This window comes from Panicum virgatum, chromosome 1N (assembly GCF_016808335.1).
Source record: "Panicum virgatum strain AP13 chromosome 1N, P.virgatum_v5, whole genome shotgun sequence".
Lineage (NCBI taxonomy): Eukaryota > Viridiplantae > Streptophyta > Magnoliopsida > Poales > Poaceae > Panicum > Panicum virgatum.
The window spans coordinates 7,295,533-7,366,383 of record NC_053145.1 but is presented as its reverse complement, the minus strand read 5'-3'; the positions used below and the strand labels follow the sequence as shown (position 1 = coordinate 7,366,383).

The 70,851-nt window shown below is 45.1% G+C and overlaps 5 protein-coding genes and 1 long non-coding RNA gene across 8 annotated transcripts; 5 read left to right on the top strand and 1 right to left on the bottom strand.

Annotated features, from left to right (window-relative positions):
• Nucleotides 1–8,184: 8,184 nt before the first annotated feature.
• LOC120654933 (protein GLUTAMINE DUMPER 4-like) lies at nt 8,185–9,039 on the top strand. The gene has a single exon (XM_039932610.1). It carries the CDS (start codon nt 8,281–8,283, stop codon nt 8,707–8,709), a length of 429 nt encoding a protein of 142 aa, XP_039788544.1. The 5' UTR covers nt 8,185–8,280; the 3' UTR covers nt 8,710–9,039.
• Nucleotides 9,040–42,365: 33,326 nt separating this feature from the next.
• Nucleotides 42,366–45,722, top strand: LOC120654932. Of its 3 annotated transcripts, XR_005667225.1 has the most exons (6): nt 42,367–43,264; nt 43,778–44,790; nt 44,862–44,935; nt 45,016–45,072; nt 45,169–45,249; nt 45,337–45,722. It is a non-coding gene; the product is annotated as an uncharacterized LOC120654932 (long non-coding RNA). The 3 variants fall into 3 exon arrangements; XR_005667224.1 differs by having other exon boundaries at nt 42,366–44,790; nt 45,387–45,722; XR_005667223.1 differs by having other exon boundaries at nt 42,366–44,790.
• A 5,434-nt stretch (nt 45,723–51,156) lies between these two features.
• LOC120654930 (probable serine/threonine protein phosphatase 2A regulatory subunit B''delta) lies at nt 51,157–55,729 on the top strand. Its single transcript, XM_039932609.1, has 11 exons — nt 51,157–51,701; nt 51,814–51,919; nt 52,219–52,318; nt 52,394–52,499; nt 52,635–52,725; nt 52,815–52,956; nt 53,088–53,235; nt 53,340–53,449; nt 54,252–54,408; nt 54,492–54,617; nt 54,722–55,729. The coding sequence occupies exons 1-11, from the start codon at nt 51,294–51,296 to the stop codon at nt 54,860–54,862; spliced, it is 1,635 nt and encodes a 544-aa protein (XP_039788543.1). The 5' UTR covers nt 51,157–51,293; the 3' UTR covers nt 54,863–55,729.
• Nucleotides 55,730–58,499: 2,770 nt separating this feature from the next.
• Nucleotides 58,500–59,636, top strand: LOC120654929 (basic leucine zipper 8-like). The gene has a single exon (XM_039932608.1). The coding sequence runs from the start codon at nt 58,967–58,969 to the stop codon at nt 59,441–59,443; it is 477 nt and encodes a 158-aa protein (XP_039788542.1). The 5' UTR covers nt 58,500–58,966; the 3' UTR covers nt 59,444–59,636.
• A 1,490-nt stretch (nt 59,637–61,126) lies between these two features.
• On the bottom strand, nt 61,127–64,098 carry LOC120654928 (E3 ubiquitin-protein ligase SIRP1-like). The gene is made up of 2 exons (XM_039932607.1): nt 63,066–64,098; nt 61,127–61,478 (listed from the first exon to the last, which is right to left on the bottom strand). The coding sequence occupies exons 1-2, from the start codon at nt 64,059–64,061 to the stop codon at nt 61,392–61,394; spliced, it is 1,083 nt and encodes a 360-aa protein (XP_039788541.1). The 5' UTR covers nt 64,062–64,098; the 3' UTR covers nt 61,127–61,391.
• A 2,673-nt stretch (nt 64,099–66,771) lies between these two features.
• On the top strand, nt 66,772–70,333 carry LOC120654927 (amino acid transporter AVT6A-like). The gene is made up of 6 exons (XM_039932606.1): nt 66,772–67,171; nt 67,702–68,135; nt 68,663–68,815; nt 68,918–69,121; nt 69,251–69,716; nt 69,830–70,333. Exons 2-6 carry the CDS (start codon nt 67,715–67,717, stop codon nt 69,960–69,962), a joined length of 1,377 nt encoding a protein of 458 aa, XP_039788540.1. The 5' UTR covers nt 66,772–67,171; nt 67,702–67,714; the 3' UTR covers nt 69,963–70,333.
• The last annotated feature ends 518 nt before the right edge of the window (nt 70,334–70,851 follow it).

Sequence of the window (70,851 nt, the reverse complement as noted above, 5' to 3'; positions counted from 1 at the left end):
AGATGTGGACGAGCCAGGATGGGATCATCTGGGAGGAAACTCCTTTTCTTTTCCGCGACGACCGTGCCTGAGCACAACCAACCAAAGCTGGCCTTGTTTGGATTTTAGGGGTAAAGATTTATCCAAAGGTACATGTTTTACATTTTACATTTGCCTCTAACTAATTTACCCCATAGGATGTTTGGATTTAGGGGTAAAATGAGGATAAAAGTAGTTGAAAATAGCAATCAATGCCTCTCATGTACCCAATTTGACACCTCTAAAGGGTAAATGGGTAAAGAGGGGGCAAATGGGTAAAGGGACACATTTATCCTACATGTTTGGATTTTTAGAGGTAAATGGAAGACAAATTTACTCCTTTTACTCATTTACCCCACCATCCAAACATGGCCCATAGGCCTGTCGCAGTGGTCTCAAGCTGTCGTCCACACCACACGGAATCTTGGTTGGAAAGCGAGGGCGTACGTGCAGTGCAGGGAGAAAGAGAGAGAAAGGAGAGCGCCCTCCTGTTTGATCGCCTAGCCAGCAAGCAAGCACGCCGGGGCTGTCGGAGACTGGGCGTCGCTCGCTCTGCCTCTGCGCTGAGAAAGTTAGAAACACACTGACGCTCTGATGATGAACCAAGCAGGATATCGTACGTGGCCCGGCCGCGGGCGTCCAGCGACGCGATGGTCACCGGGGGATCCGAACATGCTCGCTGTTGGGGTCAGTTTGAAGCCGGACGCGCCATCACCGATCAGGGGGCATCGATGCCCGCTGCCATACAGTACAGTACTCCATCCGTATAAAAAACTGCAATTTTAGGATTTGACACGCAAACTAATGTATATGAGAAATTACGAAAATACCCTCATGACCTGTCCCACTCGCACGCTACCAGCGCCGTGTCATCGGCCTGCTCCTTGCTCCTTGCATTCTCGTCAGAAGGAGCTAGAGATTGGATGGGGAATAGGGAGGTGCGGGACCAAGGAATCAGGAAGCCAGCAAACGTATGGAGGGAAACGTGTCCACGCGTCTAGCTCTTTTGACACGAGGGGATGAATATTGTAGGGCGGTACTAGGTGTGGGTCTAAATAGATAGGCTTGATATCTTATCAGTTGCTCTGTGCGCTTAAAACGACGGTCTTTGCTGGGACAAAATTCAAACAGTAAAACGATAGTTATTTTGGGATGGGGGGAGTAGTAGAAATAGATAGAGTAGGGCCCTTAGGCTTGCTCCAACAGAGCCTTGTAAACCGCCCCCCACCGTATGTAGGGGAGCTTTGGGGGGAAATTCCCTTCAACGGTTCCCCCCAAAGCTCCCCCTATATACAGGGGGAGTTGAAACTCTCCTCATATATAAGGTGAGTTTCAACTCCTTCTATATCTCTAATCACATTGTTTCTTCGCGATATTAATTTTGTTTGAGCCCCGTAACATAATGATAATGCGTATTATGACAGTATAAATACTGTATGATTTTAATGAGTGATAATATATAGAGGTAATATATATGAAGGGAATGGTTGGAGAGAATGAGTTATAGGAAGAGAAATCTTTTAGAGGGAGGTAGTAAAATATAGTAAATAGTATGTTTGGGGGGAGTTGGATGAGGGGAATAGTTGGAGAAAGCCTTCTTGTGTCTCCAGGGGTCTCCGCCCTTGCTTCTTGTCCAGTTGCTGTTCCCGTTGGTGACTGACTGATGCGGAGACGGACAAGTCCGCAGGACGTGCCCAGAGGGACAGGGAGACTCACTCGAGACCACACCGACTCACCGGCCGAGAGAGGCGAGGAAACGCACCGGCTGCCGGACCTGAGGCAGCCGGCCACGGCCCGGTCAAGGTCCACCGTATCCCCGCGTCGTCGTCGCAAAGTCTACGCGGATTTTTCGATCGTACGCGCGACGAGTAGTGCTGGTGCTGTCGCCGTTGTCCGAGCCTATCCAAAACGATGTCCTGGTGCAGTGATGGCCCTGCTGTCCCCGTCCATCCGTACGTCGTCGGACTTGACGGAGACCGGCGCGAGTTCGAGCAGCAGCATCGTCCGAGCAGCGCAGGCGTCGCGTTCCGGCACCTGGCAGCGAGGGGAACAGACACTGCTGCCTTTCCCCTCGACGTCCATCTCCCCCCGGTCGACCGGCCGGCCAAAGGATTCGAGATTCGCCGACGATGCTTTTGGCTTGCAGCATCCACATGTGGAGCTCCGTCTGATCTGCCTGCCTGCCTGCCGCTGCCGGCCTCACTGACTGACTGAGGTCGCGCCACTCGCTCGTTGACTGTACGGGTACGGCCCCGACATGGATAAGGCTAACATGCTTCTCGTTTCTAAATAGTGCTCGGCTGTTCGGCTTGTAGAATTAATAGTGCTCGGCTGGTAGAATGAATAGTATTGTATGAGAAAAAATAAGTCGAAATAAGTCAAGTCGCACTGTTGATCAGATCAGCCGAACAAGCTAAATGGATAAACTCCTCTACCGGCCGGGCTTGTTATCCCGTCCTGTAGAATGGACGCGAGATCGCACTGAGATCGACGACGACACGACCTAAGTCCCATGACCGCAGTTGGCTTCCTATCGTATCCTTGACGTCCGAGCCTTACTTATCCAGACGACAGACCCTAGCTAGCGATGACGCCGATGAGCGGCGCAACGATTAGCAGCGAAGTCGATCGAGGAGTCAAGCAGCGGCGAGGCCGATCCGATCGACGACCTGATGCATGACTTGGACCGAGTAGTCAAGCGGGCGGTGGTCTGGTCGGCCGGCCAAGTTGCCGCAGCATCTGGCGGCGGTCTGCCACCGACCGCCGTCTCACCGGCTGCATCGCGGACGAGCATCTCCCGCTTTCTCCAATGGTTATCCCATCCAACTCTCCCTAAACATACTTTCTACTATATTTTACTACCTACCTCTAAAAAATTCCTCCCCCTATAAATCCTCCACTCCAACCATCCCCCAAGTCCATTCCCCTATACACTATACCCCGTTCATTAATCATTTATTTATCATTTTTAAATTATAAAAAAATTATACTGTATTTGTACTACCATAATACGTATTATTATCATGTTACGAAATCCAAATAATTTTTTTATCATAAACAAATAGTGTGATTAGAGTATAAAGAGAGATTACAACTCCCTCCATAAGTAGGGTGCTCCATAGGGTGGGGGGCGCTTTACCGTGCGCCCTTGGAGCTCGCGACATGGCGGCCACCATCGGCTGGCGGATCCGAATCTCGCGGCGTCGCTCCCCTCAGCTCGTGTGTGCTAAACAAAATCAACTCGTGGAGTCGTGCGTGCTTCCTTCCACCAGGCCCGCGCTGTACCGGGCCGGAACCCACCAGGCCGACGGGCTTTACGACCCCACAGGCGGCCCACTACGTTCTCGGGCCAACGTCCAGCTGCGCCCTTGTCATTACGGGCCTATCTTATTCTTCCGTGGGCTTTGTGTGCTAATTTGGCCCGGTTCCCGGTTCTGATCTCTATGCCCTGATCCTCCCTCCGCCGCAATCCGTCCCTGCTGGCTGAGATCTTTGGATGTGCTTGTGCGTCGGTTCGTTCAAGCTATCTTGAACATCAGCGACAGCCAAAACAACTGCTTCCTCAAGCTGCGCAGTTCCTTAGATCAAGTGAACCTGCTGGAAACCACGGTGACGGCATTGAATTGAATAAACTCACCGGCGATGACATCGTGAACCTGCTAGCTGTGGCCAGCCGGACAGACCTCGCAGGCAGAGATGTCGAAGAACACTAGCAGTACCCAAAACAATGCAGACGCTAGCTCTCTTCTCCAAATCACAATAAACACTTTTGGCGTCCGTGTTCTGTTCCGTTACCTTTGTCGTTCGAAACAAGAGGTGCAGTGTTGGCCATGGCCGGAACTAACGCCGGCAGCCGTACGTCGGAGCAGTTTGCTGATCATGGTAAGTGACAAACTGCTATAGGGCTATGGGATTCAGGCTGGAGCTCCATCGTCTGATGATCGTCGGTATCCGATCCGCAACCGCAAGCACGCAGCAGCTACCATTATTGGCTGGTGCGGCCTACTCTTGTCGTGAGGTGAGATCGATCGATGCGCCATTTCCATCAAACCGTCGGCGAAAGGAAGGTGAGGAAGGTGGCCAACATCTGGGCCACGCCTCCACGGAATGCCATCATTCTGCTACCTAGCCAGCTCCGTCGGAGGGGCCGGCCAGGTTCGGATAGTTTATTACACGCTTACGGCTAGTTTCGATTATACGATTTGAAAACATTGCTCTGATCTTGAAATGTTGAGAAACTATAAGAGTTCACAAGTTTACCAGAATTCCAACAAGAAAAGCAGGCATATATAGAACATGCTCTAGCTAAATTATCAGTTCTCCCTACGAAATTAATAAACTTGTATTAGTTGAGAATTCCGATTTTTCTCATCGTACAATATATAATTAGTACGTACTGTAGTAGTAAGGGCCTTCAAAACTTGAAATTTAGCCGGTTCCAGAGTAGGTTCGCTGAAGTGGCCGTTGGTATCGGTGGTGATGGGGCGCTGGAGTAGTGCAGAATCGCCGCATACGCTCGACGGCCGAACGAACGAATCAAGGGACCAGAAAGCGACGGCTGTTCGTTGGCTTCGTCAAGAACCGCAGGCGCACCGATCGAAGTTGCTGCGCCAATATCTGCAAAAAGCAGAGGAATTATTTTGAATTATTGCCGCCACTACCAAGCAAGCAAGCAAACTTGCACTATATTATGCACCAAAGTTTTGGTGCGTCGCTTGCATCAGCTAGCTAGTGTAGGTCAGCGTCAACTGTAAGGGGCAACCATGGAAATGATGCTGTCGACCACCTGGACGATGCTCAATATATGCGTGATCCATTCGGCTGTCCTGTAGAAGGGGAGGCGAACGGGATTGTACGTTCTTATCCGGTGTACAGTCGCATGAGGCAAATAGTGCCACATGGAATTTTTTTTCAGTTGTGTGATGAAATAATGATTTTGTTATACAAAAAAAGAAGACACGAACATGTTTAAATACTGAAGTTCTAGTCACTTTAGAACCTATGTTGTATCAACTTACAATAGATTTGCCTCATCGTCCAAAGTCTTTACATGACTAGAGAAAGGGGAAAATGTTGTTAATAGTTTCGTTTAAAAAAATGTTGTTAATAGCAGAAATTTAATACTTGCAAAACAGTAGAAATGTAATGCAAACTTTAACTTTGATGAAATACTGCTCCCATTATCCATGGTACGAGAAAAAGAAGCAAGTCAAGCATAGCTCCAAGAACAAACTCTTTACAAGATCTTCATGCACAGCTAAGCTACCTTGGTTAGATATTTAGAATATATTTTTAATTAGAGAATATTAGAGAATGTTCCTGCAATAGGATATTTTTGTTGAAGAAAGCTTATGTTCCTTGCACTCGTACATGACTAACATAAGCCATAAAACTATATAAGCTTTTAAGATATGAATATATGGTAGGCGTCCATAGGCGTGAGGAGGGCAGCCACAAAGAATATTGTTACTGCACTCAATAAATGTAATTCTGTGCCTCAGCATATGGAACATTATCCATAATGTCTTCAAAGCACACTAAAAAAATAACCACTGAAATCAAGTAGTCAAAATAAAATACCATCTACATATTGGCGTCCCTTTCCCCATATCGTAAGGCCATATAATATGCAAATAAAAGAGTTCACGAAATACATGAGATGATACGGCTTGGACTGATCTGAAGTCATGTGATTCCTACGATATATAATATGCCGACCAAATATGCACTATTACATCATTTATATTTATATGATTTCTCTTTTAATATAAATGTTTGTTGAGAAAAAAATATTAATTTATTAATTAAAAATGATATTAATATTGATATAAAGTAAATGTAGCTTAAACCTCATGTGTATATCATGATGAAGATAGAAAATGAGGAACGAATTAAGCAAAACCTTAAATGTGTTGTCATAGGGTTTTTGTTGGCTACAACCTATGTTGACATCCTTCGTCAAACATCGTTGCTTGCAAACATGTGAAGTAGAGGGCAATCAGATGCATAGTTTTAGCCCTAGCATATCAATTTTTGACTCGCAGCAAATAATCATTTTCTATATATAGGTTATAATCTTTGAAGGAACAGAAGACTCGGTTTTATCCTGTTCTAGTTAGTTAGATCAGGAGATATTCTCTCCACTAGAGTAGGTCTCACGTCCTATAATCACGAGCACGTTAGCGTCAACTTAGCTCTTTCTGTTGCTCCCAAGTTCAGTGTAATGTGTATAAAATTTGTAAATGAGATGAGTTCAGTGCAAATCATTATCCTTCAATCTTAACCGCTTTGTTAAGGAATAATGTGTACATTATGTTTTGCTCATTCAACCGTATAATAAAACAAACATGAAACTTGCCTGAAATATTTGTTTGTTGAATTTGCATAAAAGAATCTAAATATTTCGAAGGTGATAAGCATACGTCCCTTTGTTTGTGTCAGACTTTAGTCAGCGCTCCGCTCAAGAAATATGATACATAATGTTCATATTAGTTTCTTCCTCAAATTTATAGTTGATAAATAAGAACTATGAGAATAATTTTTGAGACGAAGCATCATTTCAAGTTAGCAAAAGGGAACGTACATTGCAATCGCCATCATTAGTAGGGGCGGCACATGCCACGTTCATCCACAGTGGTGCACTGTCATAAGTCCATACTAGATAATTTTGTTAGATGTATGCGGTTTATTTTAAATCATATTAAACAGCGCAATCTAAAGATGTCCATTCAAATTATCCTTAGCCCCCATCAATGTCTAAAGTTTGAATCCATCTCTTATATATTTCTTCTGCGCCAACTGATTGTATTTAACATGTTTCCGTTAAATCAAAGCTCTTACAGCAAAAGCTAGTTCCGGAGACGTATAGCCGAAAGGAAACCTCTTGGGCATAACATTTTTCTAGGGTTGCTTTGGCCTAATATTCCTTGACGATCGCCGCGGTTAAGTATCGCATCACTCTAATCTTGCTTTAATTTAACGGTGCGTTCTTATCCCTTTCACAGTGCTGTTTTTTGGCCTGGCCAGCCTCAGGGTCACAGCTCCACCGCCTCCATGTGAGCTAGTAGCAGGTAGAGTGTGCTAGGCAGCTAGTGCGCGCTTGCATGTATGGCATTGGCATCGACATACAGATACAGCCACAGCTGCGTGTGCTAATTGGGGGCTGACGCGGAGACCATTGCACAAACACTGCTCCCAGTGAGAGTCTTGCATCGATGCCTGTACATGTGTGTGGAAAGAATTGTTTGGAGTGACTTGAGTTGCACTAAAATATTACAGCACTTGCTGGCGTTTGTGCATCTCGCCAGTCGCCATCGATCGACGTCTGAATCGCATTGGCTGCGAGCTGAATGGAATCCATTACGTGCAGTAGGCATCGTACAAGACAATGTACGTCACATCTTCTTTTTTCCTATTGTGTACTGATCAAGAGATCGAGCTATGCATCTTCTGAAGATGATCTTCACCCAAGTTCTTCATTTGTTTGTATATTCTATCATTTTGAGCCATCTGTGCAACCGGGTCTGCGTGTTAGTGACCACGTTGAGCTAGGAGCGAAGCTAGAGCTGAATCAAGAGGGGTGTTTATGACTTTGCTGCTAGCCCTTTGATTTGAAGATGAGAACCTGATAATTAGCAATGAATTTTCATTTTTGCATGGTTCATGTGCGCCTACCGGAGCCTATATTGCTTCGCCCCTGCGTTCAAGAAAAGTTACAGTAAGATAAAGTTCGTCCCTTTAGATTATGAGGGAATCTCAAAAAGAAAAATATCACCAAGCTCACTAGCTACTCACTCCTATGGGAGGGAACATGGTATTACAATAACTTGTATGATACAGCATATTAGTTATATACTCATACTCATATTTGCACATATACATATATATCCCACTAACCCTACAGAATCATGAACCAACTCTAGCTACCCTCTAGCTGCAAATAAATAAAATCAGCCCCCACTCCTTTGAAAAGGAGAAACCACAAGCATCCTGCCCTACCACAAACCGAATCAAAATACCAAACCCATGAGCGAGCCCAGATCGATGATCTATCCGTAATCCAGGTTAACCACTGGCTGACACAGAAACCTGGGGGCGCACAGTTTGGCAGCAGCGGGCCCCGCCTCCATGCATTTCCAACCCCTCCTATAAAACCCCCCCGATCGATCCATCGCCTTGCACCTCATCCTCCCCACACGCAGAAAGCACCAAAGCACCAACCTTTGTTGATCATCATTCACAGAGACGACGCAAGAAGAGAAGATGAGGCTCGCAAGAATCGCCATGGCGATGGAGGACGGCGGCGGCGCGTTCTCGTCGTCGGTGGCGCAGCCGGCCATGGCGGACTACGGGCGCCACTTCCAGCCGCCGCCGTTCTGGTCGACGCCGACGCCGTACCTCTTCATCGGCTTCGCGGTGGTGATGGCGCTCATCGCCGTGGCGCTGGCCGTGCTCCTCTGCACCCGCCGCAAGGAGGACGAGGGCCGCGGCGCCGAGGGGGAGGTCATGGCCGTGCGCGTGCTGGCGCCGCTGGGCAGGGAGGACGCGGCGGCGCCCAAGGTGCTCGTCGTCATGGCCGGCCACAGCGGGCCGTCGTTCCTCGCCAGCGCCGCTCCGTTCGCCAGCTTCGACGCAGCCGGCGACGACGCCAAGCCGCAGTACGGCGGCAAGGACGGCGCCGCCGTCGTGTAGGCGCGCGGCGCTTCCCCTGCTGCTCGCGCCCAACTGGCCGAAAGAGAACGATCGCGTGGGCACGCGCGCGCAAAGATTAAGCTGCATCGGATGATCGGAGAAGCAATTTTGTTCATCCTGGCTTCATTTCTTTCTTTTTCGCTTTCTTGGTATAGTTAGTTTACTTTTGTGACCTGCAGGTGCTGTCCTTAGCTTCTGCACGTAGTTATTAGGTGTGTTGTGCAGAGCTGACGATCAGAAAATTTGCAAGCTAATCATCCGGCTGCATCGATCATTTCCTGTTTCTGATCTCATTTAATCAAGGAGGTTTTCGAGGTTGCGAAACCGGGCTAACGGCTGCAGACTGTCTGGTTGGTTTATATCCAAAAACCTTATTAGGATTCTGCTCAAACATGAACCTAAGTTAACATGAAAAAACCAGAAAATTCCATATATATCTCTACACATAATCTTAGAACACCAGAAAATTCCTTTCACATGTGACGTTGGATAAGTTAAGTGCGAATTATCATCAGTTAATTAAGCAGCCGGTGATGATCACAGAGATAACCACATCGATGATGGATCAGTCACTTTAAGCTTTGTCCCCCTTTGCTGTGTAAAGAGAAGGAAAGGTGCAGCGGTAGCTTAGCTTCTCTGCATCTCTCTGTCTGCTGCCTGCCTGCCTGCCTAACGATCGAGTACCGATTTGCTCAAAAAAAAAAAAAAACGATCGAGTACCGATCGAGTCGGGGAGCACTACGGGTCGCGTCCGTCCTCATCCGGAACTCCGAACCCGGAAAGGGAAAGCACTCACACATGCATGATGGCCAAAACTTTTGCTTAGCTAAGCGCACCATGCTTTGCCTCATACGAGCGAGTACGTACGTACATACAGAAACACCTTTTTTTTTTGTTCCCCCTTTTGATGTTCTCGATCAATCGGCTACAGCGTAGTAGCGGCAGGGAACGGTCCGGATCGATCTCTTTGAAGCAGTGCCAAATGCGCACCGAGTCAGAGGCCACTTGTGATTCAAAAGTAGTTTCTCCCAGAGAGGTTTTCGTTAGTATTCCTCTTCTTTTCTGGGTGAGAATGTGAGATAAACACACCTTACACGACTCTCGTAATCTCGTATTCTGTGCTTTAAACTTAAATTAAGAATGGTGTGTGTGTGTGTAGATCGGCGCATTTATTTGCGGCGGTGCAATGTGCGTGGCGGCGGCACGCCGGCGGTGGAACAGCCGCCGGCCGGCCGGCGGCGCTGGCTAGGACCGCCTGCGAGTGGCGAGCTGCCTTGACGTGTCAAAGTAAAACCAGAGACCTGCGTACACGAGTGCGGCTGCGGTTGTCGTCCGCGCCGGCGCCGGTGCACGACCTTTCCAAGTAGAAAAGCAGCACGTACGCGATGCGGCGACCGGCCGGCGGCGGCGGCGGATCTCGCACGCGCAGGTTTGCCTAGCCGGTCGCCGCTCCGGTCGTGGATGAACGACTCGCTCATGGTCTCACTATCCAGTGTCGTTGCAGTGGATAGGCCAAACCAAAGGAGGCGGCGGTGGCGCGGGAGCCGGGAGGCTGCTGCGAGCGTGCAAGTCTCTCGACCATCGCACGTCGTGCGGTGACGGCGAAGCACTACTTCCGTTTTTTTTTTGAGAGGACGAAGCACTATTTGTGGCCATGTACCAGCACCGGGCCAGATTTACAATGGGCCCAAACAACGCACAATTTGGGTAATAACTCTTTATCTGAAAATGTAAATATTACGCAAATTGTCCCAAACAATGCAAATATTAAAAATGAACAACTCTAAAAATATACCTTGAAGTCAAAAAAGAACTTAAATTTATCACGTATTACTCATGCATGTTTATACTTGGGTCCGTCTATGGCTAACTTCAGTGATTCGAGAGAGTCCATCACTCAGGTGATTTGGTTGTTTGTTTCACCCAAATGTAGTCAAACAAAAAATCAAGTAAAATAAAAGAAATGAAGAGTTAAACAGATGCAAAAATAAAACAAGAAAAATAAGAAAATGTAAATATTTACAAAATATTTCTATGCATTACAAAATTCAAAATTTTTGAGGGGCAGTGTGTAATCCCACAAATGCAAAAGTCAAATTAAAAAATCAAAAATAAAAAATCTAAGCACTCTTACTTAGGCCATGTTTAGTTCCTAAACTTTTTTCTTCAGTATCCATCATCGAATCTTCGGACACATACATAGAGCATTAAATGTAGTTAAAAAAATAACTAGCTACACAATTTAACTGTAAATAACAAGATGAATTGTTTAAATCTAATTATTCCATGATTGAATATTAATTGCCAAATAACAATGAAAGTGCTACAATACCAAAATACAAAAAAATTCGCGAACAAATACCCAGCAATTATTACAAGTAATTAAACCCCAAATATATTTAGATTACAGTACTACAAACACAGTAATTTTCAATGAAATGCACTGTCAATATGAGAACAGTACTACAAACACAGTAATTTTCAATGAAATGCACTGTCAATATGAGAAAATGAGATCACAATGCTGACCAAAGACTAAACTGACCAACCAAAAATACTACAAGCAAATTATATTTGGCCAAAAACTAGAAGAACACTGTAACACCCCGGGTGTTTACACAGTATTTTAATTAGGTGCCTGCACAGTAATGGTGTAGGTTTGCTATGCATCATGTGCTTGAATTACTTAAAAAGGATCTTGTTGTAATTATGAAAGGTTATATGTGTAATTATGATTTTATGCAAGGTCCTTTATATAGTTATTTGTGTTTATAGCTTTTATGGAGGGTGTTTGTGCAAAATTTCAGTGCATTTATTGCATGGCAACCAATTTTGCTTGTAAGTCTATGTTTGTAGTGAATTTACGTTGAAAAAGACAAATTTCCTAGATTTCAAAATCTCTTCAATGATTTTAATTTTAGCTCTTGAATCTTTGGTCAAATAAATTTTTGCACAACATCAAAGTTGTAGATCTTGAAAAGTTGAACAACTTTCATGTTGGGCACTTTTTCATTTGAGCTTTAGTTCAAAAGTTATTGCTTGTTTACAGAAAGGTCCCTGGAACTTTTGGAAATTGCAAAATCGCCCTTATGACCATCTCCCCCTCCCTGCTCTGCTTCTCGCCGCCGGCCACCGACAGCGCCGCCCGCCGACGCCCTCCCGGCTTTCCCGGCCATTACTTCGCCGTGCGCTGGCTCCCACGCGTCGCCGGCGAGCTCCTCCCCCTCCTGTTGCCTCGCGCTGGAGCCTCCACCCCTCGCCACGCACCCCCGCCGCGCCCAGAATCTCCCCGACGGCCGCCACCGCGACGCCGCCGTGGAACGGCCGCTGCAGAGCGCGCCGTCCCCTTCTAGCGAGCGCCCTGGGCTTACAAATACCCCAGAGACCAATTCCTACCGCCCTTCTTCGCTCTCCTCGCCCCCACGCCGCAGAACGCCGCCGCCGCCCCGCTTGAACCCCGGCGAGCTCCACCCCACCGCGGAGCCGCCAACCCAGACCCGTTCCACCCCTACATCCCCCACCATTAGCCGCGCCTCACCCTCGCGCAACTCCCAGACCGTTTCCCCTCGCCCAATCCTCACCGGAGCACCCTCGCCGTCGCTCGCCTCCGCCGCCAACCCGCCCTGCTCCGCCGAGCCGCCGCTTCCGAGCCTCTCCCCGCGACCCTAGGCCACCCAGAGGTGCGCCTTGCACCCGTGAAGCTCACGCACCCCTCCACTCCCGCCGCCGGTGAGCCCATCGCCGGGAAATCGCCAGTCAACCGCCGCCCCCTCTCTCTGACCCGGCCCAAGGACCTCGGGGTGGAAGAAACAAAACTTCAGGGTGTTATTTGAATAGACCTAGACTCATGTGAATAGTGCACTAAGGACTGCTTTGTAATATTTTTCAGTGAACTTTGAAATTCTAGATCAATTCGTAGAAAATTCGTAAAATAGCAAATCTTGATGTTTTGGAATCCTCTTGAAGAGCTCTATGCAGTAGAACCATAATATGTTAGGCTTTAGTTGCCAGTTTTTGCTGTAGATGTTGTTTTGTGTTACTAGGTGTATAACTACTTGTTCTTTAATCTTTTTCTTATCTGATGCTTGAAAGCTTGTATTGCTTTGAAATTTTGGTGGTAGTTTACTTTTGTTACACTAGCTTTACTATAAAAATTTCATGATCAGTTCTTTGTTGTAGCTATTTATTTGATTTAATCTTTGTTTAATAGACTTTATTCATGGTAAATAGTTTCTGTTCTTAATAAATCATGAAAATATTCCTGAGTGTTCTTCTGGAGTGTGTTAGCTTTTCTAGGAAGTTTGAGCCTTAGTTCATGGCTAGATCAGGGGCTAAAATATAAATCTTGCTAATCTGTTGTCTGTTTTATTTATTTTCTCAGAATTATTTCGGTGTAGATAAAATCATGAAAAATTCACAGTAGATGGATCTTACCTGTTTAGATCTCCTGTTAATTTTTGAGCTTCTACTTTGCTATATTTTAGTCTGTATAATTCAAGCTTGTGCTAGGTGTTGCCTGCATAAATGATTTATTGTGATTAAATGGTTACATGTCTTCATATGATTTTTGTAGGGTAGATTAGTTTGTTCATGTTCTGTTTAGTGTAATTTTGGTAGATTTTATTACTATTTGTACTTTGAGTTGTTGATTTATTTACAAACCATGACTTAATTGTATAGGAAATCACCACCACTCATTTTATGAAGTTAGTTAACTTCTTTTGTGCTGTTGATCATGATGCCTTGTGTAGTTAAATTTGTTATTTAACTACTCTATAAACGATTGCCCATGTTTGTTTATAATGTTGTTCTTGCATTACATATAGATACGACTACTTTGTCAGACGGGACGTACGAGTTGATTCCGGAATCTGACGGAGGTGATCTCGAAGCTCAAGTGAACACTGCGGAACTAACTGAAGCCCCGAACCAAAGTTCGGAAGAGCCTAGCGCTGAAATAGTTAGCAATTACCGAGAAGGCAAGCCCCGGACATAACCTATACTTCAAATTAATTTCATTTACTGTATTATTTTACTTGTGCATTTACAGTTCATAGGAGTTGAATTGAAAACCTAGATGCATGATCCTAGGAACCAATGTACTGAACACTAGACTTGAGTTCGAGTAATTGCTAAGCTTATAGGAACGGTAAAAGTCGAGTGATCGCCTGTCACTCGCGAGCTTTATAGGGATTTCCTGTTTACTTTCTGTTATCAATATAAGGACTACGGACGGGGTTGTGCTCGATATCATGACCTTATGTGATACCCCGTCTGTGTTGATAAACTTGCTAAGGTCGCGGTGTGTGGTAGTGCTGGTTAAGTTTTTGAAAGTACTAGTCACATGCCGTAAATATGGTACGCGGCAAGCCTAGTAGCCGATTGGACCGGGGAGTGGATATACCTCCCACTCTCTCAGTAGGGATAGGTTTTATTTTATGTTGCGCAACACTACGACTTCTAGGGACAAGGTTCGGCCTTGGAGCCCTGTAGTCGGGGAGAGTGGCACTATCCACAAGCCGGAAAGAAAGGTTAACGGTTGTTTGGGAATGACCCGACGGTATTCCAGACGTGTGTGCTAGGTTACCCTTGCAAGGTTGAATTTCGATTCAGAATCGTCCGCCTCTCACGATGAAATGAGACTGCTTGATCTCTTTGCCACACAGAGTAATAAGAGCAACAATATTCTTATTAATCTTGATGTTTGCTTAGAAGTTTCACCATGAATGGTTAGTAGATGCTTACATAGAATGGTTAATCAACTAGAATCTTGCAGCTAAAACTTGAAAGTAAGGACCTACTCTTTATTGCTTTTCAGCAAAGGAAAACCAGAGCCTTACAAAGCCTTGCATAATCTAGCTAAGGTGGGCTACTTATACCCGTTGTCGGTTAAGTCTTGCTGAGTATTAGAATACTCAGCCTTGCTGTTGAAACCCTTTTTCAGGTATGACTTTTGAGGATCAGGTCGCTAGCTTGACCTATCCTTGCTCGTTGCCTCCTGGCTGGTCCGTAGAATGGGATACGTCTTCGGCCGGCAATGACTATGACGAGTGATACCCGGCTTGGGCTAGCTTGGTATACTTTTGGCGACGTGTCGTAGAGATCGTGTTTCATCTTCCGCTATTTAGACTCTGAACTTATAATCATGGCTTGAATAACTGTTTTACTTAAGTTGGTTTTTGTAATAATCTTTTGAACTGGTTTGTAATCTTTAATATGCCTGTGTTGTAAAAGTGTGGTTGTAATATCTCTGAACTCGCCTTCGTGCGGGGTATGCTTGTTCGATCCGAGAATCGGTGGTTGTATCGGGACGTTACCCGACAGACCAAAAATTGTTCCGTTTGAAGTGCGTTTAAGCTAATGTTGCCTTTATGGTGATGGTTTACGCACTTGAGCCGGGATAATTTAGGCGGTTCTGCCACAGCTGGTATCAGAGCTGCAAGCATACATCGGAGGTGTTGGAACCTTAAAAATCACTTTCCATATAAAATTGGAACCATAAAGAATTTCGGAAAACTACGTTGGATTCGTTAAGAGTTGTGTTTAGAACGTAAAGTCCTAGGGAATTTATGGGAATTACTAGGTGGTTATTTTTGTATGGTTTATGTTATCTGACTTCCAGCACTTTATATTTTGTCAAACCATACTCACAAGCAACTCTTAATTCTTGTAACGACGCACCTACGTGAGGTAAGATGGTAAGGATTCTCAGTCAGCTGAGGGAGTCTGACCTTCCCGTCGGTGATGCGAGCCGAACGCTGCCCTCAAGCAGTGGCTTACTTGAGGTGCTTCCAATATATCGACTATTAGTTGACTATATTGGAAGTAAAGTGTGCTCAGTCAGCTGAGGGAGTCTGACCTTCCCGTCGGCGATGCGAACCGAACGCTGCGCTCAAGCAGTGACTTACTTGAGCTGCTGCCAATATACCGATCTCGGTCGACTATATTGGGAGTAAAGGAACTCGTGAATACGCCACTAACTAGCGTATGTTAACGTTGGCCATACGGTGGAAATTGTATGGCTGCCGCTTCTATAGTGAGCGGTAATGTTTGGGAACGCTTTCATGAGTGCTGGCATGAAAGGTTCATTGGGGTTATATATTTACGTTCTGTCAATCTTATGCAGGTACGCTAACCACGATTCGATAAGATAAGAACGGTTAGAATGTATCGACTAGCTATATAGGGAGAGCCGTATTTATGTATGCCACCATGCTAACCACGTAAGCCCAACGATAGTTGGCAATTGTTTATCTTGTGAGGAACGAACAGGACGTGCATGCATATCTAGTTGATGTTTGATTTGTTCCTAGTACTTGAAGTTGCTACAGGAGCTTGTTAAGGAATTTCTAGTATGAATCCTTATAAGATAAGTGTTAGTGTGCTTAAAACATGAGTGAGTGAAACTCTGATGTTAGTAGCATATTAGTAAAATGCTTAGGTTTCCTTAGATGAAAAATATGGTTTCGAGTCATGCCTTCCTCCTAAGCCCCATCTTGTTGTTATAAGGGTCTTTTCATTCCTTAGAATCTCAAATGATGAACCAGTACCGATTGTGGTTTATTATTCTTTGAGTTTGGAATCATATCATCTTGTGAATTAGAATCACATTTGTTTTACCGCAGTCTTCTTAAAGCTTTATTTGAGAAGTCTTGAGATAATTGTATTACTCACATTTGAATCCTTTTTGATTCAGATGGCGACTTGTTCCCAGATCTTTTGGGATGAGGAGGGAAATGCTCATACCGATTGTCTGTACTGGGAGGGTTTTCCGAGGATTCTTTGGGATTCACTTCGTATCTTCCACTACCCAGATCCACCCCAGTACACGGGACGCCAGTTCTCGGAGGATGGAATTAAGAAGAACAGAGTTAAGATGACCATTCCTCAGCACCCCACCTTGGAGTGGCCACCGATTGAGATCGAGGTGATTGGGTATCGTCTTGTGGATGCGTTTGAGAAAGCAGCTCTCAACGCTATCACCACTTTTTGTGAGCACCATCCCGAGGAGGTAGCAGCATATCCTATTGGTTTGTTTCCAGCAGTCAGTGCTGGCAATGCAGAGTGGCTGTTCAGGGTCACACACTTTGGGCACTTGATTGGTGATGTAGCGGATGAGACTATCGAGGCAGTAGTTAGATATATAAATGCCCAGTCTCACTACCAGATACTTCAGCAGCGACACATGGACCAGGTGATAGACTTGGCCCAGAGTTTTCAGCGAGGCCTTCGTCTGAAGGATATTCAGATTGGGGGACTTCAGGATGCCGTTGCTGGGAGGGACACTGCTATTGCACAGTTTGAGCATCAGGCTATGGAGTATGGTGCTGAGATAGAGCAGCGCAACACAGTTATCGGTTTTCTTCAGGCGCAGGTGAATGAGCTGCAAGCAGATTGGGCTGATGCTTTAGCACATGTTGGTATGCTCCAGGAGCAACTAGATGCCCCAGCTGAGCCGGCAGCAGCAGAGGAGGACCCAGAGGAGATTGAGGGAGTATCTGACTTAGATTCAGAGCACGCACTTGCTGAGCCTAACCCTCAGCCGGACGACTCTTCTTCCGGCAGCGCCTCTTCTGTGGGCAACCTCGACGACTTCTAGGCGACTTAGACTTGTCCTAGATAGTTGTGTTCTCTTGTTGTAACATATGTATATAGGGAAGATGTTATTGTAAAATAGCCTTAGGGAGGAGTACCACTTGTTGTATTATACGTGGTAAGGTTAAGCGATGTTAGGTTGTAAGAACAAGGCTGCTTTGGATGTAATATAAGTAGCGACTACCAGTTTGGAAATCATAATCTTTCTACTTAGCAAATCTCTTTATTTGTGCATCTTCACGCCGTTTGATGAATGCAAGAGGTTGCAAATTTTTGTGACATATGTGCTCATCAAATGTTAGCATGTTGAATCTGTGAGACTAAATTTTAGTCCAACCCCTTCTATGATCTCTGTTGTTTAGCAACATAGCACATGGCGCTGAAGAGTGAATGGCTAGATTATTTTCTTTACCCTTGCTCTTAGCTTTGAGTATCAATACGATGGAGCATGAAGCTATCTAACAGCTGGCCTGTTCTGAGTTTGGTGGGTTGCGCAGTTATGTATTGTGCATATTGTGCTACACCGCATCTAGTTACATTTTTGCTGATTTTGTTTTATCCAAATGTATGATCATTGCATGTACCATTGATTTTGGAAGCGAGAAATATGTATCTAATGGATGTCTTCCATGATTACAGATGGTTGGTCATACACGCGGAACGCCTGATGGCTTTGGTTGTGAAACTGGCAGTGGATCTCAGCAACCACCGCCACCCCCATCAAATCTGGCCGAGTTAATGGCCATGCAAACAGAGTTGCTTCGCCAGCTAGTCCAAGGGCAACAAAATCAGCCACGCCAACAGTATGGAGGACGGGAGGCACAACCAGCGGGTTACCAGGAATTCTTTGTTACCCAACCTCCGCTGTTCAGCAAAGCTGATGACCCATTGGATGCCGATGCTTGGCTTCGTACAATCAATTCCAAGTTTGCTTTGTTAGCGGTACCATGTATTGATGCGAACAAGGCCCCCTTTGCCGCCCAACAGCTTCGCGGTCCTGCACGTATATGGTGGGATAATTATTGTGAAATGCATCCTGCTGAACATATCATATCTTGGGAGGAATTCAGAACTGCATTCAGATCACATCATATTCCGGATGGACTGATGGAGAGAAAGTTGAATGAATTCTTGGCTCTAGATCAGGGAACCCGCACTGTTCTTCAATATGCACAGACCTTCAATCATCTGTGCCAATATGCGGGCCATCATGCTGATACTGATGCCAAGAAACGTGATCGTTTCCGTCGTGGCCTCAATACTAAGCTCAAGGAACGTTTAAACTTGGTTCAGCCCCATACCTATAATGAGCTGGTGAATATGGCCATTACACAGGAAGATTGTATTGCTGCACATCGTGCTGAGAAAAAGCGGAAGGCACCAACGGGACCCTCGAGTGCCCAGCCACCAAGGTATCGCCTGGTGCAAAATACTCCACCTAGGCCTCCACAAAGAAATGCCCCAGTGGGTAGGTTTGTCTTTAGGCCGCCTCAGCAACAAGGAGGATTCAGACCTCCAGTGCCTCAGCAACAGCAACAACAGCAGTTTAGCCCAAGGCCGAATGCCCCACAGTTCAATAGTGGGAATAGTAATAATCGATGCTTCAACTGTGGCAGTGCTTCTCATTTTGCCAAGAATTGTCCACAACCCAGAAGGAATAATCCAGGGCAAAACTCTAATCAGAACAACAACAACAACAACAAGGGCAAGGGCAAGAGGCAAATGGTGCAAGTCCGGCAAGGGCGAGTTAATTTCACTACTCTTGCAGACCTTCCAGCAGGAGCACCAGTTATGACGGGTACTTTCTCTATTCACAATAAACCCGCAGTCATATTATTTGATTCTGGTGCAACGCATAGTTTTATAAGTGCCAAATTTGGAGCAAGATTAGGATTGGATTTTTGTCATACTAAGGGATCTTTTATGATAACAACCCCTGGTGGGAAGATAGCTTCCAATCAAATCACTAGATGTGTGCCAATTAAGCTGGATAGCAAATTGATAAAGACAGACTTGATCTTGCTGAATTTAGAAGGCATGGATGTTATTCTAGGTGTGAATTGGATGACTACACATAAAGTACTACTAGATATCTCTTCCCGAGCTATCGAGATAGATTCACCACATCAAGGAGCCACCATACTCTATCTGCCGCAACGAGAGTGCATTAACTCTTGTGCTTATGCCACAAAAGAAATTAAACTTGAAGATATCCCTATCGTGTGGGAGTATGCGGATGTATTTCCAGATGATTTACCTGGAATGCCTCCTGATAGAGACATCGAGTTTGTTATCGAACTTCAACCCGGTACCGCCCCTATTTCTAAGAGGTCGTACCGAATGCCTCCAAATGAATTAGCAGAATTGAAAGTCCAACTCCAAGACCTTCTTGACAAAGGTTTTATACGTCCAAGTTCTTCACCCTGGGGATGTCCAGCCCTGTTTGTGAAGAAGAAAGACGATAGTTTGAGGCTATGTGTTGATTATCGACCACTCAATGCGGTCACTATTAAAAACAAGTATCCTCTTCCCCGCATTGATATTCTGTTTGATCAGTTAGCTGGAGCTAAGGTTTTCTCTAAGATTGATCTTCGTTCTGGCTACCATCAAATAAAGATCAAGCCTTGTGATATTCCAAAGACTGCTTTCTCTACCAGATATGGACTATATGAATATTTGGTTATGTCTTTTGGTCTTACCAACGCCCCAGCATATTTTATGTACTTGATGAATTCAGTCTTCATGCCGGAGCTGGATAAATTCGTCGTGGTTTTCATTGACGATATCTTGATCTACTCCAAGAATGAAGAAGATCATGCTGAACATTTGCGTATCGTTCTCCAACGATTACGAGATCATCATCTTTATGCCAAATTCTCCAAGTGTGAATTTTGGTTGGACAGTGTGAAATTCTTAGGTCACACTATCTCCAGTGACGGTATATCTGTTGATCCAACTAAAGTACAAGAAGTGATGGATTGGGAATCTCCTATTTCAGTTCATCAAATTCGCAATTTTCTTGGTTTAGCTGGATATTATCGTCGATTCATTACTGATTTCTCCAGAATAGCCAAGCCTATGACGGAGTTATTGAAGAAGGGAGTGAAGTTTGTTTGGAATGATAAGTGTGAAGAAGCTTTCCAAACTCTCAAAGCAAGATTAACTACCGCTCCAGTATTGTCTACACCGGACAGTACTAAACCTTTTGATGTCTATTGTGATGCGTCGGGTACGGGACTTGGTTGTGTGCTTATGCAGGACAACCGGGTTATCTCTTATGCATCAAGAGCTCTCCGGGATCATGAGAAGAATTATCCAACCCATGATCTGGAGTTAGCAGCTGTCATTCACGCTCTTAAGATGTGGAGACATCATCTTATGGGAACTCACTGTAATATTTACACTGACCATAAGAGTCTCAAATATATCTTCACTCAAGCGGATCTCAACATGAGACAGAGACGCTGGCTGGAGTTGATAAAGGATTATGATCTAGAAGTGCATTATCATCCAGGAAAGGCTAATGTGGTTGCGGATGCACTCAGCCGCAAGTCACAATGCCATTGTCTATCTGTAGAACCATTCAATGAAACTCTATGCCAGGAAATGATGAAGTTAAACCTAGAAATGGTACCTCAAGGAAGTTTGAACCATATATCCCTTGAGCCTACACTTCATGATAGCATCATCATGGGGCAATTACATGATGAGGGTATCAAGGTCATCAAGGAAAAGTTATCACAAGGTGAAGCAAAGTATAAATGTTTCAGAGTGGATCATAGAGGAGTTTTATGGTTTGAATCTCGACTAGTTGTACCCAAGAATCATGAGCTTAGAAAGCAAATCCTTGATGAAGCACATCTTTCGAAGTTTTCGATTCATCCCGGTGGTACCAAGATGTACCATGATCTCAAACAAAATTTCTGGTGGACTCGAATGAAAAGAGAGATCGCCAGATATGTTTCTGAGTGTGATGTCTGTCAAAGAGTTAAAGCTAGTCATTTGAAAGTAGCTGGTACTCTCCAACCTTTATCTATTCCATCCTGGAAATGGGAGGACATCAGTATGGATTTTATCGTTGGTTTACCCACTACTCCTCATAAGCATGATTCTGTTTGGGTAATCGTTGATAGACTCACCAAGACCGCTCATTTTATTCCTGTACACACCACTTATTCTGCCAAGAAGTACGCAGAGATTTATCTCGATCAGATTGTTCGTTTACATGGCATTCCAAAGACGATTATTTCTGATCGTGGGCCTCAGTTTATAGCACGTTTCTGGGAGCAAATGCAAGAATCCCTTGGAACAAAACTGATTCGTAGTTCAGCTTATCATCCACAAACAGATGGGCAAACTGAACGAATCAATCAAATCCTTGAAGACATGTTGAGGGCATGTGTTATTCAATATGGCAAGAATTGGGTTAAGTGCTTAGCACTGGCAGAGTTTTCATACAATAACAGTTATCAATCTAGCTTGCAAATGGCCCCATTTGAAGCATTATACGGTCGAAGGTGTCGAACTCCTTTGAATTGGTCACAAGCTGGGGAACGCAAAATTTTTGGGCCAGATTTAGTCTCTGAGGCAGAGGAGCAAGTCAGAGTTATCCAGGTTAATCTTAAAGCAGCCCAATCAAGACAGAAAAGTTATGCAGACAAAAGAAGAGATCCTTTACAATTCGAGGTAGGAGACTTTGTATATTTGCGAGTATCTCCTACTAAAGGTGTTCAACGCTTTGGCTTAAAAGGGAAATTAGCACCCCGATATATCGGACCATTTGAAATTATCGAAACTTGTGGACCCGTTGCCTACCGACTCCGTCTTTCATCTCAATTGGCCGCCGTTCATGATGTCTTCCATGTCTCACAACTTCGGAAGTGCACCAGGGTACCTACTGAAATCCTTGAACCACAAGATATCGAAATTGAATCCGATCTATCTTATACGGAGTATCCAATCAAGATTCTTGACACAAAAGAAAGAAGTACTAGAAGGGAGAAAGTTAAAATGTACAAAATCCAGTGGAATCAGCATACTGTAGAAGAAGCTACTTGGGAAACTGAAAATTTTCTCCAAAGAAACTTTCCCGACTTTCTTAGAACCAATCCAGGTACCAAATCGTTGCACCCTTTTCTTTCTGTAATCTCGGGACGAGATTCCTTTTAGGGGGGAAGGCTGTAACACCCCGGGTGTTTACACAGTATTTTAATTAGGTGCCTGCACAGTAATGGTGTAGGTTTGCTATGCATCATGTGCTTGAATTACTTAAAAATGATCTTTTTGTAATTATGAAAGGTTATATGTGTAATTATGATTTTATGCAAGGTCCTTTATATAGTTAATTGTGTTTATAGCTTTTATGGAGGGTGTTTGTGCAAAATTTCAGTGCATTTATTGCATGGCAACCAATTTTGCTTGTAAGTCTATGTTTGTAGTGAATTTACGTTGAAAAAGACAAATTTCCTAGATTTCAAAATCCCTTCAATGATTTTAATTTTAGCTCTTGAATCTTTGGTCAAATAAATTTTTGCACAACATCAAAGTTGTAGATCTTTAAAAGTTGAACAACTTTCATGTTGGGCACTTTTTCATTTGAGCTTTAGTTCAAAAGTTATTGCTTGTTTACAGAAAGGTCCCTGGAACTTTTGGAAATTGCAAAATCGCCCTTATGACCATCTCCCCCTCCCTGCTCTGCTTCTCGCCGCCGGCCACTGACAGCGCCGCCCGCCGACGCCTTCCCGGCTTTCCCGGCCATTATTTCGCCGTGCGCTGGCTCCCACGCGTCGCCGGCGAGCTCCTCCCCCTCCTGTTGCCTCGCGCTGGAGCCTCCACCCCTCGCCACGCACCCCCGCCGCGGCCAGAACCTCCCCGACGGCCGCCACCGCGACGCCGCCGTGGAGCGTCCCCTGCAGAGCCCGCCGCTCTATTCTAGCGAGCGCCCGAGCACTACAAGAGCCCCAGAAGTCGATTTCGTGCTTCCTTTCGCTCTCTCATCGCTCCCACGCCGCAGAACGCCGCCGCCGCCCCGCTTGAACCCCGGCGAGCTCCACCCCACCGCGGAGCCGCCAACCCAGACCCGTTCCACCCCTACATCCCCCACCATTAGCCGCGCCTCACCCTCGCGCAACTCCCAGACCGTTTCCCCTCGCCCAATCCTCACCGGAGCACCCTCGCCGTCGCTCGCCTCCGCCGCCAACCCGCCCTGCTCCGCCGAGCCGCCGCTTCCGAGCCTCTCCCCGCGACCCTAGGCCACCCAGAGGTGCGCCTTGCACCCGTGAAGCTCACGCACCCCTCCACTCCCGCCGCCGGTGAGCCCATCGCCGGGAAATCGCCGGTCAACCGCCGCCCCCTCTCTCTGACCCGGCCCAAGGACCTCGGGGTGGAAGAAACAAAACTTCAGGGTGTTATTTGAATAGACCTAGACTCATGTGAATAGTGCACTAAGGACTGCTTTGTAATATTTTTCAGTGAACTTTGAAATTCTAGATCAATTCGTAGAAAATTCGTAAAATAGCAAATCTTGATGTTTTGGAATCCTCTTGAAGAGCTCTATGCAGTAGAACCATAATATGTTAGGCTTTAGTTGCCAGTTTTTGCTGTAGATGTTGTTTTGTGTTACTAGGTGTATAACTACTTGTTCTTTAATCTTTTTCTTATCTGATGCTTGAAAGCTTGTATTGCTTTGAAATTTTGGTGGTAGTTTACTTTTGTTACACTAGCTTTACTATAAAAATTTCATGATCAGTTCTTTGTTGTAGCTATTTATTTGATTTAATCTTTGTTTAATAGACTTTATTCATGGTAAATAGTTTCTGTTCTTAATAAATCATGAAAATATTCCTGAGTGTTCTTCTGGAGTGTGTTAGCTTTTCTAGGAAGTTTGAGCCTTAGTTCATGGCTAGATCAGGGGCTAAAATATAAATCTTGCTAATCAGTTGTCTGTTTTATTTATTTTCTCAGAATTATTTCGGTGTAGATAAAATCATGAAAAATTCACAGTAGATGGATCTTACCTGTGTAGATCTCCTGTTAATTTTTGAGCTTCTACTTTGCTATATTTTAGTCTGTATAATTCAAGCTTGTGCTAGGTGTTGCCTGCATAAATGATTTATTGTGATTAAATGGTTACATGTCTTCATATGATTTTTGTAGGGTAGATTAGTTTGTTCATGTTCTGTTTAGTGTAATTTTGGTAGATTTTATTACTATTTGTACTTTGAGTTGTTGATTTATTTACAAACCATGACTTAATTGTATAGGAAATCACCACCACTCATTTTATGAAGTTAGTTAACTTCTTTTGTGCTGTTGATCATGATGCCTTGTGTAGTTAAATTTGTTATTTAACTACTCTATAAACGATTGCCCATGTTTGTTTATAATGTTGTTCTTGCATTACATATAGATACGACTACTTTGTCAGACGGGACGTACGAGTTGATTCCGGAATCTGACGGAGGTGATCTCGAAGCTCAAGTGAACACTGCGGAACTAACTGAAGCCCCGAACCAAAGTTCGGAAGAGCCTAGCGCTGAAATAGTTAGCAATTACCGAGAAGGCAAGCCCCGGACATAACCTATACTTCAAATTAATTTCATTTACTGTATTATTTTACTTGTGCATTTACAGTTCATAGGAGTTGAATTGAAAACCTAGATGCATGATCCTAGGAACCAATGTACTGAACACTAGACTTGAGTTCGAGTAATTGCTAAGCTTATAGGAACGGTAAAAGTCGAGTGATCGCCTGTCACTCGCGAGCTTTATAGGGATTTCCTGTTTACTTTCTGTTATCAATATAAGGACTACGGACGGGGTTGTGCTCGATATCATGACCTTATGTGATACCCCGTCTGTGTTGATAAACTTGCTAAGGTCGCGGTGTGTGGTAGTGCTGGTTAAGTTTTTGAAAGTACTAGTCACATGCCGTAAATATGGTACGCGGCAAGCCTAGTAGCCGATTGGACCGGGGAGTGGATATACCTCCCACTCTCTCAGTAGGGATAGGTTTTATTTTATGTTGCGCAACACTACGACTTCTAGGGACAAGGTTCGGCCTTGGAGCCCTGTAGTCGGGGAGAGTGGCACTATCCACAAGCCGGAAAGAAAGGTTAACGGTTGTTTGGGAATGACCCGACGGTATTCCAGACGTGTGTGCTAGGTTACCCTTGCAAGGTTGAATTTCGATTCAGAATCGTCCGCCTCTCACGATGAAATGAGACTGCTTGATCTCTTTGCCACACAGAGTAATAAGAGCAACAATATTCTTATTAATCTTGATGTTTGCTTAGAAGTTTCACCATGAATGGTTAGTAGATGCTTACATAGAATGGTTAATCAACTAGAATCTTGCAGCTAAAACTTGAAAGTAAGGACCTACTCTTTATTGCTTTTCAGCAAAGGAAAACCAGAGCCTTACAAAGCCTTGCATAATCTAGTTAAGGTGGGCTACTTATACCCGTTGTCGGTTAAGTCTTGCTGAGTATTAGAATACTCAGCCTTGCTGTTGAAACCCTTTTTCAGGTATGACTTTTGAGGATCAGGTCGCTAGCTTGACCTATCCTTGCTCGTTGCCTCCTGGCTGGTCCGTAGAATGGGATACGTCTTCGGCCGGCAATGACTATGACGAGTGATACCCGGCTTGGGCTAGCTTGGTATACTTTTGGCGACGTGTCGTAGAGATCGTGTTTCATCTTCCGCTATTTAGACTCTGAACTTATAATCATGGCTTGAATAACTGTTTTACTTAAGTTGGTTTTTGTAATAATCTTTTGAACTGGTTTGTAATCTTTAATATGCCTGTGTTGTAAAAGTGTGGTTGTAATATCTCTGAACTCGCCTTCGTGCGGGGTATGCTTGTTCGATCCGAGAATCGGTGGTTGTATCGGGACGTTACCCGACAGACCAAAAATTGTTCCGTTTGAAGTGCGTTTAAGCTAATGTTGCCTTTATGGTGATGGTTTACGCACTTGAGCCGGGATAATTTAGGCGGTTCTGCCACAAACACTACGATAACATTGACTTAACATGCTAGGATACTAAACAGAATATCAAAATTTTCAGGAGTTGCAAAAATTCTATGGATTACAAACATCCAGAGTTTTTTTTGGGTAGTGTGTAATCTCACAAATGCAAAAGGCAAAATAACAAATAAAGAATAAAAATCGGAACACTTTTGCTCAGCAAGTATTGCAGCTAATTACAACTCAAATACATATAACTTACAGTACTATAAACACTGTAATTTTTAATAAAATGCACTGTCGATATAAGAAAAAGAGCCTGCAATGCTAATGAAAAACTGAACTGACCAATGTTGGGGAAATGGCCATGTCCATGTTGTAAACGGGCCTCATGTGACGGCTTAAGGGCCTAAGTGTAAAACTTATACTCATCAGGGGACCAAATGATAAATTGCCACCTTCCTCCCCTCCTATAAATAGAGATGGCCCAAGGGGTGAAGGGGGGCTGGATCCTCTCTCTCCCTCTTGAGCATTTTTCACTCCCTCTCTCACTTCCTCTTCTCCTGACTGTCTTGGTGGATTTACCTCTCTAACAGTTTCCCGCCCACCATGTATCTGGCACGAAAATGCACATAAAGTAGGCGCTCTTTGGCTCGCGTGGTTTTTCCCGACTGTAGTTTGGCGCTCGCGTGGTTTCTCCCGACTATAGTTTGGCGCCCCACCGTGTGTCTGGCACGAAAATGCACACAAAGTAGGCGCTCTTCGGCTCGCGTGGTTTCTCCTGACTGTAGTTCGGCTCGCATGGTTTCTCCCGACTGTCTTGGTGGATTTACCTCCCTAACGGTTTGGCGCTCATCGTGTGTCTGGCATGAAAATGCACACAAAGTAGGCGCTCTTCCCGACTGTAGTTTGGCGCCCACCGTGTGTCTGGCACGAAAATGCACACAAAGTAGGCGCTCTTCGGCTCGCGTGGTTTCTCCCGACTGTCTTATTGGATTTATCTCCCTAACAGTTTGGCGCCCATAATGTGTCTTGCACGAAAATGCACACAAAGTAGGCGCTCTTCGGCTCACGTGGCTATGCTCAGCTCCAACTTCGGCTCGCATGGCTACACCTTCGCCCGACTCCAGCTTCGGTTCGTGTGGCTATGGCTTCGCCAGCTCCAGTTTCGGCTCGCATGGCGTTTGGCGCCCACCGTGTGTCTGGCACGAAAAAGCACACAAAGTAGGTGCTCTTCAGCTCGCGTGATTTCTCTTGACTATCTTGGTGGATTTACCTCCCTAATAGTTTGCCGCCTATCGTGGCTCGCATGGCTACACCTTCGCCCGACTCCAGCTTCGGTTCGTGTGGCTATGGCTTCGCCAGCTCCAGTTTCGGCTCGCATGGCGTTTGGCGCCCACCGTGTGTCTGGCACGAAAAAGCACACAAAGTAGGTGCTCTTCAGCTCGCGTGATTTCTCTTGACTATCTTGGTGGATTTACCTCCCTAATAGTTTGCCGCCTATCGTGTCTGGCACGAAAATGCACACAAAGTAGGCGCTCTTCGGCTCGCGTGGCTACGGCTCAGCTCCAACTTCGGCTTGCATGGCTACGCCTTCGCCCGGCTCCAGCTCCAGCTCGCGTGGCTATGGCTTCGCTAGCTCCAACTTCGGCTCGCATGGCGAGCTCCAGCTTCGGCTCGCATGGCTACCCTTCGCCCGGCTGGTCACCATTGGCCCAGTTTAGGGGGCGCAGCAGCTTCGGCTCGTCCGCTGCAGGCTTCAATATTAATGTACAGTGCACGCAGCTCACTGCGGTCCATGGCGCTTCAGCCTGCCGAAGCCTCGTCTCGTTCGCCGCCAGCACTTCGGCCCACAGAGCAACGACCACTTCAGGCCACGAGGCGCGAAGCCTCGTCTTGTTCGCCGCCAGCACTTCGGCCCACAAGGCGTGCGATAAGCACCAGCGCCCCCAGCAAATCAAGCAGCAGCTTCGGCACTGGTCAGTTTTACAGAAATGTTGTAGCCTGCTGGATCGATACCCAGATCTTGAGCTTCGGAGGTAAGCTCATCAACCAATTCAACTACTTCATTTTATTAGTACATGGCGCTATACATTGCTTCATAAAAAACAGTGGATTGCCTAGGCTGTGCACAAAATCACAGTCTTACTTCCCCGCGTGTTTCTAGGGACTGATGATTTTTTTAGTACAAAGAAAGTTTATTCTTCCAAACCTACCACCTTCGGTTTGGCCTTGGAAAAAAGGTCCAGCTGTGTGAGCTAATCAACCGAAGCACCTTCGGCTTTACTTTTACATAAATGTGACCGCTTCAAGTTTGATTCTGCTCAGCTAGCACAAAAGTGCCTTGTTCTGCTTTTCCTCTCGTGTGAAGTTAGCGAAGGCCGCTTCATACTGCCTTCGGTAAACTGGCATCCACGGTATTTAATCAGCTTGCCCCGTTATTTTTATTCCGACGATTATGTACCAATCAACATTCGGCTAGTAATATACCTTTGTCGATTTTTCACCCTTTGGTGTTGACTCAGAAATGAAGAGCTTGGGTTAATTTTTACCCCTTCCGCGGCGGTGAGCCCGGGTTGATATTTAATGTTTTAGAGATAAATTTTCACCCTTCATTGGTGATCTGGGATTAGATTTTATCCATTGAAGTCAATTTTCACCCTTCGGATTCCAACTTTTTGTGATACCCTTAGGGATCAATTATTTTTTCCTTTCGTCTATGACGGGTTGGTTTTCACCTTTCGGCGATGGCAAGGTCGGTTTCCCCGCTTGGGTATTGGTTCTTCACCCTTTGGTTGGTGAGTCATTTTCCACCATTAAAATTACCTTCGGTTCATATAACCTTCGGTGGCCTTCCATCGTGCATATAAAAATTACATTTGAATTACCTCCGGTGCCTGAATAGCAGCACGAGCTGCATTCTAAATCATGAAGCAGGTCTCACAGTCACATGGTCTTCGTTTTTCTGCACGTTGATCATGACGACGCGCAGCCTGCCCCGGCCAGCGCGACCACCGTCCTTCGGGGGCTCCTATCTATCTCGTGGAAGATAGATAAGAGATTCATTTTTAAAGTCCATTTAAATTTAATTATCTGTTGTAAATATGTTCAACATTTAAGTAGAATTAATTCAACATTTTGTTAAACATGTTCAACATTTAGCTTTCAAAATGTTGAAGCCGTAGAAGACAAATGTTGAAATTACAAACATAAAATGTTGAAAATATTGAAATGAAAATGTTGAAGGTTTCTTCTCCAACGAGGTGGGTTTTTCTTCTCCGACTGCGGCGTGCGCGGGCGCGGCGCCGGTAGCAGCGTGTTGGGTCGGCAGCGGCGGCAGCAACGCGTGGCTCTGCAGCTTGCACAGCACAGCGGCAGCAGCAGCTAGCGGCACCATGCGGCGGCAGCAGCAGCGGCGCGGCAGGCGCATCGCACAGGAGCGCGGCAGGAGAGCGGCGCGGGGCCGCCGCGCGGCAGGCGGACCACGGGCTCAGGGGCGGCGGCGCATGGTGAGGAAGCGGGTAGGAGGAGGAAGAAGATTAGGGTTGAGTAGATCCAACGAATGAGATGACTTGTACAAATCTCAAACATTGGAAGGTGGGGAAGAAAAAATCTTCCGGAAGATGTATAGAATTTCCGCCGTCCTTCGCCCCAGCAACATCGGCCCGTGACGAACGCAATCTCCAGCCCACGATGCAACGTGCGGCCTACTTCGACCCCGTGCCTCGCGCGTACCGTCTTTGGCAAAAGCCACCTTCAGCCCGGTGCTCCCGAATAGCCCGTGTCGCACGCAGCCATCTTCGACCCAGCATGAACCGCCTTCAGCACAAGCCATTTTTTTTTGTTAATTGGAATCATGCTATTGCAATTCTTCAAAGTTGGAAATATAACACTACAACTTCTAATATTGGAACCATACCATCAGATCAGTAGTTTGTCTATCTTGGACCCACCTGCAAGGTATACACCTCTTGTATTTTTCCACCTTGGACTATTTTACCCTTCCACCGTATCGCACATCGCCCTACCTCTTCCCGGTTTCGCACATAGACGTCACTCCGTCTTCCACCATATCGCACGTCGTGCCAACGGGAAGACCTAGGGCCGCCTCCAATAATGCTCGAATCGACCCCAATTTGGACCAGCAAGGAGCAAGCCCACTACGAAACCCTCGTGCATACGCCGGTCGAAATCTCAGGAGAAAAACTCAACCCAACAACAACGATTCAATCGGCGGGAGCCGCTTGAACCCACTCGAATCGCACGGAATTGAAGCGGAGAAGGGCGAGGAAATGGGGAGGAGACTTACTAGAAGCAGCGGATCATGCTCCGTGATCTCCGCCTCCTTCGTCTTCTGAGCCATCACCTGCATAGGAGAGGCACAACCACGATCAAGGTGCACACAAGCTGCGAGGGCAGGATGCGAAGCGAAGCAAGAAGTGGATTGAGAGCTCACCATCTCGCCGGGTCTGAGTTGCGTGCGCGGCGCACTTGCGTGCTGGGGGACAGGGGAGTGCGACGTACGACGCCCGAGCGAGCGCCCTAGCAACACGGCCGCGCGGCAGGCGAGTGCGACGTACGGCGCCCGAGCGAGCGACGTGGAAAGACAGAAGCACAGAAGGGTAAAATAGTCCAAGGTAAAAAATACAAGAGGTGTATACCCTGCAGGTGGGTCCAAGGTAGACAAACTACTAATCTGATGGTATGGTTCTAATATTAGAAGTTGTAATGTTATATTTCCAACTTTGAAAAATTGCAATAGCATGGTTCTAATTAACCCTTTTCTTAAGGTCAACGGGGGGAGAGCATCCCCACCTGATTCATTTCATTATGGCCCCTAATGGCCCGCATGATAACCAAAGTTTTACATCATTTGCCTAGCTCAAGGACTCAAACGTGGTACAACCACTGATAAAAGAACTACAACTCACGATATCAGGCATCGAGTTTGGAGGCTGCGAGACTTCAATATACTTGATGTGCGGAGGTGGGCACCTCCCTGCGCACCGGGCGCAATGCTTTCACTGCACATGAGTCGTTGATTCGAAGCACCTGCCAAGTGTAGGATGGATAGAGCAGCAGCGACAACGCCTCCAAGAAGGTGAACAGCGCCAAGGACGTCATCGTCGTCGAGACCAGCTAGATGCTAGCGAGACTGGCTAGATTCCGGCAAGACTTTCGCCTGCGACTCCACCAACCATGTACCTCACTGCTTGAGCCCTTTGCGGCTCGCGCGGTGCAGCGAGGTACACCACCATTGACCATTGCCGCGCCCAGGTTGCACCTCGTTGTTTGAATCCTTGGTGATTCGCATGAGCAGCAAGTCACGACATCATGGGCTATAACCATGGCACTGCCCCAGGTAAAGAGCAGCACGCCATGGTCGAGGGCTCACGACGAGCAATGTCGTTGTCCCATCACCCCATGGAAGGCTCCTCAGAGGGGCATCAAACGCGCCGGCTGCACCCGACTGCCGTACAGCTGCGTCGGCCACCCCTCTGGCAAGATAGCACATTGGGCCGGACCTAGGCTACACAACACACATTACACCGCCGCACGTTGAGACCGTTGCCGACCACTTCCGCCGGCACAAGCACCCCCTTGCCCGTCCACCAATTGTGAAGTCGTGTTTGCCACGAGCTGTGACCGCAACACAGCAGAGGCGGCCGCCGGCCACAGCAGCGCGCCACGACGGACCCCCCCTGGCGTTGGTGATGCTGCCGCCGCCGCAATGCGTAGATCCGGGCCACGCGGGCCACTGCTGCCGCCGCAGCCTCCGCCTAGGACTACGCCGAGGTCACACGGCATGAAGGCCACGCCGATGCGCACGCAGAGCCAACAGTCACCGCCGCCTCCGCGCCGCTCTCCCCACTGGTCCAAGCGGTGCCCTTGCCATTCCCGCATGAAGCGAGGGAGCAGAGAGCAGGGGAGCAGGAGGCCGCACCCACTTGGCGACGACGCTAGTCCCGAGCGGCCACAATCCAGCCGCATCTAACCACCGCCATAGTAGTAGTGGTGGTGGCCGAGTGCGCGTCGCCTCACGTAGATCTGGCGCTGTGGATGCCGGATCTGGTTCCCAGGATGCCAGATCCGTCACCCCGGGCAGCTGCCGCCGCCGCCACGCACCGGCGCTTCGTTGATCGGGGCGGAAGCACCTTGATCCGATGGGAGAAAGCCCCGCCGCCTCCTTCCTAGCAGGCACACGGGCTTCCAGTGCCCTACTCTACCGGCGGCGAGGTGGAGAGGAGGCCGGGATGGGGGGCGGCGGCGGCGGAGGGTGGGGCGCCGCCCAAGCCACCCCCTGAGGGAGACGACGCGGGGGGGGGGGGGGGACTCAGTACCAAAGTGCAGTACTTAATGTATGTAATGTGCACAAGCCACCTTCGGCCAATGCTTCTGGCCGGCCATGTCGCATGTGCAGGTGGACAACAGGCTCGATCCCTGGACTTTAGCCTTCGGAGGTAAGGGCGACAACCAACATAGCAGCTTGGTCTTCGCGGTGCATGTCGCTTAGCAATTTTAAATATCAAGTTGCTGCTCGCTAGTACCTGTTTTGCCTCAGTTATACAGCACTATTTACACTAATCAAATACTATTGAGTATTTTCTTTAGAATATTTCGCAACTAATCAATTACGGCCTGCAATAACCTTGTCGGAGTCTTCGGTCTACATGATTTCGGTTCTCGGATTACTGAAATATTCATTGACCTGCTGTGGTTCATTTTCACCACTTCTTGGACAAACCCTTCGGTTCAATTTCTGTATATAAGAAACGGACGGTCAGCTCCTACAGTGAGCTGCGCCAGTGTCATTATTAAAATGGGTTTCCAGGCCTAGTATTCGAGCTTTGATACTCTATAAATGGGCTTCAGATAATTCAGCCTCCGAAGAAAATATTGGCACGGTTACGGAAAATATACATTAACCTCTGCCTAACATCTTACGATTTGCCCTTCGTGACGCCTTGCTTAAATATATGCTTATGCTAACCCTTTTATTTGAAAGGATACCACTTATCTTTTTTTTTGCAGAATTTTCGCCAAGGTAAGGAACACTATTTTGCCATTCATTTTGAATATATTGGCATGTCCTCATCATATGTTCGTTATATGTCTATGCTTACTTTGGTCGTGTTTTACATGATGTCTACCTCACCTGAATTATCATGCACCGTATGCGCACTTCCTCACATCTATGCAGGATACTACCTTCGAGGTATGGGTTCTCACCTCGAAGCAAAAACAGTCTTATATGGAGCCTCAGTAATGTAAGCCTTATGAAAGATCCTCCTTCGTGGCTATTGGTTTTCACCCCGAAGCAAATACTATATGGAGCTTCGGCTATCAATGTGATATGAAAGACTCTCCTTCGGATTATTGGTCTTCACCCAAAGCAACCACGGTTGGATATGGAAATGACTATGCCTTGATCTTATAGAATTCTATTTGGCCTTCGGTACTGATTGACCCCCGAAGAAAGAATGAGCGTCCAAATGGACAAGGGTGCACCAAAGCATCTATCCCTCTTCGTCAAGCGAAGAGGGGAATCATCGGTGCGTAGCAAGCAAGAATGCTTGAAAGAAGTAAGCACGGGCCGCAGAAAGCGGAGTGGCCCTGCACCCCTTAGCTTCACTTCACAGACAATAAAATCCTTACGCGCGAAACCCGAAGGGAAGGAAAGTCCTCGGGCTGGCCCTTGCTGTTAGGCTAACCCTTCGTTTTTTACTCTTTGAAATAGCATTCATTCATCAATTCGTTCGTTCGTTTGTTCATTCATTCATTCATTCATCTCATACTGCAATCTTTGCATCATGTTCCATGGCACCGGAGCGGGGAGCTAAAAATGCTCATGCTGAAATTGAAAGTCCTGTCATGCGAAATGCCGAAGGCAAGGAAACTCCTGTCGCGCACAATGTCGAAGGCTTGGATGAGACCTCTCCAAGCTAAAGAGCCGGAGGCATCCTAAAGAAAAGTCCTGTCGTGCGTAATGCTGAAGGCGAGAATGGAACACTTTCGAGCAAAAGAGACGAAGGCATCCTAATAAATGTGAAAAATAATTTCCTCTCAAGTGAAATGATGCAGGCCTTGCAGGTGTATAAATTGTCATCCTCTACTTCGGCTTTCGACCTCGTCGACACAGCTTGGCTCGAGGGGCTCGCCCTCCTCTTCGGCGACAACTACTTCGACCTTCGCTCTCGTTGACACAGCCTGGCTCGAGGGGCTCACCCTCCACTTCGGCGACGACTACTTCGGCCTTCACCCTTGTCGACACAACTCGGCTCGAGGGGCTCGCCCTCCGCTTTGGTTACAACTACTTCGGCCTTTGCCCTCGTCGACACAGCTCGGCTCGAGGAGCTCGCCCTCCACTTTGGCGACAACTACTTCAGCCATCGCCCTCATCGACACAGCTCGTCTCGAAGGGGCCCACCCTCCACTTCGGCGATGACTACTTCGGCATTCACCCTCGTCGACACAGCTCGACTTGAGGGGCTCGCCCTACACTTTGGCGACAACTACTTTGGCCTTCGCCCTCATCGACACAGCTCGACTCGAGGGGTTCGCCCTCCACTTCGACGACAATTACTTTGGCCTTCGACCTCATCGACACAGTTCGACTCGAGGGGCTAGCCCTCTGCTTCGGTGAAGACTACTTCGACATTCGCCCTTGTCAACATAGTTCGACTCGAGAGGCCTGCCTTCTACTCCGGCAATGATGACTTCACCCTTCACCCTTATCGACACAGTTCGACTTGATGGGCTCATCTTCTACCGTCGGTGACGACTGCTTCGGCCTTCGCCATCGTCGACAGTGTTCGGCTCGAGGAGCTTGGCGTCGACTACTTCGCATCCATGATGAAGACGACTTCGACTATGTCCCCCCGAAGAACCTTTGCGGCCTCCCCTACGAAGCCCGGCCAAGTGGGGCTATAACGGGATCATGGAAGACTGGCAGAACCTAGTGAGCAAGGCTTGCCCAGGTGCTCGTGAGTGAAGACCCAAAGGTTTCACCGGCTTTGACATGACCAAAAGTTCTACTTCAACCACTTTGACTACATCGGCCGTGCCAGAATAGTCCGAGGTTGCAGCAAGGCTCGACCGGCTTTGAAGATGCGAGCACCCAGGAGCCAAGGCTCTGAAGCCAGCGGAGCTTCTGCAGTCATCATCGGTGAAGACTCGCTTCATCATTGAGACCGAAGGCAATCACCAGCTTGACTTCACGGTTTGTGTGTGTGGGACCTGCAAGACATGCATGCTCTTTTCTCCATCTGTTTTGTCCCACGAGGTTTTTGGATTGGGTTTTTAGCGAGGCGTACGAGCGGGAAGTCGCAAGGTTCACCCCATGGCTTAAGTCATAGATAGGTCTGGGCCACCTCTTGTATTTTCAGCTACTATATTTTGTTGTACTAATCAAACCAAAGTAGCTAAGGGGCTACTATTGGGGAATGACCCAGCTCATGTTGTATACGGGCCTCATGTGGCGGCCCAAGGGCCTAAGTGTAAAACTTGTACTCATCAGAGGGGCAGTGGTAAATTGCCACCTCCCTCCCCTCCTATAAATAGAGATGACCCAAGGGGTCAAGGGGGGCTTGATCCTCACTGTCCCTCATTAGCATTTTTCACTCTCTCTCTCTCTCTCTCCCTCTTCTCTTGGCTGTCTTGGTGGATTTACCTCCCCAACAACCAATAGAAATAGCACATGCAATTTATATCTAGCCAAAAACAAGAAACCATCATTGATATGCATCAAGTGGAAGCAACACGGGATTAAAAAGCAGATGAGAAGATAACAGTGAAGTTGTTGTAATCAAGAGTTTAGATATAATTAGTACAATTTTGTTCAGATGTTTTAAATTATGGATTAGTCATTCATTATCAATTTTGTACACAATTAGTAACAAATGCATCTGGGATTTTAGGTAGGACAAGAAAATAAGAGATCAAGCAGAGAAAGTCATACAAATTAGAAGAAAACTAATATGTCGGGGACACTGTATAATTAGTTAAATAGTGATAAGTTAAGGATTACATAAATAGAGCATAATAGAAGATAAGATGATTAAATGAGCATACTGAAACCATACATGAATATTACATATAGCAATATTTCTGAAGCTAACCTGACAGGAAGAACATTTTCCATTGCTTCAAACGCCAGCCAAATCCAAGTACACATGAAAGAGGGAAAAGAACAAATATTATTGAAGAACCTAGTTCTGGATGGAATGAAGGACAGATGAACAGAGCCATCCAGACCATGAATCATCGCAACAAAACTAGGAGTTCGGACGGATGTGAATTAGAGGTACTAAAACAACCAAATCGGTACAAAAAAATCCAGCATTCGACTGAGATGTGAATCAGAGCAACCCGGAGAACCAAATCGCTAAACTAAAACTACGAATACGGGCATGTTATCAATCAGAGATACCCAAACAACCAAAATCGCCACAAATAAACTAGGAGTTCGAATGGGGTATGAATCATAGCTACATAGACAACAAATCGTCCAACTAAAACTATGATTTTGAAAGGGAGAAACTAGAACAAACAACCTAAGTACGCAAACCTAAGAACATAGAACAGAAGAAACATGAGAGCGTAAGTGTTGCATGCAAACAGATCAAATGAAATAAACTGACCAAATTGAAGAGAAGAGATCGGATCGAAATCCTTGAAATGACCGCACTTGGAGAGCATTGCTGCATAGAAATGGACGCGATGAAATGAAACTGCCAGACATGGCAGAAGAAAGGTAAAATGCGTGGTCCCCAAACTGCAAAGAAACTGGCGCATGTCAGCGCTAGAACATAACAGAAACAAAGCGGCGGGGGAATTGATCAAAATGAAAGCGAGAACAAATCCAACAATGACAAATTTGAGTGGCAGAGACCTACAAAGCACACGAGTGTGTGATAGCTTTTTCATTGTACTTTGTCGCAAAAGTTGAGATTCAAGATTGTTGGACATCAATAGATGTAATAGTTGCAAGATGAGATGCTCGGCAAAGCTGACGTTGATGAAGGAATGATGTACCGAGCATAGAGGAAGAGGCGGGAGAATAGTACACAACAACTTATCTGTTGTACAGTTGCATGCATAAGGCAAATGGCAAAATGGGATTGTTTTTTCAATTGCTTGATGAAATAATGATTTAGTTATCCAAAAAAGAAATACATAAGGATGTGTATGATATTGAAGCTTTAGTCACTTTACCACATGTTGACGCAAAAATCAACACACTAGAATCTGAGGACAAGTGTTCGCCGAGTCACGGAAAGTCAACCAAGCGTGCCAGTTAATTTGACCTGATGGGCGATAGGCAAGCTTTGCCGATACTATAGACGACAAAAAGATATTAAATGCAGATGCGTAGTAAACGAGCGTATCGGCAGGATCAGCCGATACACTAAACGACAAAACCGGCTTTGAACAGTCGATCGTGTATGTATGACAAGATCTAAGCTACGAATGTATAACTCAGATGATGTGAAGCTAAAAACATATCTAAACCGGCTCTTGAGATAACAAAAGTGTTACTCCAAAACCTAAAACCGATCTAGTATGTTTTTAGATGTGATAATGGCCAAAAAGCATAGGAAAACCTACAAATCTAGCCGATATCGATAATTGGTGAATAAATCTGGACGAGACGACAACAATACGCCCGGAAGTCAAAGCCTAGATAAACTCGATAACTTTTGAATAGATTTGAACGAAGCCACAGCGATGCACCCGGTAGCTAAAGCTCAAATATACTCGGTAAAATGAAAACTCACCAGCAAATCAAGTCGCTCAAATGTGAGGCGTCCTTGATCAACTTGAAAGAACTTGTCGAAAAAAGAAGAGAAAAGGCGAAGTCGCTGAAAAAGTGCAAAAAAATTGTAAAGTTTGTTGTATTGGATGTGTATCAAGTTTTTCCGGTCCCTTACAACTGATATATATAGCCTAGCGCTATCAAGTCCTAGCTGATTACGGCAAACATTACTTGACCTAAAGAAAAGACTATCTAAAAGATAAACTACTTAAAATATTACAAACGAATCATCAAGATTTTCGTAGAGTCGGATCCTCTTCTCCTTCTTTGACTTCATCGGCAACTCTCCATCGGCCGAGCACCAGAGCTAGCGGTTCAGCATCTTCAAAGCATATTCCTCTGGCCCATCGGACGGACTCCATCGGCCGATTCCAACCCTGTGCATCTTTTGGTTTCTTCCAAATTAGCCACCTTCCCTTCACAAAATTCACCTTCCTTGACACGTGTCAAAAAAATGGTGTCAACACATGCCCCCCAGTTTCGGAGTAATAGATCTGTTGCTCCAAAATTAATGTTAACCACTATTGCCAATATTCAAATTTATCCACATCTCCCAATCAGACGGTGTATCGAATCCCCATTTTGTCCTCGAGCAAAGGTTATAAATATCTCCGTCTCCCCTTCCGCTGGCACACTTCCTGTAGCACCTCTGTCTTCTCCCTTACTCAAGAACACATCTGACCTGCCGCCGCCATCGCAGCCTCCTAGGGTTTCAAGAACCCAAGTCCAAGAACCACTCTCCTAGCAATGGCGTCCATCTCCGAGATTCCAGAGGTACGTCCCCTTTCTTCACCCGCAGCATTTGCTTTTCATTCTCTTGCGTTCTTATTTCCGCCTTTATTTTCATAATCTTAGGGGTAATATGATTATTCCGCTAGAGAATCAACCCAGCATGATCTGTTTAGGCCCCATGGGTAATCCAGACCCCACCACTTCATCAATCTAGAGACCAATAGAATACCCCTTAAATCCTCCGATATGAACCTAGATTGTTCTCAAGCCTTTAGATCTTGGCCGAGCGTTACTCCCGGATGGAGGAATTGGTTCCATAGGATAGCCAATTCTCAGAGAACCAATTGGAAATAATATGATATTAGCCAATGTCTGAACTTTTCTTTATCGGAGATGATCAGAAATGAGCCGATGCTAATATCGGCTTCTCACTTTTGGTCTGACGCCATCAATGCGTTCATGTTCAATCATGGGCCAATGACACCTACCCTGATGGATGTTGTGATGCTCACTAGCCTGAATATTCATGCTGCCAATAGACCTTTTCGTTTGCTAGAAAAAGCAACTTTCAAGATTGAAACTAAAAGCATTGACGAATGGAAAGGATATATCGGCAAGAATATGAAGACCGGATCAGTATTTGTCAGAGAGCACACTGCCTTTCTCAACATGTGGCTTGAGAAAATCATCTTCTGTGGCAAAGTAGTTGGTCTAACAAACAATAATCTCAAGTTGGCAGAAAATCTAGCTACTGGCAATCCTGTCCCTCTTAGCAAACATCTTCTGGGGTCAGTTTACCACTTGCTTCATCAAGTATCATCCAGACTCAGAAAGAACCAGCCGATCACCAACTCGGGAGGTCCCTGGTGGTTCATTCAGTTGTGGCTGCACATGTACATGCACAAAACTATGACAGTTGAATTATTAGAGATAGAATTCCCATCAGAAAACTTCTCTGAAGAAGAAGAAACCATTACTCGCCGATGCACATCATTCGGTGAAGCAGCTATCATGATTGCCAATGATCCCATGACCCTTGGCATTACTAATTTTTTCAAGTCCTTCTACAATGGATTCCCATAGATCTCCACTACTTGGTTTGCATACCAGGATGAAAATGTCATATATGAAAACCCTTTCAAATTCTAGCTTGACTCGTGGAAAACTGATGAAGAAGCCACCATGATTATGAAAGAGATAATCTCCCCAAGAATTCTGCCAGTCAACTTCACAGCTGGCAAAGATGTCCCCAGCTATGAGTTTTATAATCCATCAGTGACGGCCAGACAACTGGGATTTGGCCTAGTGCCCTCTTTTCTTTTCTTCATTGGCAAAGTTCAGTTCAGAGGGGCTCTTGATAGCGCTCTCTATTATGGTCAATTAAAAGATTTGGAGCCTGATGTAAATATGACACTTCTAGCCGATTGACAGATTGCACCTTTTGCCACTACTCCTTTCATTCAATGGTGGTCTGAATGGCAAGAACATATCTTCTGCAAATCGGCCAATCTATATTGCATGGCTCTGGACAACAATTACCAATCAGACGAAAATGAGGTACAAGTCAAATTTCCTCCCACAACATTTCATAACATTTCTCACTTGCAGCCTTCACTACAAGAAATGTGGTGATCTATGACGAAAATTCTATGACATTTCAATGGAGCGTTACAATTGCACACAATCTATGACGAAATTGAAGGTATGGACCCTAGGCCCAGAACTTTATGACGTTTTATTGAATTCGTCATAATTGAGCCCACAAAATATGACGTTTTATTGAATTCGTCATAATTTAGCCCACAAAACATGAAATTTAACATTAATGTCATAAAAATCGTCATAGCTATCTTAACTATATGTTTTGACATTTTCATTTTTAATTCAAGTTTTTTCTTCTCTTATTTGATGCTTACGTGGCAGCCTTGATTTTGTCGCATTTGGCCATTATTTGTTTTAGTGTATACATTTAATCCAAAAATGAGACAAAATGGTGGAAGGGGGACCTGCGACTTCACAATACAGATTCAAATGTCTCACCCCTAGACTATGACTCCGGTTAACATTTTTTTACAGGATTGAGATAAATTGGAAAAAAACATACCGCTACGTGCTCAAGTGTGAAAACATGCCAAACCACTACACCATGCATCTAATAGTTAGCATTATTGTAAATAAGAGAAAAAATGGAGGAAGAAAATAAGCGGTATGTAGTTCGAACCTGGGCTACTGGCTCAAGTGTGAAAAAAAAAGAATAAAGTCTGAAAAATTAAAATAAAAAACTGCCTAAAAGTGTGCTCGAACAAAGGGCATCAAGGGTTACAACGTTACTGCAGTACCACTGAGCTGGGAACGCAATCGTGGAAGGAAGGCGCATCAGTTTATTTATAACTACTGAGTCGTCATTTTTCTAGAAAATAAAAACAAAATTCGTGCGCGATGAGAATCGAGCCCGCGACCTTACTCAGGTAAAGACCGCAACCTACTGCCAACGCGCTGCGCGCTCATTTGTGATTGTTTTGGGAATTAAACTTATTTTAAGTGTTGTACCACGTGGGCGATGTGAACTTTGGTTGGTATTTCTCTTTTTAATCCGTAATTAAAATTTGTAACTGGTATTTCTCCCTCATATGAACTCCAAATTTGATGGTTTTTCTTCCTAAATTTTTCTAAAATCATGTTCTTTCATATAATTGCATTTTTTTAAGTAAACGATGATTTCTTGAATCTTCTTCATATCGCTTCTTTTCTTTCATTTAAGCATAGAATAAAAAAAAATATTTTTACATAAAAATAACTAATTAAACATCATAATTTCTGTTATTATTGTCAACATAAGTTTCTGTCCAAATTTGAGATGCACACAAGTTCGAAAATGTTGTCAAGTAGTCTAATCTCAAAAATTGACTTGAGTTATAAGAAACTCTTTGAGAGATGTATCTGTTTTGTGAACATTGTATACCTAGCTTTTGCAAAATCTAATGAAACTTTTATTTCAAGTTTAAACATCCATAAAATGTTTCTATAGAAATTTTTAGAATTTTTGGAGAAACTTTATATATTATTATCATTATTTTATATTAAGGTTGTAAGTAGAAGTTTGAATTGTCCCTAACAAAAATTTAATTTTTTTTCCATTTTCATGATATGAACTAATATAGAATGGAAACACTTAAGATATATTTTTTAGGAATTTTAGATATTATTTGAGATACTTGTAGTTTAAATAGTAATTACTTTCAATAAACACGCAGAAACTCAATTAAATGATAGAAAATATTAAATACATTCAAACATTTTTAAAATTCCTACATGACAATTTATACTTTATCTAGTACATTTCAAAAGTGTATTGGCTATCTAACATATTTTTTTTGCGAGTTACTTCACAAAAGTTCTTTAAATAGGAAATAAAAAAAATATTAAGCTGAGACAGATATGGGCCGTTTTTGGCTCGGCCTACCTAGCCCAATTGTTCTGGACCATCGATCTCCAATCCAATGGTTAGCATCGCACTCCTATAGTATAAAATGATGTGAAACCCTAGCTCTTCCTCACCCACTCATCCCCTCAGACTCCCAGCTCCCAACGCGGCGGCGCCTCCAACTCCCCACGTCTTGCTCCACATCCTTTCCGTTCCTTGCTGCCCGCGCCCTAGGCCCTCATCCTCCGTCACCCTAGCCACGGACTGCAGCCAGCTCCCGGCCATGGGGGCTTGCAGGTGCGAGATCCGGCTGCTGTGGACCAAGATTCGGCCGCAGCGGTGATGGATCGGAAGCCGGCGGCGCGGTCCCTCACGGGCTCGGCGGCGTGGATCCAGGAGGCCCTGCTGCCCGCGAGCTCCCTAGGCGGCGATCTCCACAACATCTGCTTCCTCCTCCACGACGCAGGCTTCCCCTCCGAGGCATCTGTTGACTCGCGTGGGGCTGCAGTGTGGCCAGATCTGGCGTGGGAGGCGAAGCCCCGAGCCCAGCGTGGAGGCGGCGCGCGGGGGTCGCCCGGAGCAGCCATGCGCGGCAGCCGGACCTCAGGATGGACGGCCAGGGCGCTCGTGGATCCAGGGCCGTGGTATGCATAATGGAGTTCTCCAGGGGCGGGGTATGCACGCCTCTCCCCCAAGTCGTGCCCTCTCCTCGGATCTCTCCGTCCGCCCCCTTCCTAGAGCCTTGAATCTGCGCTCTCGAACCGGTGGATTTCCTCTGCGCTCTCGAACCGGTGGGTTTCCTCTCCTTTCTTCCTTTCGATTTCTTCTCACCACCCGCATTGCCCCGTCTTGAACCGTGAGCAGATCCCCATGGCGGCGCTAGAGTCGAAACTGGTGCAGCTACAGTCCAAGGCGTGCGAGACGACGAGGTTCTCCAAGCAGCTCTCCAAGGTCAGTGCGAACCGTGACCATCCAGAAGAGCCAGGAGCTCTCCAAGCAGCTCTTCTACACCCGCCTCGCAAGGTCCTTGTTACCTGCCCTATACGCCCAGTCCTATCCACCTGTTTGTTACTGCTGTTCAAACTATTGTTTGTTCCCTAATTCCCTTTCTTGTTGTGTAACTTTATTGATAATAATGACATAACCATTTTACCATCAGTGCATAATATCTAGTGAAATTAACTTTAAGGAAATTGCTTTTCCGACGGTATGACATACAGGCCTCACCTAAAATAATAGGTGGCATTACTTTCTTGCGGTCTTGAAAATGAGTCGGTGTACCTTGAGATATAAACTTATGGCACAATTTTTTGAATCATATTCACATATTTATAAACCCTTGATAAATACAATTGCTTTGTCTTATATTTTCATTTCCTTGCAGAAGTTGGTCTGAGCATTATAAAGCTGTATAGTTGTTACCCACTGATTGTATACCAAGAAGGCATAATTGTTAGATAATCACTTCTTTCCTTTTCACCTACGGGCTTTCAGTTAATATTTCCATTTTTACTTATCCAACAATTGTTTGTATAGGCTAAAGACACAAGCGGGTGTTACAGCAACATGGAGTAGCACTAGCATGGAAGCTAATATGCATTTGTATTAACCAGCTCAAGTGGATTTTGATTGATTCGATTGCTACATGTATGTTGCTGGAAAACTTATGTTGTATGCATGTATATTTGTGCTGGAATCGCTTATTGTAATTTTTGGGCTGGAACTTTTGTTTTGAAAAGTGAGTTGTGAAAACCGGTTGTATGGGCTGTATATAAAGTTAAATTTGTTTAGTTGCTAGTTAATTGTGTGAGAATTAGGCCCAACTTAGTGGCCCATTCTGAATTGCGCCCATTCATAAATGGGATGGGATGCTGATGTCATCATGTCGTTGCCAAGTCAGCGGTCATGTCATTGGCCACGTCATTGTCATGTCATCAGCTATGTCAATATACATGTCATCATTGCTATTCACGTCATCGCCAAGTCAACAGCCACGTCATCTGCCATGTCATCAATGCGTGACATGGCAATTGAATCTATGACGAAAATTATATTATTTATGATGTTTATTTTTGTCATAGAAAATGGATTTGGGTTGGGCTTTGGGGGCCCAGGGATATTTTATGACGGTTTCGAAATGTCATGGATCAAGCAATTTATGACGAAAATTTAAGGAACGTCACGAGGTGTGATCTATGACGCTCAATATATGACGTTATTTGAGATCGTCATAGATACTGTTTTATGACGGTATTTTAGTAATCTATGACGAAATTTAATTGTCATGGATCAACAGATTTTTTGTAGTGCTTTGACTTCTACTCTTCACATGATGATGATCAGAATCCTCCAACAATCAGCAGGAGTGGATAAACCAAATATTGGCTATGGTGCTCCAACTCTGATAGATGTGACCACTGGGAGAAAACACAAAGTATCTTACACCAAGGTGACAACTCGTAAGAAAAAGAAATCTCCAGGCCAATCTTCAGCAGCAGCAGTACTTTAAATAGATGTTCCAGTCAATCTTCCTTCTTCCTCTTCAGAAGGTAAGAAAACTTGAATTCTTTATGACTTCACTTTATCTGAATGCTGATCATATTTTCGCCTCACAATCAAGATACCCCTGAACACCAATCCAAAGAAGAAGAAAATCTTCAGAACACACCTCCTCCTCCATCACCCATCATTCAGGTATGATTTTGTTTACTCAGTAAGTATCTAAATCTTTTCATGATTCTGAATCTGGTATTATTTCCTTTTGGTTTCATCAGATACAGCATTCGCCTCCAACTCCCAGGAAATCCAGGGAGGACTCTCCATTGATACAGGTACGATTTCAGAACTTGCTCATGAACATATTCTGTATATTTCTGACAATCATCCTTCAGCTTGCTGACCATGCACTATCTGAATTACTTGGCCAGCCAAACACTGCAATCCCGAGCTCTTCATCACAACCCCTCGTCCCTGGTGGCTCTAATCTAGAAGAAACACGCCTGAAGCAGGTAAACAACCTTTCTTTCTGTTAGCTGATCCCATTACTCTTTTGTTTCCATCCGCCATCTTAACTTTATCTTCCTTTCAGGCATAAGAGTCCCCGGACAACAGTCTATTCTCCTTCTAAATCGGAGCTACTTCTCAGGAAGAAGGAGAAGAAACAACATTGGCCGATTCAGCTATATTATCAGATGAAATCAAGGCCAGACTCCAAGAATCCCTCCAATTTCTGAATCAAGACATCGGCCAACTAATCAAGGATGCACAACCGATCTGCGCCATCTTGGAAGAACTGGAGGGTAAACTCCCAGAAGCAATCGAAGATGCACTAACTCCTGCAGCCTTCATCGAGAGCCATCGCGCACAATTCAACAAGGCTCAGAAACAACTGTATGAACTTCTGCCATTAATAATGAAGATGATGTGAAGCTAAAAACATATCTAAACCGGCTCTTGAGATAACAAAAGTGTTACTCCAAAACCTAAAGCCGATCTAGTATGTTTTTAGATGTGATAATGGCCAAAAAGTATAGGAAAACCTACAAATCTAGCCGATATCGATAATTGGTGAATAAATCATCTCAGAAACATTGATGCATAGTAGATGGAATGCAACAATTGCATGTATCCAATCCCAACCCAACGGCAAACTGTATGAACTTTTTCCATTAATAATGAAGAAAATAGTGGGAAGAGTCTTACTGCCAATTGTGAGATCGACGCATAATGCCCCCAAAGCAGGAGACATGACTCCTTCGAAATCCTTGAGCATCATATCAGTCTTCGTCAGATCATCTTGATTCTTCCCAAGCTTGCGTAGCATAACATAGGGCATTATATTCACAGCTGCATCTCCATCAACCAACATCTTCGTAACAGGCTTGCCATCAACAAATCCCTTCAGGAACAGTGCCTTAAGATGCTGCCTCTTATCATCTTCTGGCTTCTCAAATGTTGCTGGCAATGGTTTCAAATTCAACTGTGCCATGTCTTCCTCTAATTCTGGTTCATGATCTTCGTCACCTGGCGCCATAAACTCTTTCGGCATTATGAAAACCATATTAATCAGCGCAGCTGATGATCCAGAATCTTGACCACTATCAACCTGGGCTTAGCATGCCAAACTTCTGACTTGATCCCTTTCTTGCGCAGAATCTGTTCTCGGTCTTCTTTAATGATCTCCAGCTGGCGTAGCCTCTGAACACGTCGCTTCTGCGATCTGGTCAAACCCCCTGGGCACCATTGAGATTGATCCGTGCGATCAGGCTTGTGTTCTGGATCCCTCCGCATCGGCTGGTCATCTTGCACTCTTTCATCGGCCATCTGCCGTAACCGATCGTGTGCAGGCACTCTTCTCCCAGCAGGATCACGTAGCATTGTCCTGCACCCCAGTCGATCATGCACCGATACCCTTTTTCCTAGCCGATCATGCACAGGAGTGCGCTCACGCCGATAGGGCTCATGACGCGACCTTCCATATGATCGGCTGTCTTGACCATTGCATTCGGGACAATCATATGCCGATGGCAATGTCAACCCTTCTTCCCAGCAGTAGACAAAGAAAGGACACCTCCAATGATCTTGCTCGCGTCGTTCCTCTTCTTCTCTACGTTGCCGCCTATCACGATCACGCTGAAACTTGTTCAACGGCATTTGAGACGTTACACGTCTACGTGGTGCCGATGAACGTTCAACATCCTTCATTGGACCCTTTTCTTTGACCTCATCGGCCGCTATCTGCGCTTTAGGATTAACAGCCCCAGATTTCTTGGCCGATGATGATGTCAGAATCTTGGCTTGAGGAGAACCTTCATCTCTGGCCATATCAACCATGTTCATGGCGAAAGGATGTCCGTCGATCCTCATCGTCTTCTTGGGAGCCTCAAATTTCAGTCTCCCTTGTTCGAAAGCCATCTAAATCTGCTGTCGGAAGACCTTGCACTCATTGGTATCATGCGACATAGCATTGTTCCACTTGCAGTACTTCATATTCTTGAGCTTGTCCTCCGATGGAATCTTGTGATATGGCTTCAACTTGATCAACCCTTCCAACAATAACAAGTCAAAGATCTTGTCGGCTTTGGTGATGTCAAACCCATACGACTCAGGCTCTTTCTTTCTAAACGAACACGTCACCGGCTTTTTGCTGTTCTGTATCCATTCAGCCGATGCAACCGTTTCTTGTTCCTCTTCAGACTCATCATTGGTAGAATATTCCACATAGTTGATCTTCTTCTGAAAAGGCTTCTTGGACTCGTAGGATCGAGTCTCTCCTGTCATCCGACTCACGATCTGGCTAATACTTTCAAACTCCTGCGATGCATATTTATCTTTAATGTGCAGCAAGAGCCCATTAAATGCTGCATCGGCCAACTGCTGATCGGACAGAACCAAACTGTAACATCGGTTCTTGACATCTCTGAACCTTTGGATAAAAGCAGCAACCGATTTATCATTTCTTTGCCTTAAACCAGTCAAATCGGTCAACTTCAATTCAGTAACCCCATAGTAGAAAAATTGATAAAATTGTCTCTCTAGATCGGCCCAATGTAATATGGAATTTGCTGGCAAAGTAGTGAACCAAGCAAAAGCCGATCCAGACAGAGACAAGAAGAACAAATGGACTCTGAGTGCATCATAGTTGCCCGCTTCTCCCAACTGTAGCAAGAACCTGTTAACGTGCTCCATCATAGAAACTTCTTCCTGCCCTGAGAACTTCGTGAAGTCAGGCATCTTGTACTTGTGGAGGAGAGAAATCTTATTGTAAGCCGGAGGATAGGGAGCCTTGTACATAACAGATTGTTGCTTTGGCCTCAAACCAAACTGCTCCCTCATCACTTCAGCTATCTTTGTGCTCTAATCAACTTGCGGCTCAACTATTGGCATTTTCTGAGGGGAAACCGTACTCGTTGTATTGGTCATCATCGCAAGTTGTTGAGCTACATGGTTCATCAGCTGTCCAGCCAATTGCATCTGTTGTGCTTGCTGCGACATCTGATTGGGTATCTACTGAGTCATCATCAGCTGTGTAGCTGATGAGTTAGCCGATTGTTGACCAGTAATATCCATGTATGGCACATTGACATACTATATCTGTCCAGTTGCTTGATTATGGAATACCCAGTTGATTCCCTTCTGATGCGGAGATTGCGACAATAACACTTCTTAAAACCTAGATAAATCTGGACGACAACAATTGGTGAATAAATCTGGACGAGACGACAACAATGCGCCCGGAAGTCAAAGCCTAGATAAACTCGATAACTTTTGAATAGATTTGAACGAAGCCACAGCGATGCGCCCGGTAGCTAAAGCTCAAATATACTCGGTAAAACGAAAACTCACCAGCAAATCAAGTCGCTCGAATGTGAGGCGTCCTTGATCAACTTGAAAGAACTCGTCAAAAAAAGGAGAAAAGGCGAAGACGTCGAAAAAGTGCAAAGGAATTGTAAAGTTTGTTGTATTGGATGTGTATCAATTTTTTCCGGTCCCTTACAACTGATATATATAGCCTAGCGCTATCAAATCCTAACCGATTACGGCAAACATTACTTGACCTTAAAGAAAAGACTATCTAAAAGATAAACTACTTAAAATATTACAACCGAATCATCAAGATTTTCGTAGAGTCCGGATCCTCTTTTCCTTCCTTGACTTCATCGGCAACTCTCCATCGGCCGAGCACCAGAGCTAGCGGATCAGCATCTTCAAAGCATATTCCTCTGGTCCATCGGACGGACTCCATCGACCGATTTCAACCCTGTGCATTTTTTTGTTTCTTCCAAATCGTCCACCTCCCCTTCACAAAATTCACCTTCCTTGACACGTGTCAAAAAATGGTGTCAACACCATATATGTTGTATCATTTTACTACAAATTTGCCTTATCGTCCAAAGCATTTACATGACTAGAGAAAAGAAAAATGTTGTTAACAGTAGAAATGTAATGCAAAATTCTTCTTTTTGCGAATCACGATACAATCAAAGACGATCACAAACACACACGCACATTCACTCCTATGAAAATACGCATGCAACCCTATCTATATGAGCACTTTCAGGAGATTGAGCCGGCAGATTCTCGAAATTGATGAAATCTCACCACATGCGCTTTGCTATTGAAGGGCACGTCGCCTACCACAGCTGAGATATGCTCAGTTTGTCCAAGAATGACAAACTTTTACAAAATCTTCATGCATAACTAAGATATCTTGTTTAGATATTTAGAATAACTTTTTAATTGGAGAATGTTCTTGCAGTAGGATATTTTTATTGAAGAATGCTTATCTTCCTTGCACTCGTACATGCTAATATAAGTCAACAAAACTATATAAGCTTTTTAAAATATAAATATATGGTAGGCGTCCTTAGGCGTGAGGAAGGCATCTACAAAGAACAATATTAGTGCACTCAATAAATATTATTAGTGCACTCAATAAATGCACGCACGTGCACTCAATAAATGCACGCACGTCTATAGCCCAAGCATATGCATCACAGGGAACATTATCCATGATCTTCTACATATTGGGATTCCTCGGATTTCATAGAAAACAAATTTACAAATATGCAAATAAAAGAGTTCATGAAATACATAAGATGATACAGTTTGGAGCAATCTGAAGACATGTGATACCTGCTATCCCGACCAAATATGGGCTGCTAAATGATTTATAATTATATGAATTCTCTTTCAATATAAATATTTATCAAGAAAAAAGATTGAGTTATTAATTCAGAAAGATTGGGTACTATTCCTAGCTGACAGAAGCATGGCAAACCCATCTTCTTTGGGGCTATTGGAGATACTGGTGATGCAAATCCACATCAAGGATTTAAACCAAGGTAATTTATGTTTTAATAAAAAAATCATATTGTTTTGAGCAGCCTACGTATCAAATAGAGATCAAACAAACAAGATAACAAAATTTAAATATATCCATCCGTCCTTCTAAGAATTCTAACATGCATATCTGATAAACTAGTGTACATGCACTCTAGCATCATAATTTCCCATATTCTACGGGAATTAAACCATTACTATTTTATAATATATAAATTATACACAAAATATAGCACCAATATAAATTAGATTATATTATGAGAACACTTCTTGATTTAAGAATTGAACATGCATGAAGTTGAAATAAATATGTTTATTGTTACACACATGCAAGAATTGGATGTGTGGTCCGAGTCCGTGGGTGGCCTCAAGTCCTACTTCCCCTCCCCTCCTTTCCCTTCCATCCATCTATGACATCCTGCACACCCACTCTCTATTTGGGGTTGGTTGTTGCTTCCATTCCTACTTCTTTCTCTCATCCTGTATCTGCCAAGATCAAGTGATCCTTGAGAGCTCTTTCGTTCCATTCTCTCAACATTATGGTCATCACATCTTTATCGCGAATCTAAGATGGTATGTGTTTCATTGTTCATATTCTTAAGATATTGAATTTGAATCATTGCCATAAAAGTTTCCCTCAATCATTCTTTTGTTCGTTCTCTTCAATTATTTCCTCATGTGAGTGTGATTCAGGAACTATTGTTAGTTTGTGCTAGAAAGTCAAGCAAATTGTGCGAGTTTGCACCATCAAACCTTTTGACATGACTTTTATCTCAGTGACATTATTTGTTTGATTTATTGTTCTACATTTACAAAAAAAAACGTTCATATTGATAGTCTTTTCAAAGATTGTATGAAAAGTAGAGAGAATAGAATAGAAGATTACAGATCTAACATCGTAATGCATCACTACTGGCATCATGTGTAGTTGTCGAGATGGCCATCCATTGCGCAATGCCGTTGACCCGGGCAACCTGTGCTTGTTGACACGCAGCTGATGGATCGGACGGCGCAGATGGCCTCGAGATTCGTGGGGCCAGCGGTTAACTGAATCTCCCCAGCCACCGCGTCGCGCCACGCGCTCGCCTTCCGTTTCCACCAGGCGACGCCAACTCTTCCGCCCTCGTGACGGGATCGCGCCGGAGATCGCTCGCCGGAGCGGATCGGCGTCTGGCGCGGCGAGAGCGGCGGAGAGCGCTCAGAATACGGGATGGTGGTGGAACCGGCACAAGCACCGGCGGATCTGAGCGCGGCGGCGCAGGTGAGCGCGCTGCCGCTGCAGGTGGACCTCCTGCAGCTGCCGCCGGAGGTGCCGGCGCCGGGGGCGCCCGCGCTGCGCGGCGTCCTCGACCGCCTCTTCGCGCACTGGCTCTCGCTCCCGGACACCGCCGCGCTGGTCGCCTGCCTCGTGCAGAAGGCCAAGGCGAGCGGCGGCGGGGCGGTGGGCGCCTCGATGCTGCCCTCGATGCTGCAGGGGGGCGCCGCCGTGCCGCCGCTCTCCCCGAGGTCGCCGCGCCTCTCGCGGAGGCCCAGTGGGCTCGGCGCCGGCCAGCCCAACCGCTCCGCGTCGCCGCTCCGTCCAGCCGCCGCGCGCCCCGCCAAGGAGGTCATACCACAGGTACACTCCTCGTGAATCCGCCGATCGGATCACGCTTCCGCTTCTCATTTTGACAAATCTGCACGAAATTGAATTGCCATGAACGATTTATCAATCGAATGCTGTTTGGCAGTTCTATTTTCAAGATGGCCGACCGCCGCCGTACGAGGTGAAGAAGCAATGCATCTCTACCGTTGATCAGCTCTTCGCTGGCCACTCAAATGGTCTTCGAGCTCAAGGTGCGTTGAATTGGATGTGTACCAAGGAGCTCAAATGCTCTTTTTCCTTTTGACACGCTGTGTTGCATTTGATTAAATGAACTGAACTCGTGAAAGCCACTTTTAACTACATCAGGGGCCGATGCTAAGACAGTTTTGTCATGCCCAATTCTGTTAGTTATAATGGCAAGCAAGTACCGCTAGAAATTTTCATGAAACTGACAATTATCCTGATCACAGCAGTTTGTCTGTGAGGATGTCAGCTAATCCTTTTCTTTCTTTCTTTTTCCTTTTGGGTGACTCTTTTGGCCGCACGATAGAATTTCGGATGGTTACCAGGGAACTCTGCAAGCTGCCGACATTCTTTACCACTGTTCTTTTCGATAAGATTGACAAGGAGAGCACAGGATTCGTGGCAAGGTAGTTGGCAAACTTTATTTGTCTGCAGTGCAAACTTATTGTATGACAAACTTTGCACTACTTTCATTATTCCAGGGAGGCCTTCATTGATTTTTGGGTGAATAGCAATTTGATGAGTATGGATAGTGCTACCCAAGTATTTACGATTCTGAAGCAACCGAATCATAATTACCTCACGAAGGTGACTCTCTTGTCCAAAAAAACAAACATTGCACAGTAAAAGACTTGAGCAATGGACTCTTTCAGCAAAGCGCACTTGTGGTTCATCCTTGTTGCACTTCTCTAATCAATGTTTCATAATGATTGATTGATTTAGGAGGATTTTAAACCAGTTCTTAAAGACCTTTTGGACAACCATCCTGGTCTGGAGTTCTTAAAGAGTACACCTGAATTTCAAGAAAGATATGGTAGATTATATTTGCCTGGCTATAATCTCTTAGATTGTATAAAAACCCCATCTTGTATCGTCTATGACTTATACATCATTATTTGTCAGCTGAGACTGTCGTATATAGGATATTCTATTGCTTGAATCGAATTGGAAGTGGTCATCTATCACTTAGGGAGCTGAAGCGTGGAAATCTACTCAGTGCGCTCAGGCATGCTGATGATGAAGAAGACATCAACAAAGTTTTAAGGTGATACATTCGAATCAAATCTAAACACTTCAGCACCTTTCTGTGCATATACTTTTCTGTGGCGCTCTACGACAAGTGCAGCTATTTTAGGGATGCACAACATTGAACTTATTGATTTTTGTTGCCTGTAGGTATTTCTCATATGAGCATTTCTATGTGATATATTGCAAGTTCTGGGAGCTGGACACAGACCACGATTTTTTGATTGATAAAGAAAATCTTATTAAGTATGGAAACCATGCATTGACATATAGGATTGTAGATAGAATTTTCTCAGAGGTTGGTTTTCCTCTTCCCACCCCTCACCCCCTACCATATCATATTCCTCTAGTTCTCTTAAGAATACTGAACGTCTGTTGAAAATTTTAAATGATACATAACAGGTTCCTAGGAAATTTACAAGCAAGGCTGAAGGGAAAATGGGGTATGAAGATTTTGTCCATTTTATACTGTCTGAAGAGGACAAATCAACAGGGGCAAGCCAGGAATATTGGTAGGTAACTGATGTTTGTTTTAATACCTCAACTGAGTGATACACTGATTCTCCAGCTATTTTCAGTGGTACTATAGTATTTATACTTTTTATCATTAACAACGTTTTGATTCAAATTTGTTTTCCCTATCACCGAAGCATCGGTACCATCTCTTTTAGTTTTAGGGAATCTTTTAAACACTTCCAAGGGGATAACAAAACATAGGCTGGATGTTGTTTGTTTACAGCAAAACTTTCTATCTTTTTTCATGAGGCTATTCACAGAAATGTGAAGTGAGTAACTCAAAAATAATTTCAACATGAAGACTCAGACTAAAAAGGTACTGTCACAAGAAATTCCCATACTTTGAACGGCATAAAAAGAAATGACATGCACTATACTGGTTCTTCTAATGGTCAGCCTATCCTATCCCAGTAGAATTCTTGACTACTGGTCCTTCTATCAATGGCTTCCTTTTCTATAAATCATATGCTTAAGGAATGAATGAATGTGTAGTTTTGGAGACATTCATTGATCTTTTGTATAGACCCTTACTCTATTTTTTTGAGGTGAAGACCCTTACTCTATTTACTCAGCCCTTGATTAACTCCAAGAAATGAGAACAAATACAGGAAGTTGGAAAATTCATTCTTGACTAGCAAGTCCAATATAAAGGAATTCATCTATTTCTGTTACAGTAGGCTTTGATCCTCGGCCTAAATGGTTGTGCTTCACCTAAATTGTCATGTTAATTTGAGCTTCTGTTAACAGCAGTCAAAAAGTTCAACTTCTCATAATAATGCATTGATGTCATCTTTTCAGGTTTAAATGTATAGATCTTGATGGCAATGGCATACTCACACACAACGAACTGCAGTTCTTTTTTGAGGAACAACTTCATCGCATGGAATGCATGGCCCAGGAACCGGTTCTATTTGAGGACATCTTGTGTCAGCTTATTGACATGATTGGACCTGAGGTCATATGAATTTACGATTTTTGTAGATTACCTAGTTCCAAACATTTCATGCTGAATTAGTCATGCACTATTTTTTGTTCCAGAATGAGAGCTATTTGACATTGAAAGACTTCCGAAGGTGCAAATTGTCTGGGCATTTCTTCAACATTCTCTTTAACGTGAACAAATTTATGGCTTTTGAAGCTAGGGACCCATTCCTCATTCGCCAAGTGAGTCAAATTCCTACTCATACTTATAACATCCATTGATAATCTGATATATTTGTTTTTTGATCATTGGTAACACCACATACTTTTTTTTGATGCAAGTGCAGATGCGTGAAGAGCCATCATTAACAGATTGGGATCGTTTTGCACGAAGAGAATATGTAAGATTGGCAATGGAAGAAGATGGCGAAGATGCTTCAAATGCAAGTGGAGATGTTTGGGATGAGTCACTTGAATCTCCTTTCTAGATTGTATATGTTGTGGCATTTTGGAAGACATCAGATCATTCGCATAGAGGCATACAGCTCTAATAATCTCAAGGGGAAACCATGAAGGCAGTCAAATATGAACTGTTATCTGATATAGTGATATCTTATTTCTACAGAGGCTATACTTGAGGCAGCTGCACACTTGCTGGCACCATCCAAGTTTGGCATAGAAGCTGAGACAAATACTTCCATTTAGCTTGTTGTGGAGTACATTTGGTCTTGGTGACAGTGATTTTTGTAGCAACGTGCATGTTGGTCTAGTATTGCTGCTATGCTTTTATCGGTTGATTCATGTCAGCAACAAGTGCACAACAACTGCTGATTATTATGAGAGCACATCAAGGTCTAGTGACAAATAAGGAGAAGAGCATGGGTCCTCGTTGTGGATGCAATCATTGTATGGTAGATCGTGAATAGTTGGCACCACAACTTTTATTATCCTAGGGTTTTCATTCAGTGGCGGAGCTTGAGTAGCTAATTGGGGGCGGGGGGGGGGGGGGGGGGGGGGGGGGCTAGCTATGGTAATCTTCCCTGAAAATCAATGAACAATATCTGATTTACTGTTCATTTAGTGGTAATTTTCATTGCCCAGGGGGGCCATGGCCACCCCTAAACTCCACTAAGCTCCGCCAGTGTTTTCATTAGATATCTACCAAAGTATTCTTTCATTGTTGAATAAGGTTATCAAGAACATTTTGCTTGTGTATCCTGTATCTATGTTTAGTTTGTAGTCACATGAACAATGGGCTGTAATATTATGATACGAGATTTCTCATTATTTTATAATGCACCTTTTAGATGTAACACCTGAAATACCAATAATAATGAGAGTAAAATATGCAATCAGTGATGGACTCGAACCATTTTTCTGCTGAATGGATGTGGATTCATGTAGGATGATGGAACGCCCATGAAGCAGAACTGTTTATGACAGTCTAAGACAAAAGCAATGCTACATCCAGCAGAAGCAGGGAAATTGACCGGTGCTTTTTGACCATCTTTCTACGAAGATTTACTAATTTGCAGACAAAGCTGCTTATTATCACTTCCTTTTCATCTTTAGTAGATTATCAGCCTAAGTAAAGCTAGCTGTTGTCAGACCAATCAAACTAAACAGTGATTCATTGGCTGCCTGCAAAGATCATGCATTTGCTTTCGTTGCTCCACCAATGATTGTCTCCTGCTCGAAAGAACATATGGGGGCAGGCAGGAGAGTCACAGAAAGGAAGGGCATATTGTCCTCCTGGCCTTCTTTCTAAGCAAAATAAAGGGCAAAGAAGGATGGATCGTTCCGACAACGGTGGAAAGAAGCTCGAAGGATAATACAACTAGGCACCTCCTATGCTCCAGCTAGGAAGATATGAGCCTAACTGACAGCAAAACACCACCTACTGAGATGGTCTGCAATATGATTAATTGACGTGAACAGTTTAATACTTCTCCCATGGCGTTAAGTGCCATATGAAAACAATGTCGGCTTGTTGTTTCTACGCGTTACCAGGATCCAAAGGTCTTGATTCTCTTACGTGAGAATTCATTTTTCTTCTTCAAAAGGCCTTGATTGTTTTGCAGTTAAAAGATGAGAAGGATATATCATATATGTAAGCTGGGAGGAAGCAAACAAAAATGTGGACTGCAATTTCTTGCAGGCTGAATTGAATATTGCTCATGAGTTTTATCCTAGAAAGTTGGTCAGCAACAAGCACATGCATATGTCCTCTATGACAGAGTGCATGAATCCCAATTAAGTATCATGTGGAGTTGATACAGATCCCGTTTAAAGAATTCTCGTTAAGTCATGAAGAAAGGGTCTCCATCTGACACTTTTTTTAAAAAAACAAAGAAATAAACTAAGGGACTCAACCTACCAATAGAATTCTTTTAGGGGGGTAAACTCTTCTGACACATAACCTGCCACCAGAAAAGAAAAGGATTGTGGAAAAATATACTGGTTTAAACTATATCCAAGGTTCACTGCCTCCAAGTAGCCACCAACATTTCTTTACTAAAGTGATGCTTTAGTTAAATTAATCGTAAGGGCAATGACCAGATTCAGCACCGCAATCCTATTAGCGATTATGGTTCAGTTCCTTTTCTAGAATCCACAAAAACCATTGTATGGTGCCAGTACGCCACACTGTACTAAATGATGTCCATTCGCGTTACATACTTAATTTGCAATCGTAGCAAAGAGACAGGTGCATCTAAAGTTCAAACCACTAACTACTGTGGTGGCAAAGGTACTTAGCCCACAAATCACATCCCTATCCTCTAATATCAATTGTATAATTGAAATAGTAAATGATTGTCCTAATAATAGCTTAAAGGACCTAGCCATTGGCGTCATCGGAAAAGCGCTTTTGATCAGCTCCTTTAGGGTGCTGAGGTACTCAAAAATGCAAAGTAAGGACAAGCCTTGTTCATGCTAGTGGTATCTGGTTTCCTTACGCAAGATGATTAGCCTTGTAGGAGATGTGCACTTGTCGCCTAGGACCTGACCAATCCCCCTATTCTGGCCAATAAATTCCAGTGCGGTGAAAGTATACCTTCATTTGAAGAACAACCTAAAGATATCACTCTGTCAAAATAAAAGTAATAAAACAGACAATGACAAGGTATGTATGCAAAATTGCTCAGGAACATCGTTAACAAACATAATTCACTAACTGTTTTCAACAAGAAGACAAAATTAAGTATGGGTTGTGTTATACGAAAAACTCTACAAATCGAAAGTTTTATCAGGGTGTGTGGAACATACCGATGAGAAATGCAGCTAATCTTCCACCTTCCCCGGTAACTATATGATGAAAAGAAAAGGCTGGTGCACGAAAGAGGGTGGTCAACAAAAGTCGCTGATTATTGCCTTTTTGTTGACAGCAACATAATATGATTGCTAGTCGGTCCAAAGAACAACCATTCGTTCTACTACTATCGACATTTTGACACATGCAAGTTTTCTTGACAATTTGTAAGTTCTGATAAAACAGTCATTGCCACTTTAAGTAGTTGAGTACGAAAAAGCTTTCAATTATACCATACCATATACCATGTGTAAAATAAGGATGTTTTCATGTGGCTCCAACAAAACTAAAACCAGTTGTAACTCCATTCCAGAGTTCAACAAAGAACCATGACTGCTTACTAAAAGTACAGTATCAATTATGTCATTCAGAAATGACAGCACGTCTACCTTAGAGTTTTAGGTAAAACTAGCTCTCTGTGAATCTCAAAAAGATATGCAAAAAAGAAGTTGCCAAAAGATTGACCAAACAGTTTCCAACTCATACGCAATATGCCCCAAAGTGGACGAAACAATTGGTCCTCGTTTAACCTTAGCAACCTTGCCACAGATATTGTTGTCACATCTCTACATAAAAAGCATAGAAGGAAATGGCTTTACTTGGTCACAAGAAACAGCTTGGCCAAAGCACATAATAGATAGCTGTATAATTGCAATGTATTATTGTGCACCGTAAATCTGTGATGGTACTTGCGAGTCCTAAATGGCTGACACAGTTCTTTTTTCATTTCAGATTTTAAGATTAAGATTCTGGTGTTTAAATTTACGAATGCATGGAAATAAAGAAGAAATGATGTATGCATATAATACTTCTCACCTACTTTCTTGCTATATTTTTTTTTGGGGGGGTTGTCTCAAATGCACGTTTGACGGTATGACATCATTCCGTCATTCCATATGAAGTTTTACGGTTGGTGTATTGCAGATTGTACCTGGAATAGAGCAAACGGTTGTTACTTCTGACAGAATTTCCTCACCAAAAGACCTTTTTTTCAGAAAGTCTAGCTTTCCTTGTGACATTGACATATTTGCAACAAAACATCAAATGGTCGTATCTAATTAAACGAAGATGATAATCTCAAACAGCCACAAAGTTAGAAAGCAAATTTGCTTACAACACAGGTGGGTCAGTGTCTTCTACTTTAGGGGCTGCTTTCTTGCAATTTAAAAGGAACACACCCCTCCTCATCCTTCCCCTCCATTCATTCAAGACGTGGCTCGAGGGTAAAACCACTGCTTGTTTCCTTCTACACGCTGCAAACTTCCAAGCCCCTCCCTTCAGCATGCAACAAAATTGTGTAGCCAATTTAGCATGCCTCCCTGGCTTGGACTTCATTAGCTTTTTCCTACCACAAAATGATCTCCACATCTATGATTTCGATCCACTGGCCATGGTTGGTCCATACAACTGCAATGTAAGTACCACCATCAGCTCAATGCCTGCTGGGATAGCAGACAAGCAAGAGAGGCGCAGCAACAATGAGAGGAAGAAGAGAAGGTTAGCATCAAACCGTGAGTCTGCCAGGAGGTCCCGCGTGAGGAAGCAGAGGCGCTTGGATGACCTGTCATCACAGGTCGCGGAGCTCCTGGATACAAACCAGAGGCTTCTTATTGAGCTCAACCACATGATCGCTAGGCATGCTCGCATAGTTCGTGAGAATGCCAAGCTTAGAGAAGAAGCTGCTGACTTGCAGAAAAGGCTCAATGAGATGGAAGTGGAAGAAGCCGAAGCTGCACCAGGGATCCCTGAGGTGGCTTAGTTTGAGAAAAATCGTACAATATCGTGGCTAGCAGCCTCGAGGAACTGTTGTGCAGATAGATACTAACTCAGTGGTCCATTTGTTCAAAGGGAGCATATAACTATATAAGTACATATAGGAGATTACATGCTTTATTATCTATATTCTTCCATCTAATATTTTCTTCAACTAATATGAATCGGCACGATCGAGCTCTGGCTGCAACATAGCAAGGCATGGTTTTCCTTTAATAGAAAGGTAGATAAGAATCTGATCATCTGATTGAGACCATTTCACTGCAGGTCCTAACAGCACTTTCCCTGGGCATTATTTGGCTAGGTGCTTTACCAACAGGCAGACATGTTTACCAGATCCCCCTGGGCCCCTTGCAAGATGCAAGGAGTATCTTATCTTGGGAGATCAGAAGGAAATTGTATCCAAATAGCAAATGTGAGCTGACCACAAAGTTTAGCAACATGAGCCAAAATTAGAAAGCCCTATGTGAACATATCTAATCAACCATTAAAGCATAGTCGAATCCGATCCCGCAGCTACTGTTGCTAACCTGATGAAGCTTCATGCTTCAAGTTAAGCAAGAAAAGAAGTTTCCAAATGCTCCCTGCCTGCCTAAGGATCACTCGCCCTGTACACCCCCAACAGCGAGCTGAATGCCACGTTTCCCAACTCAAACCAACGAATGATCCATGATCTATAGTTGTAAAATTGTGCCTCTCGGTTACCTCTTTTGCGAAGAAGTCGGCTGCGCAGATGCCGCCGCCGCCCATCGGCCGCCGGCGTCTGGCCGCCGCTGCCGCCGCCGCCGCCGCGCCGGGAGGCCGCGGGGCCACCTATGATTTGGATGGGCCTGACTCCTTTTGACCCGAGCTTTTGACCGTGGTGGTCACTGGTCAGAAAAAGTTGTGGGATCTAAGGGTGTGTTTACATCACTTTGCATTTTGCGTTTTTATATTTTGTCAAAAATTTTTTAATATTTGAAGTATTAAATATGGACTAATCACAAAACTAATTACAGATCTCGTCTGCAAACTACGAGACGAATCTAATGAGTCAAAGTAATCCATTATTATAGCATGTTTACTGTAGCATTACTGTAGCAATTTAGTGTCTACTCACGTCATAATTAGACTCATTAGATTCGTCTCGCGATTTACAGTCTATTTTCATAATGCAATTTATTTTTTGACTACATTTAATATTCCATAAAGTGATTTACAAAAATTTTGTGTTAAGATTCAATACGAGGAAAGCACCTGGGCCAGACGATGTTGGTTCGGGTCCCTTTTCTTTATTCCCAGACTTTGTTTCTCAAACACCTGGGTCTGGGTGAAAAGGATGTGTTTACACACCAAACGAAATCTAGAAAATCATGCTAAATCTGGCCGGCTTAGAGTTTAGAATTGGAACTAAGAATATTGTTAAGCTCATTTAGATGCTTATCGAACGGCATCAAGAGTTTGAGATGATGTCTCTTTCATTTCTCACTAAGCAGTGAGCAGATGAGCTCAGTGACTGACGTGTTTCGCCCATCTCAGAACGGGAGAGCTCTCTCTAGTTCCTATGGTAATTGAAACTTTTTCATGTCAATTCATGAGTTCCAACTGATCTCTACCTCTCATTTCTGTGGATCCCACTGGGCGCTGGCATCGCCAATCCCCATTGGAAATTCTAGATAGAACTTCTAAGGATTAGAAAAAAATTGCTACATTCATGCCAAACTGAGGTGGTGAAAAGGTTATTGGGTTGACTAGAACTGAGCATATCAAGCTGCAGAGGTTGAACAATTCTTGACACTAACATAAAAATATAGTAAATACACAGTGAACGTTGAAGTCGTTCATAGTGCCACTGACAGGAACCGTTGACGAGTTCAATCTACTCAGGCACTCAGCTGGTTAGTTCAGCATCCTGTTAGTCGGCATCAGGTAGCCAGTCCTCTGCTACCGCCCCATCAAGATGCGCCTTGCTCAGGTCTATTTCCTGAGCATTCAGCTGCATCTCCTCCGCCCACTGCATTCCCGGTGTTTGTGTCTCCACTCTGCCAATATATGTAAGAATTGGTCAAATCGCAGCGAAAATTGAAGCATCAAAGTAGCTTTGTCAAATGTGGAAGACAAAACTGACTTCAGATGAAATCCTAGCCATTTCATTTTGAGAAACATGGTGGAGGCAGCATAAGCATCCCACAAGACTGCTTGAAGAAGCCACTTATGGGCTCATGGCTGCTTTGTTCCAGGGGATATAATGGATAAAAAAAATATCGAGGTTTTAGCAATGCTGCAATGGAGCAGCAAATACACGACTTCAGTAAGGTTTCAGCAGAGGAAAATCAACAGCTTCACAGATTTTCTTGGTAACACAAAACTATACATCATTTTGAATGTCCACATATTTACTTCTTTAGCCTTCTTCCCAAAATTGCAAGAGGTAATCCAATCCAAAAGAATCTAATAATGGATTAAAAAGGAACAATTGGATATGCAAAAAATTAGCAAATGCACAATACTGATATTTTGCTGACAAAGTGCCAATTCTGATGTAGAACAGGCCAAATGGGGTCAGCTAACATGATGCTTTCACGATTTCACAAGTCCAATAAAATAGCACCATGAACTACAAGCACAGGTGGCAGCCATGCAAATAAGTGGGGCTCAGTTGTCTACTTGTCTTTGCTTCATGGGTGATATTCCAATGCAACCAAAGGATAAACTGAAAGGAGAAGGAAACTAACGATAACAGTCCTCAATCCTCAATATGATACATGATCTAATTATTTTAATTTATTTCATTCGGAAAGCATATAACAATACGAAAGGCACTGAGGTCCTCTGGAAATCTGATAAGCTGAACACACAAATCGAAACTGACTGTTTGGTTATGTGCTAGTGTTCAACACTTCAACCTAGATGCCAAGTAATTTACATTAACTAAGTATGATCCAAAGCAGATGGAACTTGAAACAACAGTAATGATCATTTCTGTAGCAGATATATTTTTGAAATATGAAGGGAAAAACTGAACCATGTTTCTGTAGCAGATGCTGCAATCATGATTTGCCTACATCAGCATACAGTTTGGCACCAGTTCCACTATCAGAGTAAACAAAAGACACTATAGAAAAGTCTATTAACGAACACAGGTTCTAATATCAACATATTAGTTGGCTTGACAGCAATTGTTGTTTACTGGTTTACTGCTCATGCATTTCTATGTAAGCATTAGCATTCTGAACCACTTATTTCTTCAAAGTTCAATTTTATACTTTATCCGGTTTGTATATTTAGTGGCCTTACATGCACCGCACTGGTACTTAATTGAACTACAAACATAGTTTGAGTAGATTTAGGCTTGGGTATAGCCGTATAAAAGACGAAGACAGTAATCAACTAATCATAGTGTCTTCCTGAACTTCAAGCATTCATTTCGTGCATACTAAGAACTGTTTGGAAGTAGAAACTCATAATCACGAATAAAGTACTAAGCAACTACACTTGCCAATTGCTAAATGGATAAATTCTAAATTCTAAACCAAGTTGTCCATTGCCATATGGATAAATTCCAACCCAAACCAACTACAACGAGTTGAACCAAGATCTTCACTACAACAAGCCCACTCATATCATACCTGCACTGGTTCCGCCTGTTGTGCCACGGATGCAATACTCCTCTGTCGCCGATCATACTCCGCATCACCGGTGGGGAGCTCGAATCGGCACACCGGGCAAGTGTTCTTTATGGCGAGCCACGGCCGAATGCACTCCGTGTGGAAGTAATGCTTGCAGGGGAGCCTTAGGACACTCAGCCCCGCCGCGATGCAATCCTTGCACACGGCGCAGCCATGCGAGGCCTCCTCTTCGCTGAGCACAACCTCCTGCAAGCCCTCCACCGCTGCGCGGGACGCCGGCAGCCGCCGCACGGCTTCCCCAACTTGCCCCGCGATCATCTCGATGAGGTTGAAGTCGGCGTCGTCGGTGTCCGCGGCGCCCATCACCATCCAGCCGGGCCGCACGACCTGTGGCGCCACGAGGTCGAACCCGCCGCCCAGCACGAGCCCTCCCCCCTCGCCCATATCGTCGTCGCTGGTGACCGCCTCATCGGTGTCCACCAGCGTCTGGAAGCCCCCAACGACCGGCCGCGGATCGAGGCTGAACCCGCTCAGCATAAGCCCGATCCCATCGTCGACGTCGTCGGCGGCGGCGGCAGCCTCCTCGATGACCGCCCCCCGCTCGAGTTCGAGCCCTCCGCCGCCCTGGTAATTCCGTGCGATTAACTCATCCTCCTCCTCGGAGGCGTCCAAGGCAGACACGAGGTGGGGGATGAATTGGCTGAAGCCTCCGTCGGAGTCGAAGGAGCGGCCTAGGGTTTCGAGAATGGGATCCTCGTCGGAGGGCTGGGACGCGTGGTCCTCGCCCATGAAGACGTCGGCCCCATCGCCATCGCCGTCGCGGAAGGCGAAACCTGAGATGCAGAACTCCTCGCCGTCGTCGACGGGGCCGCCGATTAGTCCCTCCTCCTCATCTCCGTCGCCACCGTAGTCGTCGAACGGGTCGTAGTCGTCGTCGTCCTCGAAGTCGAAGCCGAAGCCGATGCCGAAGGGGTCGTCGCCGGCGAACCCCGCCATTGGGAAGGCAGCGGTGGCGGATGGGGCCCCCTCTTTGTTTTTAGGGTAAAGTCCATTTTTGGACCTTATACTTGTCATGGGTGTCTAATTTGCAACCTAAAACACCAAAACCAGACAAAACACATACGCGAACTATTGAAACCGTTTAAAATTCAACCCTACGCCCATTTGATACTGGTTTCTATCCACGTGGACCCTGGTTTTGGCCACATCAGCCTTCTCTCCTCTCTCTCTCAGTCGTTCACTCTACACTCTTTCTTTCCTATGTCTCTCTCATCGCCGGCGGTAGCACGGAGGAAGACGAGACGACGGCGCGGCATGGCATGATCTCCATGGCCCACGGTGGCACGGAGGATGAGGAGGAGGCGGCGCAGCCTCCATGGTCTGCGGTGGCGTGGCCTCCATACCCCGCGGCGGTGCAGAGGAAGATGAGGTGGCGGCACGGCCTTCATGGCCCGCGGTGGCACGGAGGAAGAGAAAGCGGCGGCGTGGCCTCCATGGCTCACGGCGCGTGCGGAGGAAGAGGAGGCGGCGGCGCGGCCTCCATGGCCTGCGGCGACGCAGAGGAAGAGCAGGTGGTGGAGTGGCCTCCATGGCCCGCGGCACGAGCGGAGGAAGACGAGGCGGCGGCACGCGCGGAGGATGAGGAAGCAGCGGCGTGGCCTCCATGGCCCATGGTGGAGTGGCCTCCAAGGCCTGCGGCGGCGCGGAGGAAGAGCAGGAGGCGGCGCGACCTCCATGTCCCACAACACGCGCGGAGATAGACGAGGTGGCGGCATGCGCGGAGAAAGACGAGGCGGCGGCGCGGCCTCCATGGCCCACGGCAGTGCAGAGGAAGAGCAGGTGATGGTGCGGCCTCCATGGCCCGCGGCGCGCGTGGAGGAAGATGAGGCTGCGGCATGCGCGGAGGAAGAGGAGGCAGCAGCGTGGCCTCCATGGTCTGCGGCGGCACGGAGGGAAGAGCAGGAGGCAGCGCGGCCTCCAAGGCCCGCGGCGCGCATGGAGGAAGAGGAGGCGGCGGCGCGGCCTCCAAGGCTCGCGGCGCGCATGGAGAAAGAGGAGGCGGCGGCGCGGCCTCCGCGGATGGTGTCGCAGCAGAGGTGGTGAAGGAGGCGGGGGGGCTCCATGGCTGGCAGTGCGGCCTCCGTGGATGGCGTCGTGGCGGAGGAGGCAAGGAGGCCTCCATGGCCGACGGCGGGGCGAAGGAGTTGGCAGCGACGCGGCCTCCATGGCTGGTGTCGGGGCGGCAGAGTTGGCAGTGACGCGACCTCCGTGGCCGGCATCACAGCGGCGGCGACGGAGGAGGTGGCCTCCATGGCCGGCTCGGGGTAGTGGCGGAGGAGGAGGAAGAGGAGGCGGCCTCCGTGCCCGTCATCGGTGCCACAGCGGCGGAGGAGGAGGCGGCCTCCGTGGCCGGCGTCGGGGTAGCGGCGGAGGAGGAGGAAGAGGAGGCGGCCTCCGTGCCCGGCATTGGTGCCACATCGGCGGAGGAGGAGGTGGCCTCCGCGGCCGGCGTTGGTGCGGCGGCGGCGTAGGAGGTGCAGAGGAGGCGGAGGCGGCGCTAGATTGGAAGAGAGCGACGGCAGTGGCGAGGGAAAGTGGAGAGAGAGAGAGGGGAGGGAGAAGAAGAGGGGTGGGACCACCTGTCAGTGCTGACATGTGGGTCCCATAGTGCCACATCAGCGAAAACCATCCCAAAATCACTCAGGGTTATGTTATGTCCGGTTTTGCACAGTTGGAGGTGTTATTTGTCCGGTTTTGTAGTTGTAGGTTGTAAATTAGACAACCATGATGAGTATAGGGTCCAAAAATGGACTTTACCCTTGTTTTTACCCTTTTCGGATTCGGAGGAATGGATATGGATGGGTCTCGAAGCCGGCTCTGTGGGCCCGTCCAGGCCCATCCGTTGGTTTTTATGGGACCACGGAAAATCGGATTGGGCCTGGCCTGGGTCAGTGGGTGGACCCGAGGGCCGGCAAGTTTCCGCCTTCAATTGCCTTGACTCTTTCAGTAATACGCTTTTCCGGTACAATAGCGTATTCTTGCATGACAAACAGCCTAGCATGTAAGACGAGTTTGACGTGTCATCATGCAGTAAAAAAATCAATAAAAAGATATTTTGAATTTTATATTGGACATAAAATGGGAAAAGGTCGAAGCGATTTTTATGCTCGGAATTTGGTACGCGACCATCTGGCAGTGGACATGCCTGATTTTTCTACGTGATGGAAAAGTACATCTTGCCTGAGTTTAGATTTTAGAACCTCGTCATAAAGAGCTTCCAATCAAATTGTATCTTTCAAGTCGCTATAGTTCCACATTGACATGAAGTTGAAGACTTCCCCGCAAAAAAAAAATAAAAAAATCTGGGCTTCATCCTCGACGACAATGATATCAGAAGTTTGGAAGGCAAAGGTGAAATTGACAGTAATGTCCTTATCGTTTTGCCCAGGACATGCAAATTCTTTTGCAGCCGGCCCTTTATTCATTTATGAATTGGATAGTGTTTCGTGTTTTTCGATACTAATAGAGGGGCTCAAATAAAAACATGACGGTGAATCTCCGCACGGATCCACAGAATCCACCTTTCCTGTCCTGTTCTCTCGCTTGTCAGTTAATCACCTCGCCGCAAAATCCACCCTCCCCGACAACACAGTCTTCACCTTTGCCAAGTGGCAGGCAGATTCATCGTCACTCTAATCCGCACCACCGGCCGGTCGCCGGCCGCCGCCACACGCCTCGTCGTTTCCCGTGGATAAGACCAGCCATTTCCGTCCAAGAAAGGCAACGCGGCACGCAACCGGCCAGGAGCGATCCAATCCGGCAAGTAAAAGGAAAGAAAAGGGAAGCAAAGAGCAGCCGCGTCACCGCGGCGGCGGCGGCATCGATCCTCACCTGCGGAAGGGAAGGAAGGAAGGAAGCCAAGACAGGGACGCAAGCCGAGCTGGAAAGCCTTTTCTTGGCAGGCGGAGGGAGATATTATTATCCTGTATCACCAACCCGCGCCGACCTTCGCCTATAAGAAGACCGGAGGTGGGAGGAGGGAGCTCCTTCTTCTTTACAAGCACAAGTTGTTCTCTACTTCTCTTTGGTTCTGTGTGCTCCGCTAGGTATGCTCTTTCCTTCATCTCCGGTGTTCATCTCTTTGAGCGCTTGATGCGAATCCGTGCCGAGGATGGAAATCGTTGCTTGGCCTTTGGGTTATTTAAGAGGCGGGACGACTGAATGTTTGTCGGCGGTTGTTCTGAAACTTCGTTAAGTGGTGGAGCGTGCATTCTGTTGGAGAGTTTAGATTTTGGCGTGCCTTATGTGAATTATCATGTTCATGGAGCTCAAAACTCGTTGCTTTATGTAAAATTTCCATCCATTCCTCTTTATTGAATCAGTCTTTGTCTCTGCTGCACTCGAGTCACATGCATATTTCTGAGATCCATTTTTTAAGCACTCCATGATGGTGTGAAAACCTCTGATCCTCCCGAGTAGTTGTTACTACTAGTTCCCTAATCGCTAGGTAAATCAATTGGACTTCTGATTTCCAAATTTAGGAGTAGGCAAGGAATTAATTGAAGACGACTATAATGGATATGGCAATTGGAGGCCAACATTCTTTTGTCCTAATTCAAGTTTCTCACATACACAGGTGAGTCAAACAAATGGGGATTGGGAATGGATCATCAAGCGATGTGCTGTTCACATCACACAAGGCGATGCAAGATGAGACCACGCCGCTTCTCCCAATTAAAGCTGAAGAGGATGCAATTCACGAATTCAACGGAGCTTCTTTCTCTGGTGCAGTGTTCAATCTGTCAACGACCATAGTAGGGGCTGGAATCATGGCTCTGCCAGCGAGTATCAAGATGCTAGGCCTCATCCCTGGTATTCTGATGATTGTCCTTGTGGCATTGCTCACTGAGGCATCCATTGACATGCTGGTCAGGTGCAGCCACCAGGGCAAGATTACATCCTACGGGTGGTTGATGGGTGAAACTTTTGGGCAGTGGGGGAGGATTGCACTGCAGGTGTCTGTGGTGATAAACAATATTGGCGTGTTGATCGTATACATGATTATAATTGGTAAGCATCTGAAAATATCAAAAAACCAGTGCCTACTAGTGCATGTTTAGTTGCACTCTTTCTTAGTTGCTACTCAAACATTGCTAATCTAGAGTTAGCTTGGTCTCAAAAAAAAATCTAGAGGTGGCTGAAAGTCCATGATCTCCTCAATTTTGCATGTTTAGCTTTCTCACAAGGTGACCTGTATTTGTTGATAAAGCTCAATATGATAACTATGTGTTTAGGTTGAGCGCTTTCACATGAAAAGGTAAGTGTTTGCCCTGAATATTCAGTTTAGCTCTTTCGACGTTGATGTGAGTTCCTTTGTTCATACCATTTTAAGTCGATGTAAATTTTCAATTGTAATGTCCAGAAAGATGTACTTGATCTAGTTTGCGCATGTGCTCGTCAAGTGCAGGAAATGGCCTCTTTTTTTTTTGAACCATGAAAATGGCCTCTTATCCTCTTAGGGATCTCTTATATGTTTGAGCAGATGATGTGTCTTACATCAAACTATTATTGATACTTCTACTTCATCTTTGCTGTAGGGGATGTCCTATCAGGAACATCAACAACTGGTGTTCATCACAGTGGCATCTTTGAGGGGTGGTTTGGACCTCATGTATGGAATTCTCGCCCTGTTGTTCTCCTTGCCACAACTCTTCTTGTGTTTGCTCCATTGGTGAGCTTCAAGCGTTTGGGTAAGTATGTTCTCCACTAGACAAAAAAAAGGTTCAATATGCTATTTTTTCCTTTATGGGCACAGGGTACCACTTTAGTAAACGATACATCCTTGGTCACAGATTCATTGAGATACACATCTGCGCTATCAGTTGCTCTTGCTGTGGTTTTTGTTGTCATCACTGCTGGAGTTGCAATTGTCAGACTCATCGAAGGAACTGTGGAGATCCCCAAACTCTTTCCTGAGATAGATGGAATTAGTTCTGTCTGGAAACTGTTCACAGCTGTGCCTGTTCTTGTTACTGCCTACATCTGCCACTACAATGGTCGGTCGCCTAGTCCTCACTTGGTTTGCTCTTTCTGTCATTCATTTATGTGATACCAAACATGTGTTTTTTCCTGCTTGTACAGTTCATTTCTGTAATACCAAACATGTGTTTTTCATGCTTGTACAGTTCACAGCATTGACAATGAGCTAGAGGACAAGACTCAAATTAAACCAATTGTGCAAACTTCACTAGGACTCTGCTCAAGTGTTTACATTGCAACAAGCTTCTTCGCATATCTCCTCTTTGGTGAGGCTACTCTGGCTGATGTGCTCGCCAATTTTGATTCCGATCTTCGCATTCCGTTCAGCGCTGTGTTCAACGATATAGTGAGAGTGAGCTATGTGGTCCACATCATGCTCGTCTTTCCTATAGTCTTCTTTGCCCTTAGGCTTAACTTGGATGGGCTGCTCTTTCCCACTGCAAGGCACATTTCTCGTGACAACCAAAGGTTCACCATCATCACAATTTCCCTCCTTGCTGTGATTTATCTTGCTTCCATCTTCATACCGAGCATCTGGGACGCGTTCCAATTCACTGGCGCGACAGCTGCTGTGCTTATCGGTTTCATCTTTCCTGCCATGATTATACTCAGGTAACTTGTTATAATACCCTTGGAGTGATGTATAAATAAGTATTATTTGTTTGTAGGTCTACTTGGCTTTTGCAATCTTGCACCTAATAGTCATTTTACTTTTGTTTCTAAAGGGACCCTTATGGTGTTTCAACCAAGCGTGACAAGGTTTTGGCTGTAACCATGATTGTTCTTGCTGTGGTCTCAAACTCTGTGGCCCTGTACAGCGACACGCTTAACATCTTCTATAGGAAACAGGAGGCCTAGAATCCATACCTCGATGGAAACAGAAGTTCTCTGTACAGTTAAGAGTGATTGTTGAGCTCAAGTTACAACTACGCAGCGGAGCTGAGGTGATTTCATTGTGGTCAATAATTTTTGTTTTGGTTGCTTTGAGATGATCCGGTTTGCCGCATTTGTCTATTTTGCTGAACATATGCCACTTGTGATATGATCAGCCGTGCTTGTATTGATGCCACTGAAAGGAACACTTTTGTTTCCTGTGGTTGTTTATTCAGTCATCTTGAAATGGATGGCCTGAAAAAACCTGTTTATATAAAATAATGCAATTACAACTACATTTTGTGTAAGGAACTGATTGAGATAAAATGTGTGGGTGAAGTTGAAGGGCGAGTAAAGCTTTGGTTCTGTTTGGCGACTATGAGGATTTATGCAAATTTCATTTCGTATTGCAAATGTTCATAACGCAAGGCTATCTTTACCAGAAAACTCATTCAAACCTTACTTGTTCAGAAATAAGTTCAAGAAAAATAGAAGGAAAAGAGATAAATTTTCTGAACTCATGCTACGACAGAAGTTTAGCAGAGCAGGAAAGCATCGAGTTCACAAGTCAACGATCATCTTGTGGCCACCTTTCCGCGGCGAAATTTCTCTTTTGGATGAATCCGGAAAAACACCCAAAAAGTCTCGCACGTAGCCAGTAGTCTGTCAGCTTCAGATGATGTTGCAAACTTAAATTATAGTCCTAATTTAAAACTGAAAGCCAAGCCAATTTGAAGTCCTTAACTTGGTAACTAAATAAACGTGCAGCCTTGCACTCGAGTAGCTTTCACGCAAGAACGTCCAGCGTCTTGGAATTGAAAATTGAGGGCTTTGCATGCCCATTGAGGGCGCCCATGAACCTGCGTAAGCGTGG

Coding starts and splice junctions, on each gene's coding strand:
- LOC120654929 (XM_039932608.1), top strand. CDS start 58,967: ATGCAACAAAATTGTGTAGCCAATTTAGCATGCCTCCCTGGCTTGGAC.
- LOC120654927 (XM_039932606.1), top strand. CDS start 67,715: ATGGGGATTGGGAATGGATCATCAAGCGATGTGCTGTTCACATCACAC. Junction 68,136..68,662: donor CGTATACATGATTATAATTG/GTAAGCATCTGA, acceptor TCTTTGCTGTAG/GGGATGTCCTATCAGGAACA. Junction 69,122..69,250: donor CTACATCTGCCACTACAATG/GTCGGTCGCCTA, acceptor ATGCTTGTACAG/TTCACAGCATTGACAATGAG.
- LOC120654928 (XM_039932607.1), bottom strand. CDS start 64,061: ATGGCGGGGTTCGCCGGCGACGACCCCTTCGGCATCGGCTTCGGCTTC. Junction 61,479..63,065: donor AACAGGCGGAACCAGTGCAG/GTATGATATGAG, acceptor ATATATTGGCAG/AGTGGAGACACAAACACCGG.
- LOC120654933 (XM_039932610.1), top strand. CDS start 8,281: ATGAGGCTCGCAAGAATCGCCATGGCGATGGAGGACGGCGGCGGCGCG.
- LOC120654930 (XM_039932609.1), top strand. CDS start 51,294: ATGGTGGTGGAACCGGCACAAGCACCGGCGGATCTGAGCGCGGCGGCG. Junction 51,920..52,218: donor AAATGGTCTTCGAGCTCAAG/GTGCGTTGAATT, acceptor GCCGCACGATAG/AATTTCGGATGGTTACCAGG. Junction 53,450..54,251: donor GGGGCAAGCCAGGAATATTG/GTAGGTAACTGA, acceptor TCATCTTTTCAG/GTTTAAATGTATAGATCTTG.